Genomic DNA, 72,089 nt, shown 5'->3' on the forward strand with positions numbered 1-72,089 from the left:
GCGAGCGCCCTGGCTGCACCACGTGGCGATGCCTTTGACCCTTTAGTCCCGCCTTGTTGGTCCCGGTTTGCAAACCGGGACTGAAGGCCCAAACGAACCGGACCTGTTGCCCAGTTTTCCACTAGTGCTCCTTATATTTAAACACTCAAAACTTATATTATAAAATTTTAAAAAATCCAAAACAGAATTCTGGAGGTATCCAATGATGTATGTATAATGGCAAACTAATTATAACCTATATAAAAGTTGATCAAAGTACCGCATCTCATATCAATGTGGTCACTGTAGATAGGTTATTTATGCTCTCATCTCTCCAGTAGTAGCATGACGTGTGGCTTTCTCCTTTATGCTTTGGTCAATTTTCGTTGGTTTTTTTACATTGCTTTTTTCTTTTTGGATTGGGAGGTTACCGGCTACCGGTTGGTAGGCTATTCCCTTCCTATTATTACTACTAGATAATACCCCGCGCGTTGCTGCGGTATACTTTATTTAAACCTTTCAAAGATGTATGAACAACAAATAAAATGCCTTTTTGGCATCAAACATGTTGCAAAACTTGGGTAGAGAGAAAATGAATCGTCATTTTAAAAATAGTGAACCATAGAATGTTACAATGTAACTATTTAAATGCCTTTACTTGAATATGACAGTGCAGATGGAGGTGGACTCGCAAAATACACCACATTCTTGGTGTCATATATTTCATTCCAACGTGAGTAAAAGATGTTCAAATCGTTTGTTAAGTTGTCCGCTGAAAAAGAGGTTTGCATCTATAGAATGGGGTGAGGAAACCGAAAACCTAATGGGAAGAGGCGACCAAAAGTTGTACTATGTGAATACCAATTTCTGTAATCTGTAGTAATTAATTCATTTTGTCATATCCAAATATCCAACGTACGTACAATGTTTTGCATTGCTGAGCGAATTATACAATCTTTGACAGTATTTGAATGCATCCAACATATCTTTCCAAAGAAACTAATATGTGAAATGCTACCTCCCTCGTGCTATGTTTGTCGCCGTAAAAAGAATTCAGAGGAGGTAGGCTTAGTAGAAGCATCAGCTAATATATAAAGAACATTTGCTCTCCAGAGAAACCTGCATTTATATATTGGACATAAATGAACTGAAAGCCCATAGCTGTGCCTCAGACGAACAAAGCAGATATTTACTCATCACATAGCTGTGCCTCAGACGAACAAAGCAGATATTTACTCTTCTTGCCTATCCATACTCCATACTCGAAACTTGCAAGAATCTTAAAAGAGTTTAGCTGCATCATGGACCCATACAGTACATATAATTAGCTGGGAGTGGAAAACTGAGAATCCTCAGATGAACTTTCTTACAGAATATCTAGGGAGAACCTAATAGAGTTAATATGGCATCGATCTTGCTACCTGTTGCCGACTTGTTAATTGCGGAGCTTCCGGTCAGAGCTTATCAATATAGGGCATGGTGAAAAACTGGATAGGAAGGGAGGTCGAGCAAAAGATTGGCTAGCCTGTGGGGCGCCGCTGAATAATAAGTGGAGCGGAAGATACTGCTAGTGCAACTGCGAACGACGGAGGTGAATTTATAGGGTTGAGAAGCCTGAAGGAGGAGAGGTACTTAAACGTCACTACCTATACGTCTCCAATGCATCAGTCAATATCTTGCCTGAGATCATGGAGGAGATGAAGAGATGTGGAATCTATTGGAGGGGCGGAGGGCTGTCGTGAAACCACTGAAATTTGCGCTCACTTTTCGAATGCCTTCATGGCTCCATCAGTTTCTAGTACTACAGCCGTTTCTAGCGGAAATAATGGAAGAGAGGAGGGGCCGGTTATTATTCAATGGCTCTAGAAGGCGATGGAAAAGAAAATTAATGATGGGCTGAGCATGAAAGAGGTTGTATATACTCAAACAATAAACTGCACTCATCGTATCTGCACTCATCATATCGTAGTATGTAATGGGAAATAAGAAACGCCAGCAGATACCGAATGGAAACTGACGCTGAAATGGAATGGTGATTGCTGAGTTGGCATGTTGCTGATGTGGAGGGGCTGCATGTCAAGAGAAATAGGTTAGTGGGGTTCTCCTATTTAGATAGTATAGATATCTGTCCCGGTAGTCCTGCCACCTTTCATTTATGTGTTTGATTTGGCTTAGTCAAAGCGGTGGTAGACCCCACTATCGAAATATCTAACAGATTAGATTCATGATTGTTCCGGGAGCTGCGATTTGGCTCCCGGGAGCATTTGCTCCTGGTTTTTTCGAAAAATCAGAACAAATCGAAAACTTATCAAAAAATGTCATCGAATGCACCTTGGACAAAAATAACAAATTTCTGACATGAAATGAGATCCAAAAATTTGAATCTCAGATCTGGAAATTTTTCATTTTTGCCCAGAACGCATACGATGACATTTCGCAGCGACATTTCACAAGGTGGTGCGTGCCATGGTCAGATACGTGCATGATTTTTTCCGAATTTTTTTGAAAAGTTTTGAAAAACAAAATTTGCTCCCCAAAAATCCGGGAGCAAATGCTCCCGGGAGCCAAGACGAATTTCCGGATTGTTCCGATGAATTCGAGAGCGTCTCCTCTCAAAACGGCCATCACCAACGCGGGGCCGCACCAAACGAGGCCTCATCCATCTTCTTCTCCGCTTGGTCCGTGTGGTGCCGCTTCCAGATACATCCCGCCCGTATAATTTCTCTACAAAATCCGTTTGGAGGAGCTGCGAGGTCGACCTCTTCCTTCCGAAGCTGCTGCCTACCGCGGTGTCTTCCCCGCCCCAAATCGCCCCACACCATGACTTCACCAAGCCGAGCTCCTCCTTGATGGCGGCCATGGTCGTGGTCGGTTCATCCCCTCTGCAGTTCCTCTCTGTACTGGTCGTCCTCGAGGTGGTCAGGTCGTCCATCCCTGCTGCAGTTCCTCGCGGTAGCTGGTCGACCTCTCCTGCGTGATCTTCGGCAGGTGCAGCGCCGGCGCGAATCTCGCGCAGGGCGGATGGCATCACGGACATCCAGAGGTTCATGAACCTTACCTGGAGGTTCATCTTCCTAGCCTCGCTGGGCCGGATGACCCGCTCGTGGACCTGTGATGTCTACGGGTGCTTCTATTCTTGTAAACAGTGTTGGGCCTCCAAGAGCAGAGTTTTGTAGAACAGCAGCAAGTTTCCCTTAAGTGGATCACCCAAGGTTTATCGAACTCAGGTAGGAAGAGGTCAAACATATCCCTCTCAAGCAACCCTGCAATCACGATACAAGAAGTCTCTTGTGTCCCCAACACACCAAATACACTTGTCAGATGTATATGTGCACTAGTTCGGCGAAGAGATAGTGAGATGCAAGTAATATGGATGAGTATGAGTGGTAATAGCAATCTGAATAAAATATGGCAGCGAGTAAACATGCAACAAAACAGTAAACAAACGGAGATTCGATGCTTGGAAGCAAGGCCTAGGGATCCTGCTTTCACTAGTGGACACTCTCAACAATGATCACATAATAGAACTACTCTACACACTTTTGTTGGATGATGAACACCACTAATTGTGTAGGATTACACGAACCCTCAATGCCGGAGTTAACAAGCTCCACAATATTCGGTATTCATATTTAAATAACCTTAGAGTGCAAGATAGATCAACACAATTACACCGAGAACTAACATAGCATGCACACTGTCACCATCACACTATGAAGGAGGCATAGATTACATCAATACTATCATAGCAATAGTTAACTTCATAATCTACAAGAGATTACAATCATAACCTACGCCAAGTACTACACGATGCACACACTGTCACCATTATATACACCGTGCAGGAGGAATAGAGTACTTTAATAACATCACTAGAGTAGCACATAGATGATATTCAACTAGATCACATAAAGAGAGAGATGAACCACATAGCTACAGCGGAGCCCTCAGCCCCGGGGGTGAATTACTCCCTCCTCATCATGGAGACAGCGATGGCGGTGAAGATGGCGGTGGAGACGGCGGTGGAGATGACTCCGGGGGCAATTCCCCGTCCCGGCGGCGTGCCGGAACAGTGACTTATGTCCCCCAAATTGGAGTTTCGCGATGGCGGCGGCTCTGGATGGTTTTCTCTGGTTTCGTCGAACGGGGTCGAGGATTTAGGTCAGGGACGACTAAATAGGCGAAGAGGCGGAGTCGGAGGGGCCACGGGGGACCCACACACTAGGGGGGCGCCCCCCCTTGGCCGCGCCGCCCTGTGGGGTGGGGCCCCCCTGGCTCCCCTCTGGCCCTTCTTCGGTGCTCTGGAAGCTTCCGGGCAAAATAAGATATTGGGCGTTGATTTCGTCCGATTCCGAGAATATTTCCTTACTAGGATTTCTGAAACCAAAAACAGCAGAAAACAGCAACTGGCCCTTCGGCATCTCGTCAATAGGTTAGTTCCGGAAAACGCATAAAAATGATATAAAGTGTGAACAAAACATGTAGGTATTGTCATAAAACAAGCATGGAACATCAGAAATTATAGATACGTTGGAGACGTATCAGCATCCCCAAGCTTAGTTCCTACTCGTCCTCGAGTAGGTAAATGATAAAAGATAATTTCTGAAGTGACATGCTACCACCATAATCTTGATCATACTATTTTAAAGCACATGTAATGAATGCAGCGATCAAAACAATGGTAAATGACATGAGTAAACAAATGAATCATATAGCAAAGACTTTTCATGAATAGTACTTCAAGACAAGCATCAATAAGTCTTGCATAAGAGTTAACTCATAAAGCGATAATTCAAAGTAAAGGTATTGAAGCAACACAAAGGAAGATTAAGTTTCAGCGGTTGCTTTCAACTTATAACATGTATATCTCATGGATATTGTCAATGTAAAGTAATATAACAAGTGCAATATGCAAGTATGTAGGAATCAATGTACAGTTCACACAAGTGTTTGCTTCTTGAGATGGAGAGAAATAGGTGAACTGACTCAACATAAAAGGTAAAAGAAAGGCCCTTCGCAGAGGGAAGCATTGATTGCTATATTTGTGCTAGAGCTTTGGTTTTGAAAACATAGAGAGCATAAAAGTAAAATTTTGAGAGGTGTTTGTTGTTGTCAACGAATGGTAGCGGGTACTCTAACCCCCTTGCCAGACAAACCTTCAAAGAGCGGCTCCCATTTTATTTTTATTTTTGGGTGGCACTCCTTCCAACCTTTCTTTCACAAACCATGGCTAACCGAATCCTTCGGGTGCCTGCCAACAATCTCATACCATGAAGGAGTGCCTTTTTATTTTAGTTTTATTTAGATGACACTCCTCCCCACCTTTGCTTTCTCAAGCCATGGCTAACCGAATCCTTCGGGTGCCGTCCAACAATCACATACCATGGAGGAGTGTCTATTTTTGTTAATTAATTTGGGACTGGGAATCCCATTGCCAGCTCTTTTTGCAAAATTATTGGATAAGCGGATGAAGCCACTAGTCCATTGGTGAAAGTTGCCCAACAAGATTGAAAGATAAACACCACATACTTCCTCATGAGCTATAAAACATTGACACAAATCAGAGGTAATAAATTTTGAATTGTTTAAAGGTAGCACTCAAGCAATTTACTTTGGAATGGCGGAGAAATACCATGTAGTAGGTAGGTATGGTGGACACAAATGGCATAGTGGTTGGCTCAAGGATTTTGGATGCATGAGAAGTATTCCCTCTCGATACAAGGCTTAGGCTATCAAGGTTATTTGAAACAAACACAAGTATGAAGCGGTGCAACAAAACTCACATAAAGGACATATTGTAAACATTATAAGACTCTACACCGACTTCCTTGTTGTTCAAACTCTTACTAGGAATTATCTAGACCTTAGAGAGACCAATTATGCAAACCAAATTTTAGCAAGCTCTATGTATTTCTTCATTAATAGGTGCAAAGTATATGATACAAAAGCTTAAACATGAGCACAACAATTGCCAAGTATCAAATTATTCAAGACATCATACCAATTACTACATGTAGCATTTTCCATTTCCAACCATATAACAATTAACGAAGCAGTTTCAACCTTCGCCATGAAAATTAAAAGCTAAGAACACATGTGTTCATATGAACCAGCGGAGCGTGTGTGTCTCCCACACAATGAATGCTAGGATCTATTTTATTCAAACAAAACAAAAATGAAAACAAAAGCACACAGATGCTCCAAGTAAAGTACATAAGATGTGGCCGAATAAAAATATAGTTTCAAGGGAGGAACCTGATAATTTGTCGATGAAGAAGGGGATGCCTTGGGCATCCCCAAGCTTAGATGCTTGAGTCTTCTTGAAATATGCAGGGATGAACCACCGGGGCATCCCCAAGCTTAGAGCTTTCACTCTTCTTGATCATATTGTATCATCCTCCTCTCTTGACCCTTGAAAACTTCCTCCACACCAAACTCAAATCAAACTCATTAGAGGGTTAGTGCATAATCAAAAACTCACATGTTCAGAGGTGACACAATCATTCTTAACACTTCTGGACATTGCCCAAAGCTTCTGGAAGTTAATGGAACAAAGAAATCCATCCCACATAGCAAAAGAGGCAATGCGAAATAAAAGGCAGAATCTGTCAAAACAGAACAGTCCGTAAAGACGAATTTTATTGAGGCACCAGACTTGCTCAAATGAAAATGCTCAAATTGAATGAAAGTTACGTACATATCTGAGGATCACTCACGTAAATTGGCATAATTTTATGAATTACCTACAGAGAATTAGGCCCAGATTCGTGACAGCAAAGAAATCTGTTTCTGCGCAGTAATCCAAATCTAGTATGAACCTTACTATCAAAGACTTTACTTGGCACAACAAAGCAACAAAATTAAGATAAGGAGAGGTTGCTACAGTAGTATCAACTTCCAAGACACAAATATAAAACAAAGTACTGTAGTAAAATAAACACATGGGTTATCTCCCAAGAAGTTCTTTCTTTATAGCCATTAAGATGGGCTCAATAATTTCAATGATGCACTCCCAAGAAATAAGAGTTGAGGCAAAAGAGAGCATCAAGAAGCAAATTCAAAACACATTTAAGTCTAACCCACTTCCTATGCAAAGGAATCTTGTACACAAATGAATTCATGAAGAACAAAGTGACAAGCATAAGAGGATAAAACACGAGTAACTTCAAGATTCTCAACATAAAGAGGGGAAACTTAATATTATTAAGATGCATATAACCATGTTTCCCTCTCTCATAATAACTTTCAGTAGCATCATTGATGAAATCCACAATATACCCATCACTTAAAACATTCTTATCATGGTTCATATGCATAGAAGTATCATTAATTTTGGCATAAGAAGAGTTCTTCTCATTAATAGTAATTGGAGCAGGATTATTATCAAGAATTTGAACATGGTAAACAAGTTGCATATTAAGGGAATTGTTTTTGGTAATCCAATCATGACTATGACAAGTTTCATAAGGATAGTTATAACCTATATCATAGCATTCTTTATAATAATCATCAAAGGTCGGAGGCACAGTGTCATCATAAGAAATAGAATAGTTATCTTTCACAGTCGGTTTATCTGTGACCATACCATCATTGTTATTAGAAGGAGATGTATCAAACACATAATGATCAGTAGCAACAGGATTTTCAAACACCTCTTCCCCAAGCTTAGAGCTTTCTATATCATTATGGGAGGAAGCATGGATAGCACTGATACTATGGCAATTATTATCATCATCATTTTCAGAATTAGTTTCCCAGAGATTTGCAATATCAAAAGTAGTGTGCTCATTCAAATCATGATCACTAATGTATGTAAAGGGCATAGGAAGATCATTGTATTCAGATTCATTATCATAATAATCATTAGGAGCAACATACTTACGGTTACCTAGCGTTATCTCATTCACGCGGGGATATGCCGTTACCTCTTTCTCTTTATTCTCCTTCTTCTTCTTCTTCTTCTTCTTCTTCTTCTTCTTCGTTCCCTTCTTCTTCTTCTTCTTCTTCTTCTTCTTCTTCTCTTCCTTCTCCTCGTTCCCTTCTTTAGGAGGAACAGGCTTGAAGGGTGGCTTGTCCGCATAACCTGATTTACTTTCAGAAACAATAGAAGAAACTTGGGAGGATTCCTCCTTTTCATTAATTAGTTCAAAACACACAGCGGTCCTATCATATTTTGGCAAGGTGTCATCTTCAAAAATATTTTGTATGTAAGTATTTGTATGGCTATTATCAATGCAATAAGAAAAACACCCATGCAGGACATCATCAATATCAAGATCACTCATATGTAACAAAGAGATTTTTCTCGATAGCTCTTCACGCCACAAAAATAAAGTAAGTTCATCATGCTGATTAGGAGTAATTTCATCATCACAATACCAATTTGTAGCACTCATGGGGTTCAAATTATCATTGGAGGAGCATTGAAAATTAAAATGACCCACTCCATGGCAAAGTTCACAAATAAAAGGATAGAGGGCACACACTTTTTTACCAAGATCATCTAGAGCCCTAAACCACTTTCTAGTTTTTTCATTAATATGATGGATACAATATTCATCTTTGATTTGATTAATTCCACAAGGTCTATGCATTCCACAAAAATTAACATGCTTATAGGAAATAGCATTCTTAGGAGTTTGAGCATGCTTATTGCAATCATTAACAACAATTTCATTCTTCATGCAAGCCTCTTTAAAAGGTTCATGATACTTATCAAAATTCTTCTTAGGCAATTCAAAATGAGAAGCAAAGGCTTTATAAAGATTTGCAGCAACTTGAGAGTCAAGACCATAAGTAGCACTCATATCTCGAAATTTATCAGTATCCATAAAGGCTTCAATGCATTCATAATCATAATTTATACCTGACTCTTTACCCACTACAACAGGAACCCCCCTACAGCAATGCATGAATCTGTATCTAAATGCCCATATGGGCGTTGCTAGGCGCCTTACCAACGATTAAAAATGCGTTGCGTTTTTGCGTGTTGCTAGGACGTAATGCAACGCATATATACGCGTTGGTAACCAATGGGACAAGCGTTGCAAAATGGCAACGGAGCTCAAGCAACAAATTGTATCCCGTTGGTACATAAAGTGTACAGATTGAATAATTTTGTTTATAAATAAATATTATTTTCTGAATTGGTTGGTTTGATTGCTTCAGAGATGGTGGTATTTTTTCCTTGGCAAGAGAATGTATGCCTTATGAGATACGTACAAGAACACACACAAATCATAGAGTCTGAATGCATTGCACGAACAAAAAAAACATTTTTATTAATGGAATCTTCTTGTGATACATAGACATTATCTGAAGAGTACACATCTTACACAATCTTGCTTCTAAATATGATATACTAACTAATCCAACATATAATCCTTCTGATGGTCTGCCTTCTATTGCATATAGCTGATATCCCAATGTAGCAGTTTTTATTGATCTTTTAAGCCTGCAAAAAAAAAGTTCCCATTTCAGATTCAATGTGTGGAAAAAACAGTCCAATAGATATATGATTTCTACTACGAACTTGATCTACTACTGACCATGAGAAAGATGTTAAAATGCATATATCTAAAATAGCACACGCATGTAAATAAAGAGTAAAGTCTAATTGAAAAATGAAAGCAAAATGCTTGTCAATCTCGGTTGATGGTGATACCTTTATAGTTACATCTGCATGCTGCTTGAAATTTCTTCAGACATCTCAGAGCACGCCAAAGCCTAATTAGCATGCAAGATAATTGTGCCACCCATGCATCTGAAACAACCCATCTTACCTACATTCAAGTAGATACCATTCAGATTTAATAAAATTAGAAATATGAGTAACCGGGATAAATAAAGATATCAGCAATCCATGTAACAACAGATGAAAACCCTTTAATTAACTAGATCAGCAAAATGATCAGTCACATATCATGAAATACAGGCAACCGACATGCATTTACCTCTGGGAGAAGTTTGCAGTGGCTTCATCCCAAATATAAATAGAGTTCCACGCTCTTTGTGTACTAGACAACATGCAGGTAATCAACATGAGACACGGCTATGATATCCATCAGGTTAACTGTACCAACATCACTGAATATAACTTTTACCAGTAAGTTTTCTGACATAACGGACCAGTGATGTGAGGTTTATTATGGTTGTTATAGTTTCCATAGAAAAAGGAGGCACAAAGAAAGTACTTGATCTCTAGCTACCTTCTTGACTTAAAGCATGTATCAGAGGTTAAAAACAATTGCATCAAACTCAGATCAGATGTGATAAGTCAAGATTTTGGTTCATATATATGCATTATGATAAGTGTGAGATGTCAGGGCTACGATACATATAAATAAGAGATAAATGGGGCAAGCCATGAACTTCTTTCATGTTAGCTTCACATATATTTAATATTGCCACATATTATCTTGGAGAACCTAAAAGCCAAAATTGTTTCCATCCTGAGTTTCTGGAAAACGAACCAGGTTATGTTGTATATAATCGTAAGTAATATGCCACTGAACGAAACAATTACACCAAAAAGAAATTTATCTAGATACTAGGTATGTATTCTATTCTAAGGTTTAACTAAAGAATGAAAATATTCAGATGTCAGAAATTTACGTACTTACAAGAGCAGCTACATCATCAACTTGGCAAGAATGCCCAAGTGCTGAAGAAAAAGCAACATAGTCAAAGAAAATGACACCAGAATCATTCTTAAGCCTTACTTGGTAAACTCGTTGATTCATATTTCTTCTACATGCATTGCCGAAGGTACGCCTGTTCAGAGATAACATAAGAACACACATATTTCCTGAACTAGAGTACGATTTCAGAGTGTCAATGCGAAAATCGAGAAGTACAGAATAATTAACAAAAATAGACCATGTGACTGTTGTATAATGCACGTGGGACATACAGTAGTATTATGTAAGGACGGATCATAATTGTGGTAAGGCATAATAGTGCTGACCTACTGATTGTCCTAGGAATTTTGATTTTGGTCACGATGAGGTATCCACGTGAATACGTGAGATACCATGATTCCAGATTGAACAAGTCCGCGTCTCTGATGATCATCTGCGACAATCCTGGTGACACAACAACAAAAAGTCAAAACATAATGGATCACAAAAGCAAAACTTGGGAACAAGATGATTCACAAAACTTCCAGAATTAACAAAGGTCGACAGCTAATCAGACGTATTGCTCAGTCAGATACTCAGATACAAAATTGAAAGAAGTAAGACGAAAATCAAAATACACAGAAAAACAAAGAGGGTGGTCCGGCTCTGGCGTGTTCACATAAGCAAGTTCTAGTCCTGCCGTGATATTCGGTAGTACAAGAAACAAAACCCTAGGCAGCAGAGAACAACGAGGGATTACCACATCATGAGTGACCGTGTCAGGCGATCAAGCACGCTACACAAAAATAATGAAAAAAATGTTAAACGCATCCAACAAAGAAGAAATCAGAGAGCAAACTGAACAAATCGGACCTTGCACTGCCAGATCTCCGTCGTTTCCTCATTGTTCAAACTCACGGCCACACCATTTAGATTGTTGATGCGCAGTCAACGATCTAGGGTTAGGTGGATGATATTTCTCTGGAAGTCAATACACGATCTAGTGCTAGGAAGGTAGACGTGCACGTGACTCAAAGAGGAGGAAGATCTGGGCGCTTCAGCTACGGAGCTAGCCGGAGGAGATTGGATCGGCGGTGGAAGGAGGAGACGAACCATGCAGTTTGATAGGAGATGAGCAGATGAGAACTCTACGGAAAGGAAGGAGATATGGGAGGAGAAAAACTTGCTGGTTATAGGGGCCCACTCACGAATCACGATCCAACTTCCCAAAAAAATATCAGCCGCGCCTATCCATTCTTAGCGCCAAAACAAAATTTCCCGTCCGCGGGAGGTAACCAATATTTTTTATAACGGATATAGTTTGCAACGCATATATGAGTATCTATGATAAATTCTTACAGCGCATACAAAAGAGGTTGCCAACTATGTGTTGTTATACGATGGTTCTCCTTGTAGTGACCTTTGTTGTTCTCCCATCCTTCAGCGTTCTCCTCAATCCGATCAAGAAGATCTCCCTTAGCTTCAACCTCCTTGCTTGTGAATGATCCCTCCGAACAGGCATCTAGATAATCCTTGTGATGTCCTGAAAGCCTCGCATAAAAATTGTTAACAATAACATGACGGGGGAGCTTATGAATGGGACATTTGAGCATTAGTGACTTCAATCTCCCCCACGCTTGAGAAATACTCTCTCCATCACGAGGATAAAATTTATAAATATAATTCCTATCAATATGCACTTCATGAGGAGGATAAAATTTAGAATAAAAGAGTGATACAATTTCCTCCCAACCAAGAGAATGACTATTCTCCAACAATTTATACCAATGCGCCGCTTTACCAGACAGCGAAACAGAGAATAGCTTCTTCCTCACTTCATCCATAGAGATACCTGCACACTTGAATAACCCGCATAATTCATGCAAAAACAGTAAATGATCTCCAGGATGGACAGTTCCATCCCCTTCATAGCGGTTATCCATAACACGTTCAATAATTTTCATGGGTATCTTGAAAGCAGTACTTGCAGTAGGTGGATTTAAAATATCACAAGCATCATTAGAGTTATCGCATATGGGAGATAAAGCATTATCAGAACAAATTTTCTCCCCTAAAGATGGGAAGCTAAAAAGATCACAGAAACTAGCTTCCCCAAGCTTAGACTTATCCATAGCATTAGCAGTGATTGCGTTCATACCAATAACATTGCTACTAGCATGCAAATGAGGTTCCATAGGTTCTTTAATTTTCACATCACACAATTCATGTCTTACCTTAGGAAATAAATTAAAAAGCTCATAGTTGTTTTCCATTATGCCTTACTAGTGTAAAACAAGAAACAAAAAGATGCAATTGCAGGATCTAAAGGAAATAGCTTCGAGTACTTACAACGGCGCCGGAAAATAGCTTAGTAGCCGAGATCCGGAGTGTGAGTACCTTTTACCTTTCCTCCCCGGCAACGGCGCCAGAAAAGTGCTTGATGTCTACGGGTGCTTCTATTCTTGTAAACAGTGTTGGGCCTCCAAGAGCAGAGGTTTGTAGAACAGCAGCAAGTTTCCCTTAAGTGGATCACCCAAGGTTTATCGAACTCAGGGAGGAAGAGGTCAAAGATATCCCTCTCAAGCAACCCTGCAATCACGACACAAGAAGTCTCTTGTGTCCCCAACACACCAAATACACTTGTCAGATGTATAGGTGCACTAGTTCGGCGAAGAGATAGTGAGATGCAAGTAATATGGATGAGTATGAGTGGTAATAGCAATCTGAATAAAATATGGCAGCGAGTAAACATGCAACAAAACAGTAAACAAACAGAGATTCAATGCTTGGAAGCAAGGCCTAGGGATCCTACTTTCACTAGTGGACACTCTCAACAATGATCACATAATAGAACTACTCTACACTCTTTTATTGGATGATGAACACCACTAATTGTGTAGGATTACACGAACCCTCAATGCCGGAGTTAACAAGCTCCACAATATTCGATATTCATATTTAAATAACCTTAGAGTGCAAGATAGATCAACACAATTACACCGAGAACTAACATAGCATGCACACTGTCACCATCACACTATGAAGGAGGCATAGATCACATCAATACTATCATAGCAATAGTTAACTTCATAATCTACAAGAGATTACAATCATAACATACGCCAAGTACTACACGATGCACACACTGTCACCATTACACCGTGCAGGAGGAATAGAGTACTTTAATAACATCACTAGAGTAGCACATAGATGATATTCAACTAGATCACATAAAGAGAGAGATGAACCACATAGCTACAGGGGAGCCCTCAGCCCCGGGGGTGAATTACTCCCTCCTCATCATGGAGACAGCGATGGCGGTGAAGATGACGGTGGAGACGGCGGTGGAGATGACTCCGGGGGCAATTCCCCGTCCCGGTGGCGTGCCGGAACAGAGACTTATGTCCCCCGAATTGGAGTTTCGCGATGGCGGCGGCTCTGGATGGTTTTCTCTGGTTTCGTCGAACGGGGTCGAGGATTTAGGTCAGGGACGACTAAATAGGCGAAGAGGCGGAGTCGGAGGGGCCACGGGGGACCCACACACTAGGGGGGCCCCCCCTTGGCCGCGCCGCCCTGTGGGGTGGGGCCCCCCTGGCTCCCCTCTGGCCCTTCTTCGGTGCTCTGGAAGCTTCCGGGAAAAATAAGATATTGGGCGTTGATTTCGTCCGATTTCGAGAATATTTCCTTACTAGGATTTCTGAAACCAAAAACAGCAGAAAACAGCAACTGGCCCTTCGGCATCTCGTCAATAGGTTAGTTCCGGAAAACGCATAAAAATGATATAAAGTGTGAACAAAACATGTAGGTATTGTCATAAAACAAGCATGGAACATCAGAAATTATAGATAAGTTGGAGACGTATCAACCTGTTCGGCAAAGAAAGATGCACGTTGCACTGGCCAAAATCCTCTGCGCCGCGTGCTGCCGTGCGGGGCAGAGTCACGCCTTCAGATGCCAATCCCCATATCTTACTCTTCCCAGTGCTATGTCTCCTCTTGTTGTTCGTCGAAAAGATCAATGAGGGATTCGAGGGATCTTCTGCATGGGGATGAAGCCTGCCAATCTTGGACGGCGACAACCTGCGACTGGTTTTTCGCGAAAACGCAAAAGACTTGCGTTTTGATGCATTGATAGAAAGGAAAAGGTTATATGTACAAGTCCACAAAGGGACCAACACCCGGCACTACAAATCGACCCATGAAAGGAGACCTAGTCTAGGGGATGATCTGGCGGGCACCCTGGGCCCCCGCGCTCGCCCACAGTTGCGCCTCGGTCTTGATGTCATTGAGCAGGGAAGACACCGAAGGTTGTGCGTTGTCAAAGATCACAGCATTCCGGTGCTTCCAGATCCACCACGCCGTGAGTATGATTACTGGGGAGCGGTCCGCACCGCCTGCGACCACCACTCCACGAAGTCCCCCCCCCCCCCCCCCGAATCTGGAGGCCCTGAGGTGGATCGGATCCACGAGAGGACCTCAAACCAGATCGTCCTAGAGAATGAGCATCCGGTGAGTAGATGCGCCATAGTCTCCTCGGATAGGTCACACAGCGGGCATCTGGGTGCATGTGGCAGACCACGACCCGCCAGCCTCTCACCCGTCCAACACGTCCAGACAGGCCAACCATAAGAAAAATTTCACCCTAGGAGGCGCCCAGGATCTCCAGTTCAGCTCCCATGATGCTGAGGTGATCCCCCCTGGAAGAGGGCCTCATAGCAAGAATGGGAGGTGTACTGGCCGTCCGTCGTCCACAACCAAGACATCGTGTCTTGCTCCTCCGAGAGCTGGACATCCCTCAGTCTGACCCATAGTTGCACATATTGCCATAGTGCTAGGGGACTCGGTGCTCTAGCTATGTCGGGGATCCAAGTGCGGTCTAACAGTGCCTGACGCACCATACGCACCTTCCTGCACCGTTTAGGAACTAGCACGAACACCTCTGGCGCCATCTCCTTGATGGACCTGCCATCCAACCACCGGTCCACCCAGAAGAGCGCGGACTCCCCGTTACCCACAGTCATCGAGGTCGAGGCCGCGAAGATGTCTAGCTCCGCCTTCGAGAACTGCATGTCCAGCCCGCGCCATGGCCGTTGGGGGTCCGTGTGCATCCTCCATAGCCAACTCACCCTAAGGCTTATGGCGATCCGTGCAAGGTAGGGGATCCCCAACCCCCCTGGGTTAAGCGGCCAACACACCCTTGCCCAGTTCACGTGGCAATGACCTCCATTGGCCTCTGCCCGGCCCACCCAGAGGAACCCTTGCAGGATCTTGTTGATTTGTTTGAGGGTCTTTTTGTTCAGGGCCAGTACCAGTAGCTGGTGCAGCGGGATTGCCGCGAGCACCGCTTGGATCAGCGCCAAACGTCCGGCTTGCGGCATCATGGATGCCCGCCATGTCGGTAGTTTGTCAGCTAGCCTGTCCAAAAGCGACTGGAAAGTCTGGGCTGACAACCACCTAATAGACATGTGAATGCCCAGGTACTTCACCGGAAAAGGTGCTAGCTGGCACTCCATGTGCCCCGCTGCAGCCACAACTTCCTCATCCGTACAGGCAATAGGAGACACCGAGCACTTGGCGAAGTTGGTGCGTAGGCCAGAAGCTTGCCCAAAAAGCTCTAGGATCCCGCGGACCGCATTCAACTCTGCCTCAGCTGGGTGACAGAAGATCACCACATCATCCGCATAAAGTGACACAGAGATCACCAGGTCTCGTCGTGCCAACCGTCGCAGCAAACCCAGCTCGGCTGCCTTGGCGAGCACCTTGTTGAGCGAGTTCATCACTAGGGCAAATAACGATGGCGACAGGGGATCCCCCTGTTTCAGTCCCCTCCGATGCCAGATCGGGGGGCCTGGCTCGCCATTGAGCATCACCCGGGTACTGGCCGTGTCTAGTAGCAGAGAGACAATCTCTCGGAACCTCGGCCCGAACCCTAGCTTCTGTAGAACCTCCATGAGGAAACCCCAGGATACTGAGTCGAAAGCCCGAGCAATGTCCAGCTTCAGCATCACCCTCGGCTCCTTCCCTCTATGTAGAAAATGAGCTGTCTGCTGAACCAACATGAAGTTGTCGTGGATGCACCTTTTGCGAATGAAGGCGCATTGGTTGCGATCCACCAACAACTCCATCCGAGGTGCCAGCCTAGTAGCCAAAGTTTTCGCAACCTGCTTGGCAAAGATGTGAATTAGACTTATCGGCCTGTAGTCGCCTAGCGCCATGGCGTCCGGACGCTTGGGCAGCAGGACCAGCAGGACCTGGTTAAGGCCTTGGAGTCCGCGCCCACACATCGTATAAAGCTTGTCGAAAGCCGCCATGAAGTCAGTCTTGACCAACCCCAACATTTCTGAAGGAACTCAGCCGTGAATCCGTCGGGGCCAGGCGCCTTGCCTGGTGGCAAGTGTCTGATTACTTCCCACACCTCCTCCTCCGTGAACGGTACCTCGAGCTCGGATAGGTCCTCCGGTGTGGTGCCCAGGAAGTCCAAATCTAGCGAGTGCGCCCTCGTCACCGAAGTGCCCAGCAGGCCCTCAAAGTGCGCAAAGGTAGCTTCAGCCATGGCCGCGTGGTCGGAAAGGACAGCGTTATCCACCCTCAAGCTATGAATCACGTTCTTCTGGCGCCTGTAGGCCGCATGCTGGTGGAAGAAGGCCGTGTTGGCGTCCCCCTCCCTTAACCATGCAATATTTGCCCGTTGGCGAGCCATCGTCCGATCGAGTGAGGCCAGCCCTAGGTAAGCTTGCTTGAGGTGCGCCCGGAGTCGACGCTCATCGGGGGTGAGCAGTCGGGATTCCATGGCGATGTCCAACCTCAGCACCACCTCCCGCGCTATCATAAGCTGCAGTTTGATGCATCCAACCTTTTTGTCGCTCCAGCTCATAAGACGGCGCGCAGTGAGTTTCAACTTAGCGGTGAGCCGCCGGAAGGGATCAGTGTCTCCCTGGACCACATTCCAGGCGCTCTGGACCACGTCATCGAACCCATCAAGCCGCAACCAGAAACGTTCGAACTGGAACCTCTTCCACCCCGCTGACTGTGTGGTACAGTCAAGGAGGAGGGGGCAATGGTTTGCCACAACCGTCGCCAAGCAGCGCAGGCTGCAGCTACTGTGGAGCTCCTCCCAAGCCACCGTGACAAACACCCGGTCAAGCCAAACAAGCGTGGGGGTTTCACGTTCGTTTGACCAAGTGTACCGTCGACCATGCTGGTAGATCTCCTTCTACTCGCAGTCATTCAAGAAGCGGCGAAATCTGCCCATCATCCTATGGTTTAGATTACCGTTGTTCTTGTCCTCCGCCCGGTAGATCATGTTGAAGTCCCCACAAAGTGCCCATGGGCCTTGGTGGGTTCCGCGAATATCGCGAAGCTCATCCAGGAAGGCGATCTTGTCCGCCTCCGCCTGTGGCCCGTAAACACAGGTCATCCACCACCATGGTTCCCCTCCCAAGGGTGCCACCCTAGCAGCGATACTATTAGCACCTATGTGGGCGCTGTCGAGCTGCACCACCCTGCTTATCTAGGCCACAATCACCCCCCCCCCCCCCCCCCGAGTACCAGACGCAGGCAAGCAGAAGTACGCATCAAAGTTCGCGCCAAGCACTTCCATAACAATGGCAGGGGTTATAACTGATAGCTTTGTCTCCTGGAGACATACAATAGACGCACCCGTAGTACCTACTACACTCCTAACACCCGTACGCCTCGCGCGATCATTAAGGCCCCGCACGTTGGCCACCATCACCTTAGGTTCATATAACATTGGAGCGATCAACAACACCCGAGCGACCCATGCCAGGGTCATGCCAACAACCTGCGACTGATGACAAGAAGCAGTTGGGTCGTTCTCGGCGCCACCGTGCGGTGCGGATGCGATTACATGTCATTGTTATATTTTCAGCCTGTGTGCTCTTCTAAATTATGTGCGATTCACCTTTTTTTTCTTTATGCTGATGCTATGCTTACATGTCACTGCTATATTTTCAGGTTCTCTGCTCTTCTTCATGATTGATGTATTACTAGGATTTTTGGAAGATTGAAGGGAACATGGAATTGCTCTTATGGTACAATACTACAGCTTGCTCTACTTGATGGTGCAGGCTAAAGCAATGAATGTATGATTCGTGTAATTTCAGTTCCAGTGGATTCTTAATATTCTCACTCAATGCAGGTTAGGGAAAGTGGGACATACAGCTATCGCTACTAAATGATGTATCACCTCGATGATTCCAATGGAAGGTCTTTGTGCGTGTTTCTTGGATCTGGGAATTCAACGATCAGCAAACAAGACAGAATGTACATGAACTATACTACATTGTTGTACACCATGAGGTATTCTTTCATGATCTTGGGCGCTAAATCTATCTTGGTTTGATTACCAATCGGTAAATATATTGTACTATCTTACTTTATGTCCATTCTCTTTTGTGCTGATTGCATTTTTACTCCTGATAATCTAAGGAAGTCTAAGTTGTAGACACTGATCACTAATATTTTCACGTCTGTAATTTTCCTTCAGTATGAATAGCTATTGGAATAGCACTACTTCTAAACCTATGTTTGTTACTTTAAAAAAAAAAGGACGTACCCAGTGCTGAGAGCTCCCGCACTGTGCGGGGTCTGGGGAAGGTGTTAGTGGCAAGCCTTACCCTCACGAAGTGCAATGTGAGAAGACCGCGACTCCAACCTGGGACCTCTCGGTCACAGGCGGTGAGGCTCTACCGCTGCACCAGCCAGCCCTTCATGTTTGTTACTTTGTATAATTTATTTCTGTCTCATTGGTATCATTAATGAATATTTTTCACAAATACTAATCCATCAATATACCCAACTTCCTGAACCATATTTTGCATAAAGTTCATATTAATCAGCATGAATAAGGTACCCACATGTTCGTACTTCCTCTGCAGCACCTATATTTTTTTTCTTTCGGACACAGTTAATACTAAAATGTTGTTTACATCGTAAAGAATCTCAACAAAGTGGCGCATACCAGCCAACCGTATAGAGCTAGATTTTTCATGGCTTTAAGATTTTTGTCCTCGGATACATTGGGATAAAACAATTGAAATTGCATCTGATCATGTATATCTTTTTTGGATGATATATAATCTAATCTTCAAACTGCTGATGAGATCTGTCTTTTCCCTCTTTGGTGTGTGTGTGTGTGCGCGTGCGCGAATGGCCAATAGAGATATGCAACTCTGTGCATGGAGAGTATGAAATCCTACAGTTAATATATTTTATTATCCTTAAGTAAATAATCCAACCTTTGTGTTCAGCATGCTGCATTTCTGTTGCAAAACAATGAAGTCTATCATGTATTCTCAAAAAAAAAAAAAAAATGAAGTCTATCATGTGGTGTGGAGACGGGTATATGAGCCTAATCTAGGATCAGCATATAGAGCTACAAATATGTAGAGTACAGGACCAGCAGGCCGATCATGGTTCCTGCTCACAAAGTCCGGGCCATAGATACCATCCTACACATGAGAACTAGAAGCTTGCATCAGATTCCAAAGACTATATGTTATCGCCCTTTGTGTGTATCTTTTCCTTCATTTCCCGTGAATTACAGTAAACTGCGGGTATGGTGCAGAAGTAAGAGTAGGTTATATTAATAGTGGCCATTGTACAATTACTGCTCTTTTTCTTTCCATGGTTCGCTTTGTACTGTAGCTATCAAGTGTCCTGACCCTTTTTGTGCTCCGTTTTTCTGTCCGGTATATTAGGATGGCTGGCCTTTGAGTGCACGTGCAAATGTTGCCAGTATGGTGTGAGTGTTTGATATTTTATCCCAGGATGCACTCTCTCATAAAGGAATCAAATTTCATAAATCTAGGCGCTTTCTTCTGAAGTGGTGTATCTGAAATGTTGCATTCCCAGATCGAGCAATTGCAGAATCAGGGCCATATTCAGGTTTCTTAACTGAAATCTCCTGCGGCTGATGGTCCCAGATCCTCAAGCCTCAACACTTGGACTATCTGTAAGAGATGGTTCATTCCCAGGCACGGTGGACTCAGTTTGGATAAAATAGTTACAATCTACTTCATGTACTCTTCTATCTGATGTGCTGATAACTACCTTTTTTAGTTCTAATCTTTGTGATGTGTGCGTGTGTATGTCCCTGCACTAAATAAGTACGGAGTATGTTGTAAATTGCGCTTAACTAGCCTACTGCCCTTCACAGTATTTGTTCTTCAGTTTTCAGTTAATTACCAATCGGACCACTGATCGGTAATTTCACCGAAATGAACGAACTGAAATTGTTTAGGGTGGAATAACTATTTTCTTCTTCTGGCCTTTGCACTTGGATCTCTTTGATTTGATAATTTCGGTTTAGACTTAGGCAGTTACTACGGTCGACGGCAACAAAAACCCCCATGCTGTAACAGAGAAAGATAACATGCCAGTTATTGTTGGTTGAATCCGCGCTGGCTTCATTGGAAGGTGCCGGCGGGACTGCTGACACAGGTTGCCTAAATCCTCTTTCTTTTCTCCTTTTCTATACGGAGTAGCTCTTTCCCTTCATTTGAGCACCGATCAGGTAGTCGGTATCTTATCCTTTTTTTTCATCGAGCACTACGACCACGAAGCGTCATTCCTTCACATCGCATGTCAGCGAAGCAGAAAAAACGTGTTCGCCACCATGGTAGACATGGATCGGCGGGGCTGACGGCCCTTCTGCATCTGTGTATGTATATTGTAGACTACCGCTGCAACTTTCTAATTGCTGCCTCTTACCGTATCTACTTGAATCATTTTCTTATAAAAAAACGTCTGCTGTACCACACATTTCAGGTAGAAGCACCACTACACAGGCCGTCAGAGCCACACCACTTTAGTGTAATATTAACCGAAAATGATTCGGCTTATGGGCGCGGCATGTCGCCGCGCCTATGCTTCCTAGTTTGTATTGTAAACTGTTGTGAAGTGTATATGTGGATTGCCTAGCCCTTTTCATCAGTTCGGACTTTTGGTTCAAGTGGCTAGTGCATGAAGCTTAATATGGTATCAGAGCCCCAGGTCTCGAGTTCAAATCCTGGTTTTCGCAATTAAGCCTAAGGGCCTGTTTGGTTCCCAGCCACACTTTGGCAAGTGTGGCAGCCACAAAAGTGTGGCTAGGATTTTGGAAGGCACAAAGTGTGGCAAAAGTTGGCAAAAAAATCACTCTATGATAAGTGGGCCATATGGATAGTGATGTGTGGCAGCTCTAAAGTGTGGCAAGAACCAAACACATGCCAAATTGCCAAACTTTGGCTTGGCAAAGTGTGGTTGGGAACCAAACAGGCCCTAAAAATTGATGTTGCCCCCCTCTTTAGCCACCGCTGATACCTGTTTCGGTGTGTTCTTCTTCTTTCACGTGTTGACTTTCTCTTCTCCCGTCACACGCGAGTGGGGGTGTTGTGAAGTGTATATATGGAGTGCCTAACCCTTTCCATCAGTTCGGACTTTTGGTTCAAGTGGCTAGTGCATGAAACTTAACATAAACTACATGAATTTGAAAAAGTCAGACAAATTTTATAGTCTTGGAATGTGCACTACTAGCTATAAATTTTGTCAGAATTTATCATTTTTGTGTAGCCTAGAATATGAATCAGTCTGTATTAAGATTTTGCACCATTGTAGGATACATTATTGGCTATCCCAAGAATTTTATTTCATATTTTTTAAAACTTTGAAATATGAATTCTAAGTGTTTACAAATAAATGGCTACATGTAGCTCGGCCTCTGTTTTAAGTTTTTCCTTGTTCATGTGAATTTAAATATACTATCTCATTCTCAAAAATAAGGCACTCCTAAATTGCACCGGTCAGCAACTTATAGCTTTAACTATGTTTTGTATTGAATATGTTCACAAAATTTGTATAAATGTATATAAAATGAAAGATATTTGCAAAAAAGATGCAACAATACTATTTATACAGTCTAAAACCATATAATTTTGTATATATTAGTGGCTAAATTTGTGTATGAAAAAGCGTATGAAAAATGTGCCTTATATTTTAGGAAGGATGAGCATGTTAGGGAAATATGCTTGTTGTATTACCAGGGGGCCAAAGGCCACAATATATAGTACATGTACAGGTGCAAATATGCAGGAAGCCCCCTAACATATGGGGAAACTATAATATACCGATATATACGTCTAACACCCCCCTCAAACTCATGGTGGATCCACAACATTGAGTTTGGAGAGTAAGAAGTTATGCTGCGGTCGAGTCTGTGTCTTTGTAAAGAAATCCGCCAACTGCAAATCTGAAGGCACATAATGAACCGCAACAACCTCATCATGCACCTGAGCACGTTTATAAAATGCATCAACACCAATATGCTTGGTCAGCTCATGCTTGACCGGATCACGTGCAATACTGATAGCACATGTACTGTCAGACAAAAGTGGAGTGGGTGTCGCAACAGAGACCCCAAAATCTGCAAGCAACCACCGTAACCAGGTCACCTCAGCAATCAACAAAGCCATAGCCCGCAACTCAGACTCAACACTCGAACGGGAAATTGTGACCTGTTTCTTCGTCTTCCAAGCAACAAGCGAACCACCAAAAAACACACAGTAAGCAGAAAGTGAACGATGATCCGTAGGATCACTCGCCCACGTAGCATCCGAGTAGCACTGGAGCTGGAGAGAGCCTGAACGAGGAAAGAAAAGGCGATGAGTGATCGTGCCACGAAGATAACGAAGAACACGGAGGAGATGACTGTAGTGAAGAGTGGTAGGAGCTGAGACAAACTGACTCAGTATATGAACAGGATAAGAAATATCAGGACGAGTGACAGTAAGATAAATAAGACTCCCAACAAGATGGCGATAACGGGTGGGATCGGGAAGACGATCACCATCAGTACGACGAAGCTTAACATTAAGCTCCATAGGAGTATCAACCGTGCGCTCATCCCCAAGAGCAGCACGGGCAAGAAGATCCTGAATATACTTTTCCTGAGAGATAGAAAAGCCATCAGAAGTGGAAGAAACCTCAATGCCAAGAAAATAGCGAAGAGGACCAAGATCAGTCATAAGAAACTGATCTCGAAGACAAGCCTTGACAAAGGCAATATACTCAGGATCATCACCAGTAATGATCATATCATCAACATAGAGAAGAAGAAGAGTGCGTACACGAGAAGAAGTGTGAACGAAAAGTGCTGGATCATGAAAACTAGGAGAGAAACCAGCAGCAGTCACCACAGAGGCGAAACGCTCAAACCAGGCACGAGGGGCCTATTTCAGACCATAGAGAGAACGTCCAAGACGACAAAAAATCCCATCGGGAACAGAATACCCAGGAGGAGGCTGCATGTAAATCTCCTCACTCAACTCTCCATTAAGAAAAGCGTTCTGAACATCAAGCTGGGACACAGATCAGCGTCGAACATAAGCAACATCAAGAAGAGTACGCACAATTGTCATATGAGCCATAGGGGCAAAAGTCCCATCATAGTCACGGCCGTGCTCCTGCTGAAAACCACGAGCCACAAGACGCACTTTATAGCGCTCAAGAGATCCATCAGAGCGGGTCTTAATTTTATAGACCCACTTACAAGTGATAGGACGAACACCAGAAGGGGGTGATACGTCTCAAACGTATCTATAATTTCTTATGTTCCATGCTACTTTATTGATGATACTCACATGTTTTATACACACTTTATGTCATATTTATGCATTTTCCGGCACTAACCTATTGACAAGATGCCGAAGAGCTAGTTGCTGTTTTCTGCTGTTTTTGGTTTCAGAAATCCTACAAAGGAAATATTCTCGGAATTGGACGAAATCAACGCCCAGGGTCTTATTTTTCCACGAACCTTCCAGAAGACCGAAAGGGAAACGAAGTGGGGCGACGAGGCGCTGACACAACAGGGCGGCGCGGCCCAGCCCTTGGCCGCGCGGCCCTGGCGTGTGGGGCCCTCGCGTCGCCCCTAAACCTACCCTTCCGCCTATAAGAAGCCTTCATCGAGAAAACCCCTGTACCGAGAGCCACGATACGGAGAACCTTCCAGAGACGCCGCCGCCGCCAATCCCATCTCGGGGGATTCAGAGATCGCCTCCGGCACCCTGCCGGAGAGGGGAATCATCTCCCGGAGGACTCTTCATCGCCATGATCGCCTCCGGATTGATGAGTGAGTAGTTCACCCCTGGACAATGGGTCCATAGCAGTAGCTAGATGGTTGTCTTCTCCTCACTGTGCTATCATTGTCGGATCTTGTGAGCTGCCTAACATGATCAAGATCATCTATTTGTAATGCTACATGTTGCGTTTGTTGGGATCCGATGAATATGGAATACTATGTTATGTTGATTATCAATCTATCATATATGTGTTGTTTATGATCTTGCATGCTCTCCGTTGCTAGTAGAGGCTCTGGCCAAGTCGTTACTTATAACTCCAAGAGGGAGTATTTATGCTCGATAGTGGGTTCATGCCTCCATTAAATCTGGGACAGTGACAGAAAGTTCTAAGGTTGTGGATGTGTTCATGCCACTAGGGATAAAACATCAATGCTATGTCTAAGGATATTTGTGTTGATTACATTACGCACCATACTTAATGCAATTGTCTGTTGTTTGCAACTTAATACTGGAAGGGGTGCGGACGCTAACCTGAAGGTGGATGATGGCGTGTAACTCACACGTTCGTTGGGAACCCCAAGAGGAAGGTATGATGCGCACAGCAGCAAGTTTTCCCTCAGAAAGAAACCAAGGTTTATCGAACCAGGAGGAGCCAAGAAGCACGTTGAAGGTTGATGGCGGCGGGATGTAGTGCGGCGCAACACCAGGGATTCCGGCGCCAACGTGGAACCTGCACAACACAACCAAAGTACTTTGCCCCAACGAAACAGTGAGGTTGTCAATCTCACCGGCTTGCTGTAACAAAGGATTAACCGTATTGTGTGGAAGATGATTGTTTGCAGAAAACAGTAAAACAAGTATTGCAGTAGATTGTATTTCAGTAAAGAAAATTGGACCGGGGTCCACAGTTCACTAGAGGTGTCTCTCCAATAAGATAAACAGCATGTTGGGTGAACAAATTACAGTTGGGCAATTGACAAATAAAGAGGGCATGACCATGCACATACATATCATGATGAGTATAGTGAGATTTAATTGGGCATTACGACAAAGTACATAGACCGCCATCCAGCATGCATCTATGCCTAAAAAGTCCACCTTCAGGTTATCATCCGAACCCCCTCCAGTATTAAGTTGCAAAGCAACAGACAATTGCATTAATTATGGTGCGTAATGTAATCAACAACTACATCCTTAGACATAGCATCAATGTTTTATCCCTAGTGGCAACAGCACAACACAACCTTAGAACTTTCATCCTTGTCCCAGGTGTCAATGCAGGCATGAACCCACTATCGAGCATAAATACTCCCTCTTGGAGTTACAAGCATCTACTTGGCCAGAGCATCTACTAGTAACGGAGAGCATGCAAGATCATAAACAACACATAGATATAACTTTGATAATCAACATAACAAGTATTCTCTATTCATCGGATCCCAACAAACGCAACATATAGAATTACAGATAGATGATCTTGATCATGTTAGGCAGCTCACAAGATCCGACAATGATAGCACAATGGGGAGAAGACAACCATCTAGCTACTGCTATGGACCCATAGTCCAGGGGTAGACTACTCACACATCACACCGGAGGCGACCATGGCGGCGTAGAGTCCTCCGGGAGATGATTCCCCTCTCCGGCAGGGTGCCGGAGGTGATCTCCTGGATCCCCCGAGATGGGATCGGCGGCGGCGGCGTCTCTGGAAGGTTTTCCGTATCGTGGCTCTCGGTACTGGGGGTTTCGTCACGGAGGCTTTAAGTAGGCGGAAGGGCAAGTCAGGAGGGGGCACGGGGGCCCCACACCACAGGCCGGCGCGGCCAAGGGGGGGCCGCGCCGCCCTAGGGTTTGGGCACCCCGTGGCCCCACTTCGTTTCGTCTTCGGACTTGGAAGCTTCGTGGCAAAATAGGCCCCTGGGCGTTGATTTCGTCCAATTCCGAGAATATTTCCTTACTAGGATTTCTGAAACCAAAAGCAGAAAACAAAGAATCGGCACTTCGGCATCTTGTTAATAGGTTAGTTCCAGAAAATGCACGAATATGACATAAAGTGTGCATAAAACATGTAGATAACATCAATAATGTGGCATGGAACATAAGAAGTTTTCTGCTGTTTTTGGTTTCAGAAATCCTAGTAAGGAAATATTCTCGGAATTGGACGAAATCAAAGCCCAGGGGCCTATTTTTCCACGAAGCTTCCAGAAGTCCGAAGACGAAACGAAGTGGGGCCACAGGGTGCCCAAACCCTAGGGCGGCGCGGCCCCCCCCTTGGCCACGCCAGCCTGTGGTGTGGGGCCCCTGTGCCCCCTCCTGACTTGCCCTTCCGCCTACTTAAAGCCTCCGTGACGAAACCCCCAGTACCGAGAGCCACGATACGGAAAACCTTCCAGAGACGCCGCCAACGCCGATCCCATCTCGGGGGATCCAGGAGATCGCCTCCGGCACCCTGCCGGGGAGGGGAATCATCTCCCGGAGGACTCTACGACGCCATGGTCGCCTCCGGTGTGATGTGTGAGTAGTCTACCCCTGGACTATGGGTCCATAGCAGTAGCTAGATGGTTATCTTCTCCCCATTGTGCTATCATTGTCGGATCTTGTGAGCTGCCTAACATGATCAAGATCATCTATCTGTAATTCTATATGTTGCGTTTGTTGGGATCCGATGAATAGAGAATACTTGTTATGTTGATTATCAAAGTTATATCTACGTGTTGTTTATGATCTTGCATGCTTTCCGTTACTAGTAGATGCTCTGGCCAAGTAGATGCTTGTAACTCCAAGAGGGAGTACTTATGCTCGATAGTGGGTTCATGCCTGCATTGACACCGGGACAAAGGACAGTGAAAGTTCTAAGGTTGTGTTGTGCTGTTGCCACTAGGGATAAAACATTGATGCTATGTCTAAGGATGTAGTTGTTGATTACATTACGCACCATACTTAATGCAATTGTCTGTTGCTTTGCAACTTAATACTGGAGGGGGTTCGGATGATAACCTGAATGTGGACTTTTTAGGCATAGATGCAGTTGGATGGCGGTCTATGTACTTTGTCGTAATGCCCAATTAAATCTCACTATACTCATCATGATATGTATGTGCATGGTCATGCCCTCTTTATTTGTCAATTGCCCAACTGTAATTTGTTCACCCAACATGCTGCTTGTCTTATGGGAGAGACACCTCTAGTGAACTGTGGACCCCGGTCCAATTCTCTTTACTGAAATACAATCTACTGCAATACTTGTTTTACTGTTTTCTGCAAACAATCATCTTCCACACAATACGGTTAATCCTTTGTTACAGCAAGCCGGTGAGATTGACAACCTCATTGTTTCGTTGGGGCAAAGTACTTTGGTTGTGTTGTGCAGGTTCCACGTTGGCGCCGGAATCCCTGGTGTTGCGCCGCACTACATCCCGCCGCCATCAACCTTCAACGTGCTTCTTGACTCCTACTGGTCCGATTAAACCTTGGTTTCTTACTGAGGGAAACTTGCCGCTGTGCGCATCACACCTTCCTCTTGGGGTTCCCAACGGACGTGCCAACCACACGCATCAAGCAAATTTCTGGCGCCGTTGCCGGGGAGATCAAGACACGCTGCAAGGGGAGTCTCCACTTCTCAATCTCTTTACTTTGTTTTTGTCTTGCTTAGTTTTATTTACTACTTTGTTTGCTGCACTAAATCAAAATACAAAAAAATTAGTTGCTAGTTTTACTTTATTTGCTATCTTGTTTGCTATATCAAAAACACACAAAAAATTAGTTACTTGCATTTACTTTACTTATTTCATCATGTTTCCTTTTAATTTTACCACAAAAGACATACCGGTAGGACGTGGGTCTATAGTTGGGAGAAATAATATAGAAGAATTTTTCAATCATGTTAGTACCATTGAAAATTTTGAAGATAGACACTTGGTAGACCTTGCGCCTACTTATGAAATTGCTGCCGCGCATTTAGTTCGCCTGTTGGAAACTAAATTTGTTAATCTTAATCCTATAATCCAACACATGTTTCTCACACTTGGTGATATGGAAGAAGGGAAAAAGAAAGATTTTGTTTTAGAAACCCTTCTTAGAGAATTTGGTGGTCTAGCAAGAGAAGCTAGAAAGGTCTTTGCTAAATTTAATATGCTTGGTTCTCATACTAATTTTGTTAGTCTCCTTGAAAAGATGGACATGGATAGAATAAGATACACTAATAATATTGATGACGGTGGGGAGATCAAAGCACCAATACCATGTAAACTCTTAGCTATGAATGATGCACTAGAAAATAACTATGCTTGGCTTGTTCCTGAAAATTTGTTTGATGAGAGTAGCACGCCTAAGACTAATGAAAAGGGAGATGCTAAAACTTATGTATCTAATATATTATGCCTGGTTGAGAAAGCTCTGCACCCCGCTGAGAATGCATCACCCTTTGATAATACTTGATGCACACTTTCTGCGCCTAGCTGAAAGGCGTTAAAGAAATGCGCTTATGGGAGACAACCCATGTTTTTACCTACAGTACTTTGTTTTTATTTTGTATCTTGGAAGTTGTTTGCTACTGTAGCAACCTCTCCTTATCTTAGTTTTGTGTTTTGTTGTGCCAAGGTAAGCCGTTGATAGAAAAGTAAGTACTAGATTTGGATTACTGCGCAGTTCCAGATTTCTTTGCTGTCACGAATCTGGGTCCACCTCCCTGTAGGTAGCTCAGGAAATTAAGCCAATTTACGTGAGTGATCCTCAGATATGTACGCAACTTTCATTCAATTTGAGCATTTTCATCTGAGCAAGTCTGGTGCCATTTTAAAATTCGTCAATACGAACTGTTCTGTTTTGACAGATTCTGTCTTTTATTTCGCATTGCCTCTTTTGCTATGTTGGATGAATTTCTTTGATCCACTAATGTCCAGTAGCATTATGCAATGTCCAGAAGTGTTAAGAATGATTGTGTTACCTCTGAATATATTAATTTATATTGTGCACTAACCCTCTAATGAGTTGTTTCGAGTTTGGTGTGGAGGAAGTTTTCAAGGATCAAGAGAGGAGTATGATGCAACATGATCAAGGAGAGTGAAAGCTCTAAGCTTGGGGATGCCCCGGTGGTTCACCCCTGCATATATTAAGAAGACTCAAGCGTCTAAGCTTGGGGATGCCCAAGGCATCCCCTTCTTCATCGACAACATTATCAGGTTCCTCCCCTGAAACTATATTTTTATTCCATCACATCTTATGTGCTTTTTCTTGGAGCGTCGGTTTGTTTTTGTTTTTTTGTTTTGTTTGAATAAAATGGATCCTAGCATTCACTTTATGGGAGAGAGATACGCTCCGCTGTAGCATATGGACAAGTATGTCCTTGGTTTCTACTCATAGTATTCATGGCGAAGTTTCTCCTTCGTTAAATTGTTATATGGTTGGAATTGGAAAATGATACATGTAGTAATTGCTATTAATGTCTTGGGTAATGTGATACTTGGCAATTGTTGTGCTCATGATTAAGCTCTTGCATCATATGCTTTGCACCCATTAATGAAGAAATACATAGAGCATGCTAAAATTTGGTTTGCATATTTGGTTTCTCTAAGGTCTAGATAATTTCTAGTATTGAGTTTGAACAACAAGGAAGACGGTGTAGAGTCTTATAATGTTTTCAATATGTCTTTTATGTGAGTTTTGCTGCACCGGTTCATCCTTGTGTTTGTTTCAAATAAGTCTTGCTAGCCTAAACCTTGTATCGAGAGGGAATACTTCTCATGCATCCAAAATACTTGAGCCAACCACTATGCCATTTGTGTCCACCATACCTACCTACTACATGGTATTTTCCGCCATTCCAAAGTAAATTGCTTGAGTGCTACCTTTAAAATTCCATCATTCACCTTTGCAATATATAGCTCATGGGACAAATAGCTTAAAAACTATTGTGGTATTGAATATGTAATTATGCACTTTATCTCTTATTAAGTTGCTTGTTGTGCGATAACCATGTTTACTGGGGACGCCATCAACTTTTCATTGTTGAATTTCATGTGAGTTGCTATGCATGTTCGTCTTGTCTGAAGTAAGGGCGATCTACACCGAGTTGAATGGTTTGAGCATGCATATTGTTAGAGAAGAACATTGGGCCGCTAACTAAAGCCATGATCCATGGTGGAAGTTTCAGTTTTGGACAAACATCCTCAAATCTCTAATGAGAAAAGAATTAATTGTTGTTGAATGCTTAAAGCATTAAAAGAGGAGTCCATTATCTGTTGTCTATGTTGTCCCGTATGGATGTCTAAGTTGAGAATAATCAAAAGCGAGAAATCCAAATGCGAGCTTTCTCCTTAGACCTTTGTACAAAGTGCATAGAGGTACCCCTTTGTGATATTTGGTTAAAGCATATGTATTGCGGTGATAATCCAGGTAGTCCAAGCTAATTAGGACAAGGTGCGGGCACTATTAGTACACTATGCATGAGGCTTGCAACTTATAAGATATAATTTACATGATGCATATGCTTTATTACTACCGTTGACAAAATTGTTTCATGTTTTCAAAATCAAAGCTCTAGCACAAATATAGCAATCGATGCTTTTCCTCTATGGAGGACCATTCTTTTACTTTCAATGTTGAGTCAGTTCACCTATTTCTCTCCACCTCATGCAGCAAACACTTGTGTGAACTGCATTGATTCCTACATACTTGCTTATTGCACTTATTATATTACTCTATGTTGACAATATCCATGAGATATACATGTTACAAGTTGAAAGCAACCGCTGAAACTTAATCTTCTTTTGTGTTGCTTCAATGCCTTTACTTTGAATTATTGCTTTATGAGTTAACTCTTATGCAAGACTTATTGATGCTTGTCTTGAAGTGCTATTCATGAAAAGTCTTTGCTTTATGATTCACTTGTTTACTCATGTCATATACATTGTTTTGATCGCTGCATTCACTACATATGCTTTACAAATAGTATGATCAAGATTATGATGGCATGTCACTCGAGAAATTATACGTGTTATCGTTTTACCTCGCTCGGGACGAGCAGAACTAAGCTTGGGGATGCTGATACGTCTCCGACGTATCGATAATTTCTTATGTTCCATGCCACATTATTGATGTTATCTACATGTTTTATGCACACTTTATGTCATATTCGTGCATTTTCCGGAACTAACCTATTAACAAGATGCCGAAGTGCCGATTCGTTTTTTCTGCTGTTTTTGGTTTCAGAAATCCTAGTAAGGAAATATTCTCGGAATTGGACGAAATCAAAGCCCAGGGGCCTATTTTTCCACGAAGCTTCCGTAAGTCCGAAGACGAAACGAAGTGGGGCCACAGGGTGCCCAAACCCTAGGGCGGCGCGGCCCCCTTGGCCGCGCCGGCCTGTGGTGTGGGGCCCTGTGCCCCTCCCCGACTTGCCCTTCCGCCTACTTAAAGCCTCCGTGACGAAACCCCCGCATCGAGAGCCACGATACGGAAAACCTTCCAGACGCCGCCAACACCGATCCCATCTCGGGGATCCAGAGATCGCCTCCGGCACCCTGCCGGGAGAGGGGAATCATCTCCCGGAGGACTCTACGCCGCCATGGTCGCCTCCGGTGTGATGTGTGAGTAGTCTACCCCTGGACTATGGGTCCATAGCAGTAGCTAGATGGTTGTCTTCTCCCCATTGTGCTATCATTGTCGGATCTTGTGAGCTGCCTAACATGATCAAGATCATCTATCTGTAATTCTATATGTTGCGTGTGTTGGGATCCGATGAATAGAGAATACTTGTTATGTTGATTATCAAAGTTATATCTACGTGTTGTTTATGATCTTGCATGCTTTCCGTTACTAGTAGATGCTCTGGCCAAGTAGATGCTTGTAACTCCAAGAGGGAGTACTTATGCTCGATAGTGGGTTCATGCCTGCATTGACACCGGGACAAAGGATGAAAGTTCTAAGGTTGTGTTGTGCTGTTGCCACTAGGGATAAAACATTGATGCTATGTCTAAGGATGTAGTTGTTGATTACATTACGCACCATACTTAATGCAATTGTCTGTTGCTTTGCAACTTAATACTGGAGGGGGTTCGGATGATAACCTGAAGGTGGACTTTTTAGGCATAGATGCAGTTGGATGGCGGTCTATGTACTTTGTCGTAATGCCCAATTAAATCTCACTATACTCATCATGATATGTATGTGCATGGTCATGCCCTCTTTATTTGTCAATTGCCCAACTGTAATTTGTTCACCCAACATGCTGCTTGTCTTATGGGAGAGACACCTCTAGTGAACTGTGGACCCCGGTCCAATTCTCTTTACTGAAATACAATCTACTGCAATACTTGTTTTACTGTTTTTTGCAAACAATCATCTTCCACGCAATACGGTTAATCCTTTGTTACAGCAAGCCGGTGAGATTGATAACCTCACTGTTTCGTTGGGGCAAAGTACTTTGGTTGTGTTGTGTAGGTTCCACGTTGGCGCCGGAATCCCTGGTGTTGCGCCGCACTACATCCCGCCGCCATCAACCTTCAACGTGCTTCTTGACTCCTACTGGTCCGATTAAACCTTGGTTTCTTACTGAGGGAAACTTGCCGCTGTGCGCATCACACCTTCCTCTTGGGGTTCCCAACGGACGTGCCAACCACACGCATCAGCATGCTGGATAGCGGTTTATGTACTTTGTCGTAATGCCCAATTGAATTTCACACTACTCATCATGATATGTATGTGCATTGTCATGCCCTCCTTATTTATCAATTGCCCAACTGTAATTTGTTCACCCAACATGCTATTTCTTATCGGAGAGACACCACTAGTGAACTGTGGACCCCGGTCCATTCTTTACATCGAATACAATCTACTGCAATACTTGTTCTTGCTGTTCTTCGCAAACATCATCTTCCACACTATACATCTAATCCTTTGTTACAGCAAGCCGATGAGATTGACAACCTCACTGTTATGTTGGGACAAAGTATTTTGGTTGTGTTGTGCAGGTTCCACGTTGGCGCCGGAATCCCTGGTGTTGCGCCGCACTACACTCCGCCACCAACAACCTTCAACGTGCTTCTTGACTCCTATTGGTTCGATAAACCTTGGTTTCTTACTGAGGGAAACTTACTGATGTACGCATCACACCTTCCACTTGGGGTTCCCAACAGTCGCGTGTTGTACACGTGTCAAGCTAAATTTCTGGCGCCGTTGCCGGGAAGATCAAGACACGCTGCAAGGGGAGTCTCCCACTTCCAATCTCTTTACTTTGTTTTTGTCTTGCTTTACTTTACTTTATTTACTGTTTTGTTTGCTTTCTTATATCAAAATACAAAAAAATTAGTTACTTGTTTTACTTTATTTACTGTCTTGTTTGCGTTCTCTATATTAAAAACGCAAAAAAATTAGTTACTTGCATTTACTTTATTTTAGTTTGCTTTATTTACTATTGCTAAAATGAGTAATCCTGAAGTTGAAGTTCGTTCGTTTAAGCAACAAGGGGGAGAATGTTTAAAAGATGCTTGGTATAGAATTAGTGATGCTCATAATAGGTGCACTAAGAAACACTCCACTATTATCCTACTCAGGAATTTTTATGTTGGTATCTCTAGCTGGAATAGGTATGTTCTTGATTGTCTCGCGGAAGGTAATTTCCTAGGCACTCCTGGTTTAGAAGCTAGTTGCATTATTGAGAGTCTATTTGGAATACCACCTGTTAATGAAGTTAAAATTGAAATCTCTCTTGAAGATGTCATGAAAAAGATGGAGACCATAGAGTAAAATCTTCCAAGTATTGAGACTAAATTGGGAATATTACTTAATAGCACTGATAAACTTGATAAATCTCTAGGTAGAATTAATGAGAGAATTGCCGTCTTAGAAGCTTGTGCTACTCATGATGATCAAACCCATAGGATTAGTGATCTTGAAGAAGCTATGGGAACCTTGGGTTCAACTTTTTCTTCTCTTAAGTTTAAGGAGAAAGCTTATGTGGGTAAGGAGCAAAAGTTCATGTATGTCTCTAAGGTGCCTAAACCAAAAAAATATTATAGACCTAAAATTGACAAAGCCCTTAATAGCACTGTAGATAATGGAGCATCTAAGATACCTATTGTGACAAGTTGTGAAAATTATGATGTTGATGCTTCATCTCTCGATGTTACTTGATACACACTTTCTGCGCCTAGCTGAAAGGCGTTAAAGAAAAGCGCTTATGGGAGACAACCCATGATTTTACTTCTGCACTTTTATTTTATATTTGAGTCTTGGAAGTTGTTACTACTGTAGCAACCTCTCCTTATCTTCATTTTATTGCATTGTTGTGCCAAGTAAAGTCTTTGATAGTAAGGTTCATACTAGATTTGGATTACTGCGCAGAAACAGATTTCTTGCTGTCACGAATTTGAGTAGGCCTCTCTGTAGGTAACTCAGAAAAATCTGCCAATTTAGTTTTAGTTTTGTTTGTGTTTGAATAAAATCGAATCCTAGCATTGCTTGTGTGGGAGAGAGACACGCTCCGCTGTTGCATATGAACACATATGTTCTTAGCTTTATTCTTAATGTTCATGGCGAAGGTTGAAACTGCTTCGTTAATTGTTATATGGTTGAAAACAGAAAATGCTACATGTGGTAAATTGGTATAATGTCTTGAATAATTTGATACTTGGCAATTGTTGTGCTCATGTTTAAGCTCTTGCATCATATACTTTGCACATATTAGTGAAGAAATACTGTAGAGCTTGTTGACATTTGGTTTGCATGATTGGTCTCTCTAAGGTCTAGATATTTTCTGGTGAGGGTTTGAACAACAAGGAAGACAGTGTAGAGTTTTATAATGCTTGCAATATGTTCTTATGTAAGTTTTGTTGTACCTGTTCATACTTGTGTTTGCTTCAAACAACCTTGCAAGTCTAAGCCTTGTATTGAGAGGGATTACTTCTGGTGCATCCAAATCCTTGAGCCAAAAACTATGTCATTTGTGTCCACCATACCTACCTACTACATGGTATTTCTCTGCCATTCCAAAGTAAATTGCTTGAGTGCTACCTTTAAAATTCCATTCTTTGTCTTTGCAATATATAGCTCATGGGAAAAATAGCCTAAAAACTATTGTGGTATTGAATATGTACTTATGTATCTTATTTCTTAATAAGTTGCTTGTTGAGCGATAACCATGTTCCTGGGGACGCCATCAACTATCCTTTGTTGAATATCATGTGAGTTGCTATGCATGTTCGTCTTGTCTGAAGTAAGGGTGATTTATCATGAGTTGAATGGTTTGAGCATGCATATTGTTAGAGAAGAACATTGGCCGCTAACTAAAGCCATGATCCATGGTGGAAGTTTCAGTTTTTGACAACAATCCTCAATCTCGTATGAGAATATTATCTGTTTTTGAATGCTTATGCATTAAAGAGGAGTCCATTATCTATTGGCTATGTTGTCCCGGTATGGATGTCTAAGTTGAGAATAATCAAAAGCGAGAAATCCAATGCGAGCTTTCTCCTTAGACATTTGTACAGGCGGCATAGAGGTACCCCTTTGTGACACTTGGTTAAAACATATGTTATGCAATGATAATCCATGTAAATCCAAGCTAACTAGGACAAGGTGCGGGCACTATTGGTAATCTATGCATGAGGCTTGCAACTTATAGGATATCTTATACATAACACATATGCTTTATTACTACCGTTGACAAAATTGTTTCTTGTTTTCAAAATAAAAGCTCTAGCACAAATATAGCAATCCATGCTTCCCTCTTCGAAGGGCCTTTCTTCTACTTTTATGTTGAGTCAGTTTACCCATTTCCTTCCACCTTAGAAGCAAACACTTGTGTGAACTATGCATTGATTCTTACATGTTTGCATATTTGCATTCATCATATTACTTTATGTTGACAACTATCCATGAGATATACATGTTACAAGTTGAAAGCAACCGCTGAAACTTAAATCTTCCTTTGTGTTGCTTCAATGCCTTTACTTTGAATCTATTGCTTTATGAGTTAACTCTTATGCAAGACTTATTGATGCTTGTCTTGAAAGTACTATTCATGAAAAGTCTTTGCTATATGATTCAATTGTTTACTCATTGTCTTTACCATTGCTTCGAATCACTTCATTCATTACATGTGCTTACAATAGTATTGATCAATATTATGATAACATGTCACTTAAGAAATTATCTTTGTTATCGTTTACCTACTCGAGGACGAGCAGGAACTAAGCTTGGGGATGCTTGATACGTCTCAAATGTATCTATAATTTCTTATGTTCCATGCTACTTTATTGATGATACTCACATGTTTTATACACACTTTATGTCATATTTATGCATTTTCCGGCACTAACCTATTGACAAGATCTTTGAAGAGCCGATTCTTGTTTTCTGCTGTTTTTGGTTTCAGAAATCCTACAAAGGAAATATTCTCGGAATTGGACGAAATCAACGCTCAGGGTCTTATTTTTCCACGAACCTTCCAGAAAACCGAAAGGGAAACGAAGTGGGGTGACGAGGCACCGACACAACAGGGCGGCGCGGCCCAGCCCTTGGCCACGCGGCCCTGGCGTGTGGGGTCCTCGCGTCGCCCCTAAACCTACCCTTCCGCCTATAAGAAGCCTTCGTCGAGAAAACCCCAATACCGAGAGCCACGATACGGAAAACCTTCCAGAGACGCCGCCGCCGCCAATCCCATCTCTGGGGATTCAGAGATCGCCTCTGGCACCCTGCCGGAGAGGGGAATCATCTCCCGGAGGACTCTTCATCGCCATGATCAACTCCGGATTGAAGAGTGGGTAGTTCACCCCTGGACTATGGGTCCATAGCAGTAGCTAGATGGTTGTCTTCTCCTCATTGTGCTATCATTGTCGGATCTTGTGAGCTGCCTAACATGATCAAGATCATCTATTTGTAATGCTACATGTTGCGTTTGTTGGGATCCGATGAATATGGAATACTATGTTATGTTGATTATCAATCTATCATATATGTGTTGTTTATGATCTTGCATGCTCTCCGTTGCTAGTAGAGGCTCTGGCCAAGTCGTTACTTGTAACTCCAAGAGGGAGTATTTATGCTCGATAGTGGGTTCATGCCTCCATTAAATCTGGGACAAAGGATGTAAAAGTTCTAAGGTTGTGGATGTGTTGTTGCCACTAGGGATAAAACATCAATGCTATGTCTAAGGATATTTGTGTTGATTACATTACGCACCATACTTAATGCAATTGTCTGTTGTTTGCAACTTAATACTGGAAGGGGTGCGGACGCTAACCTGAAGGTGGACTTTTTAGGCATAGATGCATGCTGGATAGCGGTCTATGTATTTTGTCGTAATGCCCAATTGAATTTCACACTACTCATCATGATATGTATGTGCATTGTCATGCCCTCCTTATTTGTCAATTGCCCAACTGTAATTTGTTCACCCAACATGCTATTTCTTATCGGAGAGACACCACTAGTGAACTGTGGACCTCGGTCCATTCTTTACATCGAATACAATCTACTGCAATACTTGTTCTTTACTGTTCTTCGCAAACATCATCTTCCACACTATACATCTAATCCTTTGTTACAGCAAGCCGGTGAGATTGACAACCTCACTGTTACGTTGGGACAAAGTATTTTGGTTGTGTTGTGCAGGTTCCACGTTGGCGCCGGAATCCCTGGTGTTGCGCCGCACTACACTCCGCCACCAACAACCTTCAACGTGCTTCTTGACTCCTACTGGTTCGATAAACCTTGGTTTCTTACTGAGGGAAACTTACTGCTGTACGCATCACACCTTCCACTTGGGGTTCCCAACGGTCGCGTGTTGTACGCGTGTCAGGGGAGAAACAAGATCTCAGGTGCCAGTGCGCTCAAGCACAGCGATCTCCTCAGCCATGGCAAGCTGCCATTCAGGATGACGCTTGGCATCCCGATAAGAAGTTGGCTCAGAAACGACAGAGAGACCATACTGACTAGGAGAGTAACGGGCTGGAGCACGACGCTGACGAACAGGCCGTGAAGGAGGGAGCTCATCGGCAGAAGACAACTCATCAGAAGAAGAGGAAGAAGGGACAGCATCAGAAGGATCCGAAGCCGGAGAACGGGGAGTACTAGGGGAACTAGACGGAGGAGAGGATGGCGACGAAGACGAAGGAGGCGCATCAGAACTAGGAGGAGGAGGAGGAGAAGTGACAACAGGGGGTGCATCCGAAAAAAGAAGGAAAGAGATATCATCCACCGGATAAGTACCCGAGGTGGGGCGAGGATAGAAGGGACGCGTCTCTTCAAACGTGACGTCACGAGAGATGCGCATCCGACGACCAACAGGGTCCCAACAACGATAGCCATTATGCTCATCACTGTATCCGAGAAAAAAACACTCAATAGACTGAGCGGTCAGCTTGGTGCATTCACGAGGAGGGAGAAGGACATAGCAAACGCAACCAAATAAAAGAAGAGTCGAGTAATCGGGAGAGCGACCAGAAAGACGCTCGAGAGGAATGCCACCTTGAAGGGAAGCAGAAGGATGAATGTTAATGAGGTAAGTCGACGTAGCGACAGCCTCAACCTAGAAATGCGGTGGAAGAGAGGAAGCAATCATCATAGCACGGGTAGTCTCAAAAATATGACGATGCTTACGCTCAGTGACACTATTTTGAGCATGGGCATCGGGACATGAGAACTGAGCAAGGGTGCCCTGCTCAGCAAGAACACCACGCAAGTGCTGGGAGATATACTATCTGGCAGAATCAGCACGAAACACACGAATAGGCGTGGAATACTGAGTATGAACCATGGTTGCAAAGCACTGATAAATAGAGAGCACCTCACTGCGAGAGTGCATAAGAAACAACCAGGTGTACCGCGCAAAATCATCAATAAACAAAATATAGTATCGATGACCCCCTTTCGAAGGAAAGGGAGCCGGACCCCAAACATCTAAATGAACTAAATCAAAAGGCCGCTGAGATACAGACGCACTAGTAGGATAGGGAAGCTGAATCTGTTTGCCTAACCTACAACTCTGACACGAATGCAAAGACACGTCTCCTGAGACAGACCCCAGAAGACCACTACGAACTAATGACGATAAACGGGAGCCATAGAGGTGACCCAGCCGATGATGCCACTGCTGAAAAGATCCAATGACAGAAGCAACAACCGCAGGAGAACTGGCAGATGAAGTGTCAGCAGAAGGAACGCGAAGACAGTCTAACTCCCAGATCCCCGGGGACTCAAAGCTGCGAGGGCCAGCTCCAACCAGGGCCCGTGTACGGCGGTCCTGAACAGCACAAGAATCAGCGTCAAGAATGACGCGACAACCAGAATCAGTAAGCTGACTAGCAGAAAACAGGTTCATCATAAGACTAGGAACATGAGAAACATCAGGAACAGAGAAAGAAGAAGTAGAAAGGGTGCCTCAACTGGAAACAGGAAGAGAGGTACCATCAGCCGTGATACACGGACATGAGAAACAAGAGAGCGAAGAGCAGAGAGAATCGAAGACGCAAAAGTCATATGAAAAGAAGCTCCAGAATCCAGATACCACGGGGAGGACGTACCTGACTGTGTAGAAGGTGGTGGTCGCGCGGTGCAAGAAGAGCTAGGCACAGAACCAACAGTACCCGTCGAGGAAGATCCTGTAGCAGCGAGTAGACCACGAAGACCACAGATGATGTCCTGATCAGATAGCGCAACAGCATAAGATCCTGAAGAACCACCTTGCCAACGAATATAGTGCCGCTGACGTAAGCTAGGATCCCTTTGCCAGTAGCTAGAGATAGTGTGGCCAGACCTGCCACAATAGGTGCAGGGAGGTGCTGGCGTACCGCGAGGCTGCTGAGGCTGAATCTGGCCCTGGACTGGAGGAGTAGAGAGTATCGGTGGTGCTGGAGTCTGCAACGAAGCCGGCGGCGTAGGAGGTCCACGAGCAGACGACACATGAGGGCCACGAGTAGCAAATACAGAGGGAACCTCAAGAAGACCAGCACCACGAAGACGAGTCTCCTCAGCACGAAGCTCAGCCAGAACCTCAGAGAGTGGAACACGACCACAGGCAAGCAGCTGTGCACGGCGCGGCTCAAACTCCTTACGGAGCCGCGACAAGAACTCAAAAACACGCTGAAACTCCAGATCCGCGCGCATAGTCAGACAGCAGGGACATGTGGCACACATAGGTGTACGAAGAGAATCAAGCTGACGCCAAATAGCAGCACTCTGAGTGTAGAACTCATCAATAGTAGAATGACCCTGCTGAAGGGCATGCTCCTGGCGGACCACAGACATGTAAAGAGCATCCCCAGACGCCTGATAGTGCTGACGAAGAAAATCCCACTGAGCAGCAGCAGTGGGAAGACCCATGAACTCAACAGCATATTGAGGCAGAACACCGGAGGTGAGAACAGCAGCAGCACGAGCATCCTCATCGATCCACTGAGTGTAGTCAGTCAGATCCAGCCGGTAAGTCGCAACGACAGTAGAGTGGACCTGGACCTTCCGGTCATAATCAGCCAGAGCAGTATCATCAGCACTCTTGGCTACATCCGTATCCGCCTGAGTAGCATCAGGGGCAAGGGCAACGGGTGTCGGTGCAATGGGCACCGTGGGAGCAACGGGGTGCGGCGGACAGGAGACCTCGCCGGAAAGAACACCCCAAAGACGAAGACCGCGCATGTGGACGCGCATGAAGGCAACGAAATCAGGATAATTCACGCCATCTAAAATCACCGGGCAGCGAGGAATCACAACATAGCCCGATAAAGAAGACATAGCTCTTTTTTCGGGTTTTTTCTCAGATCAGATCAAACCGAACAGATCGAAATCACACGCGCGCTGCGAACTCGACGCGGCGGAAGCGGAGGCGGGCAGGGTGCACGGCAGCGGGCAGAAGCGGGCCGGACGGGCGGCCGGGAGCATCGGCGGGCGGCGGCCGGCGGCGAAGGGCAGCGGGCGGCGGGAGGCGGCCGGGGGCGGACGGCCTGGGGGACGGCCGGCGACCGAAGGACGGCTGGGAAGGAGAAGAGGCGGCCGGGAAGCGAAGGAGGAGGACCGGCGGCGGACGACAGCCGGAGATGCGGCGGCCGGAACAAGCTTCAAAACCGTCCGTATAGACTAGAAGAGGAGGAGGACCAATTTTTGCTCTGATACCATGTTAGGGCAATATGCTTGTTGTATTACCAGGGGGTCAAAGGCCACAATATATAGTACATGTGCAGGTGCAAATATGCAGGAAGCCCCTAACATATGGGGAAACTACAATATACAGATATATACATCTAACAGATCAAAACTACTGAAAGTTGTCTTTATATGAGTGTTACATGCATAGACAACTCCATAATGTTTTTTCTTATGTTTCCTCTCCAGATCATAATGTGTACTTCCCATAGACGACTGATCATAGACGACTGATGTTTAGAGCAAGTATAATAAGTCCTAGTTAGCTGGCTACAAGGATTAAAATAGTATATTTGTGCCTAGTTGGAGGAGAGAGAAGAGGAGAGAGAATGTAAGACTAGCCATAATGGGGAGTAACATATAGTAGTGTCATGCATATGACACTACTCTATGTTACTACCTTCATAATGCATAGTAGCTTAGATGTAGTATCATGCATGAGTGTATTATTTAACTTCTAGACTCATTCAATCTTGAAAAGTACGTGTGATGTTATGGTAACATAGCTAGTTACCACAACTATCTCTTTCTTCATTTAATATCACTAGTCATCAACCCGTGCGAACCGCACGGGCTAGCAACGAAAATAATCAAATTGTACATAATAATAGTTAATAATATATGTTCGAGATTTGTAATTGTAGTCATGAATTTTTTCCCAAAAAAACTTAGAAGGGATTTGATTGAATAGACATGTCGAAACGAAAAAAAAATCCTTCAATTATCTAATTATTATCTACTATGGTTTTCTTATTCCAGATGAAAAACATGTAGAGGCCATGAACTCCTTTCATAATATATGCGCGCTCAAGCGCCAAAAGGAAAATGAAGCCAGCAATCTCAACTATTAACTTTTTGAAGTCGTCCAAAATTCTAATGTGTAACAAATACCATATACAGGTCCTTGACATAGTTTGGAAAATGGACAATAATATTATTCTTACATACTGAAGCTAGTAAATGATCACCTTCTCGTCAGGAAACTAAAAACATTACAGTAGTCCAATTGTTCTTTCTCAAGGAAATTATGGCCGCCAATAAGGCGTGTGCAGATGGCAAGAACTGTCGGCGCATAAAAACTAATGCGTGGATGAAGTAAGAATAATCATTGTTATCCATGAAAATTATAATGTAAGATTAATATAAAAAGAGATAACTGATAAAACGTTAGGGTTAAACAGTAAATGGAACAATTCTGAATTGTATGCGTATGTCTACATGATAATACAAAGCTAAAATTCAAAGGAAGGAACTAATAAAATTGAGAAGCTCGTCTATGCATGAAAAATAAAGAGGAAGTTGAGTTCTGCAAGCAGCAAGTGATAAGACACTTTTAGGGATAACACATGTGAACTGAATCCTCAATGCGTTGTGTTCTGCAACAAAAAAAAGGTGGATATTGTAAAAAAAAAAATTGGTGGTACTTCCTAGTCTGTAGGATTGGTGTTTTGGCTTAAGGGACTATATGCTCCGTTTATTCTAAAATATATTTTACACAACAAAAAAGTTCAAACGTACATCTTTACTTACTACGTGTTTACAAAGTTGTTTCATGAAAAATAAACTTGTCATGTGGTGTGTGTAAAAATAGAAAATTTGATGCTAAAAATAAGGCTTCTCACAAAAAAAATCTTTTTACACAGATCACAAAAATTATTTTTTTCGCGAATCTTAACCAACACACATATTATGGAGATGTATGTGTAGAATTTTTTTCAAAAAATGTTACACTTTAAAATATGATATTTTGGGTAGAAGAAGCATATGCACCCGAAAGCTAAATTGAATTGAACTACTTCCTCTAACTATTTCTTACATGAACAGAATAGAGCACTTCCCATTTGGTTGGATAAGCGTATCTGCAATGGCCCAAGGAACTGATATAACTCAATATATGAAGCTCAAAATGAAGCGTCCATTGATCTCCATAGTTGAGTAATTCAGACCAAACATATCCACCGTATGTGCATGTTATATAAATAAATTAAAAAAAATCAGAAATTCAGATACGAAACTAACCTGTCCATTGGTTCCAATCTAGGTACCTAATAAAAATTCTTATTGCCTTGTCATCGGCAGCCCCCTATGCTTGAAACTTTTTAAAAAATAGGTTGATAATATAAAGAAAAAGTCAAACTGTAGGTACTAATAAACTAAGAAGCTAGCTTGCCTTTAAAGAGAAGATAAAGAGGACGTTTATTATTTCTTAGAGGGAAATATGTTGCACGCTACCACTACCTCTGGTATCGACATGACCACCGTCATGATCGCCAGCTACATGAATCCACTTCATTGTCAGGCTAGCTGGTTGCAGTTCACGCATACAAAGGTTCCTGCCATAGGAGTTAGGATGCAATATTAGCATAGTCTATGCATTAAGCTATTGGAAGATTAACTAAAGTTTACCGTTCAGTCCATCGACAAAGAAATGCTGAATTGATTTAAACTTTCTACAGGAGGAAATTAGCTAAAAAAAATATGATTTAAATACAGAAAAACAGATTTATGAGAAACTTATTTTGGGTACCTCCTTATTTGTTTCAGCAGCAAACTCCTACCCTTTGTTTCAGCAGCAACATGCATATACCGTTTATCGCATGCCATTAGAAAGAATAATAGATCCATATTTATTAAGCGGCCTAAATCATATAAAAATATTTAAATAAGATTATTTATGTCATAGATGCCAAATAAGATAAATATAGGTATATTTGCATATAGGAAATAACTTATGTTAGACGCAATGAGAATCCTGTGGTTTCATGATGTGAGGATAATAATCTAAACGCAATGATTTTGCATATGTATCTTGTCCGTATAATCAAAGCCACCGGCTGAACATCTATCAGTTAAGCCACCAGGGTAGGACAAAACCAAGGCTTATAAGTAATATGCAAAATCAATCACTGGATGGGAGGAGTACCAAGAAATCTATATTGCAGTCTTGTCCTCTGGCGTTGGCTAGGTGAACGTAGCAGGTGATTTGATCAATCGTTCTTGGTCTGATTGGAAAAATAACAACGTATCACATACCTGAGATCAGCCTAAAATTGTAGTGGAGTTGCAAAGCCTTGAGTAGAGGGCCACGTGCCAACGCTGCGTCCTTGGCAAACTCTGCGTCCCTGATCGTGCAAATTCTCCATCCTGCAGGCTGCGCTGAGATGCGGTCACCTGCATGACACGGCCAGCACATGGGGACCGTCGGAGCCTTTGAGGTGCTCGCACCTTCCTTGTTGCTAGCAGATCTGGCGGGAGGCGGCGATTAGGGAAGGAAGAGTCCGGGCTAGCGATAAGAGGAAAGGAAGGAGTCTCGGCTGGTGGGATATCGCTGAGCGGACGGCCGGTATGACACTTCATCAGACGGTTATTTATGCATGATGATTATAATCCGATGAACAAAATTTAATAATCGCTAGGATTAACATGGAGGCTGTTAGGGAGTCTCCAATTAGTAAATATAAGATATAAGATGCCATGTCATCAATTTGCCTAGTTGGCAAAGCATGTAGCTCTATGTTACTACCTTAGTTACTCCCACTATGAGACTAGTCATAGTGGGGAGTAACATAGAGTAGTAACATGGTACCCTATGTTACTATCTCCATAGTGGATAGTTACTTATATGTGGTATCATACATACTATATTTATTAGATTGTAGACACATCTTGTCTTGAGAAATGTGTTGTTATGGTAACATAGCTAGTTACCACCTCACTCTCTTTCTTCATTTATTATCATGTCATGTCACCAAAATGTTTTGGGGTGTGTGATGTTACTAGCTATGTTAATCTCACTATGAGTAGTCTGAGGCTGGTCATAGTGGATAGTATCATATAGTAGTATCATGCATATGATACTTTTGTATGATACTAGATTTATAATGCATAGTATCATAGACTAGTATCATAGTTTTGCTATATTAACTGATTTGTAGAATTCCAATACAAATTTGTGTACAAGATTTATTTGATACTAACTTTTCTCGTGATGTGCGCTATGATACAGTATCTACCTATGATACTCTAATCTTCTCTCTCGTCCATAATTACCTGCCACATCAGCATTTTTGGTGGAGCTAGGATGCATGATACTAGCTATGATACTAGCACAATGGCTAGCCTGAGTAGTCTTATGCAAGACCTAGCTCTAGCACGTGCTCCTAGGCAAGTTGTGTGAATGAAAGATGGGTCCTCCATTAAAAGAATAGTATATCTTTATAGACAACTATTGTACTTATTGGCTATGTGTTGACTATATATGACATGACATCTTGCTTATAGCCAACAACCAGCTATACTATTGGAGTTGCTCTTAGTGTACGCCCTAATTAAGAGGCTTGAAATGAAAGTATCCGCCCTAATGAAAAAAAGCAATGTAACTGGCTTAATCATCGTGCAAAGAGCAAAGTTAGATGTTGGTCAACATGCATGTATCTGTGTAAAAAAATGTAGATCAGACGATCAAGATGAATAGCATGCACTCTACCAGCCTCCAAGTCAACTTTGCTACATGATGGCGCACATTGACAAAAAGTGGCAGTACCTCCACTGAGATCCAGGCCAAAATAGAAGTTAAAATCAGTGTACGCAAGGAATCGTGCCCGGTCAAGATGAGTAATGTACTACGTACTGATCGATCTATCCTCCGTCAACTTGTAACATGCACGGCGCAGATCTCCGTATGCAACTTGATGCAACTGAAATGTTGGTCCTAGACTCCTCCTGTAGTAGTACATGATAGTACACCACAGCCATACGCAGGATTTTGCGATGCCTATAAGTAGCTTCGCCCGCTCCTAATTGGCATCTAGACCACATAAGTCGATCTTCACATTTCATCCAGTGTCTTCTTTTCCAATGGCTTCAGGTTCATCTGGTCTGGCTCTCAAGGCGGCCGCCGTCGCTGCCGTTCTGGCCATGCTGGTCCTCCCTTCTTCCGGGCGCTGCCCATCCCTGGGACCAGCGCCACAACCGCCCGCACCGCCGCCATCAGTGCCAGCGCCGGCACCGCCGCCACAGGTACCGTGCCACGACTGTTCTTCGCTTCAAGATTGCGAGACTTCGTGCAGAGACTCAATTCCTCAGAAATGCAGCAAGGTATGCAACGACCCGCAAGGCTACTGCGACCAATGCAGGGCCACCGCGATCGAGAAGTGCACGGCCGGCTGCACCGGCAGTTGTGACTGCGCTGGCGCCGCCGACAGCTCATGCAGCCTCGATTGTTCTGCCGGTGCATGCAGCTATTGTGAGTACCAGGAAGACAGGATGTGCCGATACGGCTGCCAATTCCGCCAAGCCCAATGCGACGCCACCTGCGTAGGGCCGGCGCCACCACCACCCGCGCCGACGCCACCTACATAGGGTCCGTAGAGGTAGCTTGTGCTGGTTGATCGTCCGGGTTTATGTTGATTGTACTGGACTTACATGATTTAGCATGCGGACGCCTCCTCGATCAGCCATCACGTGATGTTCCCATCTATCAAGTAGACTCGGCATATCTCTCGCAATCAGATCTTGTACTCCGTACTATCAGAACTTACATTCCAGTAATAAATGTTAAGGTTTACACATTATTCTGTTCGTCCATGTATATGAGATCATAATTTCTTTTTGTAAGTCTTAAGGTTTCCATGTTTCCAAATTACGTGTAGGTTTAGATATCGACAATCAGCTCTCCGTGCTAATTTGAAGTGGCCGACTACAATCGAGTACATATCGATAAATTTGAAACAAAAATATGTCGCTAAACCCGGTTGGACGCACACCGTACACATTTCAACACAATTTGGGCATATTCAGTGCGGGCATTAATGAAGTCAACTTGTAACATGTGCTGCCTAGAGCTTGACTTGTATAGGTGTTGTGGCCGAGGTGAGTATTTGGTCACTTTCAGATATGTCATCCACAAAATCCTGATTTTGAATAAACAAATGAAAAAATTGCAAGAACTAAAGCATGAAATCCTTGAATTTACAAGATTGTCACCACAAGCGAAAACAACTGTTATGCATCCGGTAGAGGTCGATACATTCATACATACGCTTACTATCTAAAACAACAGTGCTAGGCCTTGCATGTGTGCGCACCTTGTGCTGGCCTGCTGGGGGTGCGAGTTCTCCCTCACTGGAAATTTAAAAATATTTTAGCTGATCCACGTATTCGATTTACCATCCATTTTCGTTGCCGGCTTAATTTTTGTCATGAAATTTAAAATTAGACAGCATGTCGGTATATTTCCAGCAGAAAATTGAGTTCTCTTAAAAATTATATGAGTTTTTCATATGTTGGTACTAAAGTTACCATGTGGCTACTTATTACAAAACAGGTTGGCAACTAATCTGTTGATGTCTGAAAAAACTTAGCCAAAACATACCCTATAGCCTCAATGCCCTCGGTCATTATTTTTCATCCAGCGTAAACCTATATGGTTTCCATCCGATAAAACGACATACCATGATTTTATTTTTGAAGCAAGACAAAACATTTTCCATTTTCATTATTCCCTCCATTTTATATATAATGCCACTAAGTATTTCGTGCCAAATCTTCGACTAATAATTTAATTGATTAAAAATAAGTTATATAACATAAAAACATATCATTGGAAACATCTTTAAAATATGAATCCAATGATATGCTTTTGATGATATATACCTCATAATATGTCGGTTAAATTGTTAGTCGAAGTGCGAGGCTCCATGCTTTGGCCTCGTATTTGATTCTAGCGATGACCATGTTCGCGGTAGAGAAAGTGTGGCGGAAAATTCTCGTGTTGCACTCTTGCCACATTTTTCATGAAATGAGCATGATTAAAAAGGCCATCTCCTTCCTCTCCACCGCCTTCTAAGGAAAGTGTCGACCTGTCCTCGTTAGCCCATTCCTCCGGTGATCACGATATTTGTAGAGGAGGTGCACCAGGGACTCTTGCAATGGTTGCAACCATGGTGTGGCTGCACTGAGAAACATACATTGGTGCCTATTCTATATCTTACAGGAATCGGACGCAATGTCCTACGTGAAGCGGTGCTCATAGGGATTTCCAATTGAAAGAGTCCAGTTTGAGATATAATTTTTTTTATTCTCAAAATGAGTATGCACATGCAAAAAAAAAACTACAAAAATTTATACCTCAAGGATTTCTCCATCCGGCCAATTTTTTTCTCCTTTACTCGTGTTGCATGCATGCACCCTCTTCCAATATACTATGGATGTCGCTAGGAGTTTATGTTAGATTCTAACCGTTCAATCACCATATTTTTCTAGGTTTATGCAGAGGTTGGATGTGATTGGTATCTTCGCGATATTAATATATATTTTGCCAAAAAAATATTTTCTTAGGTTTATGCTTTCTTTCTTTCCAAATATGAATGTCACATATAGGTTTTGATATTGACAATCAGTTCTTTCTACTAGTAATTTGAAGTTTTAGGTACAATCTATATGTCGATAACTTTGGAAAGATTATGTTGCATAACACGGTTTTAAAGACTCGTGCACACGAATAAATTAAGTCCTCTTTGCTCCGTTCAGATTCAACCCAATTTGGGCACAGTGGGCAATAAATGAAAGTCAACGTGTAATGCCTAGGTCTTGACATATATGATGCATGCATGTACGGAATCCGTCGTGGTCGAGGTGATTATATATATATGAGGCTATATGTGTATTTGAATTTTTTTTCCGATAAAGAACACTTTGTTACTTAGAGATTAAGCATTACACACGTCTTTGCATAACTAAGATGCACACAGCCGTACCAATTCACAAGTTACAATCATAAAAGTCTACATTTTGAATAAAACATAATTAAAAGATAACAAGATTTAAAGCTGGAAATCAATGAATTTCCAAGATTGTTACCACTATGCATCTGGGAGGGGTCCATACTCTATACTGTGCTCAATAGTCAATAGTCGCAAATTAACGCCTTAGAATCTTCAAGTTGTGAAGATATTCAAGAAATAATGGAGTAGTAATTAACTTTCTGTCCTTTAATTTACCGCTCTACGTACTGAGATCCAACCAAAATTGCAAGCCAGCTTCAGCTGAAACTCTTCCTAATCTGCTCCTCCCCGTCGCCCATGTCTATAACTCAACCGAAGATATCGAGTTGCAACATGGTGTATTCTGTAGAGATATATATAATTCTTGCAACTTGGCGTAGTTTAGTGATAGCTGGGATGTAGGTTTCTGAGCCTATAAAATAGCGTCGCTCTCTACTTAGTTCTACACCAGTTAAGCTCTCCCTTCTCGATCTATATTGTGTGTCTTCTTGATCTCTTGGTCCATAACTCCATATACTCCCTCTGTTAATATCCTCCACGATCTTTCTAGCTCTATAGCTCGATCTATATTGTGACCACACCAATGGCCTCAGGTTTTGCCGGCTTTGCTCTCAAGGCGGCAGTCGTCGCTGCCGTTCTATCTTTGCTGTTCATCCCTTCGTTGGCCCACTGTCGACCGTCGCTCGGGCCGGTGCCACCACCGCCGCCGCCGCCATCGCCATCGCCATCGCCACCGCCTCCTCCGGCGCTTCCAGTATTATGCAGCGACTGTCTTTCGCCATGCATCTCGAAGTGCAGCGTCTCCGTTCCAGCGACATGCCGCGAATACTGCGTCAATTCCACATCATACTGCCAGACCTGCATGGACGGGAACGATTCTGCTTGCCGCGTACTCTGCAAACGCGACTGCGCCGGCTCCTGTCCGCCGGCATTATGCACCGACTGTTATCCGAACTGCACCTCGGCGTGCAGCGTCTCCGTTCCCCAGATATGCAGCGAATCCTGCGCCCCTAACTCCACTGGTCCATTTCCATGCCAGACCTGCCTGGACGGCTACGGCAAGCAGTGCCGAGACTCCTGCGAAACCGACTGCGTCGGCGCCGTCGGCCCTGCCACCTGCCTGGCCATACTCTCTCCCACGCCGGCGCCGGCGCCAGCTCCGGGGCCGCCTGTGTTATGCAGAGACTGCGTCTCGCATTGCGGCTCGACGTGCGCCGTCTCCGTTCCCCCGAAATGCAGACAGTACTGCGACAATACGCACTGCGACGAGTGCAAGTCCGCCTTCATCCACGAGCACTGCGAGGCGGAGTGCTGCAGCAACGTCGACGGCACGTGCAGCAGCTGCGGCTGCGACCGCACCGCTGACCGTGCATGCTACGGCGCCTGCACCAGCATCTCATGCCAGCCATGCCTCGAAGGGGATGGCAAGACCTGCCGGGAAGACTGCAACGCCCACTGCACCGACACCTGCATCAACGACTGAAGTTTGGGGGCCAAGTGGAGTAGCAACTGGTGCTTTATTTTCTCAGCTAGTAGATACTACTAGCAATGGCTGGCACGGCGGCACGCCGCGCCGCGGCTAACTGAAAATGCGTGAGATGGCATGAATATGTCACTAAGATTTTGGTACAATTGCTTATGGATTAAAATTGCTGGCGGAGGTACATTACTGTCTAGACTGCTAGTATTGTGTGCTAATTATAATCATTGCAAGATCAGAGATTAATTGACAATATGAAGAAGTTAGTCAAGAATTTGTATAACGAACCTGATTAACCAAAACGGTCTGGATACCATACTTGGAAGTTTCAGTAGTAATATCTTAGTGTGACAGAGAGAAAAGATAGATATTTGCATTGGTTCATAACCACGGTTCAGAAAAATCTGCTACCATGTGTGCAAGATATCCCCTTTTATAGAGAACCAAAAAAGGAAAAAAAAAAAAAGAGAAATGGCGAAGAAATTGAAAGGGAGTAACATGCTAAGTTAAAAGACTACATATCCACAACCTATGAATTTTTTAGATAATACTTAGTTCTGTGCCAATGAACAACCAGAAACATGTGTGCCAACTCGGTAAAAGGGATCACCATTTATAGAGAACTAATTTAAAACAAAATTACGCTATGCTGAAAAAATTTCAGGTGAGTAGTATGTTAAGTTGAAATAGACTACATGTCCACCACATATAAATTTGTTAGCTAATACATTGTTTCGTACCAATGAACGAACTCAAAAATAGTTCAAGCTTAGTTATGAGTTCTGATTTAGAATTTCATATCAACCAAGCATGCAGTTGTTCCACTATAATCTTTATATAAACCAAATGACAACAAAAATTGATGGTCATGATAATTGGTACACCGTATGAGAATAATATGCACAAAACCGCATGGCTGATGGTTATGTACAAACAATGTATTTAACCACTTACAGGTATGTATCAGATTATTTGCCAATCACTCATACTTCTGCTCAGGATAACGGATAATTAAGGTGGGCCAATATTACTTGGTAGTGTCAGGTTCAAGCATTTTAAAGCTCTTTTTATGCGTACTGCATACTTAGTTCTAAACACTTGATTTCAAGAAGTAACACAAGGGTGAAGAAACTATAACAACCTACTAAAATGAGAAGTCCAAACTGAGTTTCGGTACTGTTAGTTTTAAAACATGGTATTTTACCTTCGTCTAAACCTGATGCGAATCGTGTCTGGAGTATATCTCCTTAAACAGAGCCAATGGAATCAATAGTTTGTAAAAAAAATTATAAGCTACGACTATTAGCTCCTATTAAGCACACATATAGAGTTTATACTAAAGGATGCACGGACGGCGCGGCGGCACACCGCACCCAGCCTGGAGTTAAAGAATAAATGATGTTTATTTTAGAATTAAAGGGGCCGTGTCTCCTGGTTTCATTTAAAATGTAACCCCAAGTGTGCCAGTTTTTTTTAGCAGAGCTCATCCGTCAAGTACACGAAGGAAGAAATAAGAAAATCTACAGAGGAAACTTGATTTTACAGTTTTTTAGAACTGAAGCTTATGTGCTCGCTGAATGAATTTCTCATAGGCAATCTCCTGACGCCAACGATCAACATGATTCACTGGTGGATGGATGGATTTCAAATGACAGATCCCAACAGCAGAAGATTCAGGTCCAGGCAATCTTCAGGAGGTCCCCGCAGAAGTAGCAAGTTCTTGTCTAGAAGAGCTGAGTGTTTGTCCATGCAAAGGATCTTCCAAGATCTGATTGTACTCCAATCCTTCTCAGGATTTCCTGAACACCTAGCCATTGTACTCCCTGAAATCACATTTTATTACGCAATGACCATATGCACCATAACGTTGCAGAGGAAAATATGTTCAAAGCTGAATTATTATTTTCACTGAATTGTTATGCTCAAAACCGAATAAAGGATGTTTTAAATCATGTTAAATTAAGGCTGATGTGGAGGTCTAATAGTAAACGGATGATCAACAATGACTGGGCTATTGTTCTGTATAGTGGAAAGATCCAAGGCATGAAGGTATGGTTACATATGTATGTTCGATTGTTCATAGGCTGTTGAATTGCAGCAGTTTCAAGATCAGTGTCTCTGAAAATTCATTAGAAATATGATAAGGAACATAATATAAGTTGTGATACTTAAGTGGATAACGACATCTTCACTGGATTACATGGTAAAGAATATCGTGTGATAAGATGCTGGTTCATGTGGTCCAGACCACAATGGCCGATGGTTAAGGCGAACATACATCAATGGCCAAGTACTTAATTTCACAGGATACTGTAACTATATAAGTGCACCATTTTGAAACAGTGAGGCAGTGCAATGTGGGTTCCGCAATTTGAACCAAAGAGGCACTGAAAAATAAATTAGTTGCTGCTTAACAAAATGACATGCCTATCATAGGTGGTAGCCAAAATGGAAGCAACAAATGAGTTTCTGCAATATATTTATAGTACTCCCCAAATTATAGAGAATAGACCATCCTACCAATGCATTTAGATAGGGACTTGGCATGATGATTTAGATTTCTCGAAACATGTTTCAACCCACAGGAAATTGTGTTTACTGAGAAAGAAAATGTCTTTACTGAGATGGAGCATGAATATCATAAAAAAGGAGCAAGACTACAATGAGTTCTAACATATATCTTTCTCCATATTTATCTCGCAATGGAAAGCATAAAAAGACCATATATATGTATATTCTTGTTCATACAGAACTAATGACAGTCCTATAACTGTAAGCTCCACTTTGCTTAGTGGATTTATAAGATAGTCCCCATTTTTTAAACTAAAAAACGAATTGATGCATCTCTAAACTGTAGTGCTACAATCAGCAGTAAAATGAACATAAATAATCTAAAGAAATTGCAATAAATATACAATTTGATCTTATATAAGCATACTTGAACATTCATGTTGGACAGTATGTAGTGAAAAAATATAACATATCAAGGAAATATCCGCTTAATAAAGAACAATCTATCTCCATGATCATCAGTTCATCACTGTACATATGAACAGAAGAGAAGCAGGGAAAGAAATCACATTTTCTGTTTGCCCGGGCCACCTCCTTTTTGCATGTGATATATAAGTATTGGCTTACAAATGTATGGCAGAAGCACAGTGGACTTGCATGTTCTAAGATTAGTTTGTCAGCTCTAAACAGTACTGCCAAAGTAAAGTGATGTGTGACAGGAATCTTATATCACAAACCTGAATTTTATTTTTCAGAATACATTTAGGCATCACCTGAAAGCGTATGTTGGCGCATTCCTCGCTTCATTCATTTTTTTATTGGAATTGGTTGTGATGCTAAAACAGTAGAGACGACTCAGTTTTCGAGCTTCATCGGAGGTCTTTCAAATACTTCTTCATGAACAAACCAATCCATCAGCTCCAAGCCCTTTCAATTTCTTCAATTCCGGTTACTGTTGAATTTAAAAACTTGTCTCTTCCTTATTGAGATAACAGGTTGATAGATTACTCGCGAACCTATAAACAATTACTGAAGAAGCATTACTCGATAAATTAACTGAAAAGTCCAAACCATGTAAATGTTGGAAAACTCAGTCTAATAATTGAAGTGAGGAAATACAGGTGTGTCTACAGCTACCACGGTCTGCAAACCGACATGGTTGGTTCGATAAGTTAATCAAAGAACAATGTTATGCACTAATGGGTAATCCTTAATTTTACACTCTCAAATTTCAGGGCCGATGACAATGGACGACCGCTATTAAACCTTGAAATACAACCATACCAGAAAGGATATATCAGAGTAATTTTGTATCCACGAATTATGCAAATAATAAAAATACTGACATCTCATTGTATCTGATGTAACAAAATGCTTTATTGCTTTAACTGAAAGTTAATTATCCCAATGAAAATGCTTAGGTGAGTAATGACCCTTACTCCATGCACAATTTAGTTCATATGAAGCTGAAATTGCGGCAATCATGCATACTATAGCTAGAAAAGGTGCAAGAAACACATAAATGGAGTGGGAGAATCTATATCAATCATCAAACAGTGGGAGGAAGCAGTTAATCGTGAAATATCAAACAAAGAAAAAAAACATGTTGGCATTTATTTGATCAACTAAAAGGATGATAAATGTAAAATAAAAAATTCCGAAATAAACATACTGCTTATATTAAAGAACCATATATACATACATTTTTCTGTACTGTATGCACACCACTTCAAAACTTCAAGCAATGACTAATCTCTTGCTAGCCGTAAGGCTCCAATCGATGAAGTACCAAGGGGGAACTGCAACTGCAGACTGCAGTGCTGTATGGTGTATCTACAAAGAACCAAAGAATCACTTGCAATGTTTGTTTTTTGCTTTCATAAAGAAAACATTCTAGAAAACAGAGATCACTATCTAAGCAGATAAAGTGGAAACGACACAACAGCATAATTATGTCCCTTTGGTGTGTGCATGTATTGCTAGCATTATTTTTGTTGATCCTACTGTTCCTAAAGTAGGATAGCATATTCTGAGAAGGAATAGGCAGTCGTCAGCTCATCTCCTGCTCATATAACATATCATTGACAAAATTCACTCGGGACGGCAGGAAGAACTAACATATCCAGCAATCAGTAGTCAATTGATCATGTCGATTGTTAGTCTGCTGGGAAAATTAAATGATACAGAAAACAATCAGTCTTGTTGTACTCACCCTAAATTTCAGCATAACCACAGAAGTCTTCCTCAATTCTGAACACCACAGAGCACACACAGGCACACAGGCTTGTCTCGCTGATGATGGTGAGCCGAATGAAAATCTACCAGGGGCCTTGGATCCAACCGCCGGAATGCAAGGAGTTCACCCGTACGCATACCGCAGTCCGCAGACAACTACCCACATCTGTTATCACCAAAAAAAATCATAAGTTGATAAAGAACCAATTCTAGTCATTTAGAGATCGACAAAACTCACCATTAAATGGACTCTTCCTCCGAAGATCTTGATGGAAAAAAAATCGCAAGTAAATGACCGCACATAATTAGTAAAATGATCATTCGAGTAGTTACTAAAAAGGTTGGATGATATAATTCGGTAAGTTCACTAAAACGTACATTTTTATTTTGAGGCACACCAGATATATTCCATTTGATTGCCTTGGTATTGAACGGGAGTGCCAAATCTCCAGCAATGTCTTCCACCACTTGCATCCATGTCCAAGTATGAGCTCCAATACGATCATTTCTAAATTTTCACAAAGAAAAAATCACACTATAAATAAAAGTTGTATTTGCCACAAGTTTGATATATTGCTACAGTTTGATATATTGCTACACATGTTGACCAATAATATGAATCAGTTAGATCAAATTGTTTTCCCGTATAAAGTTCTATAACCTGAAATGGAAAATTCCAGTTCTGTTAGGAGCAGTCCGACAGCTAATATTTCAGAAGGTGGGAATACTAAACACAGCGAATAGGTTGTTGATTCTATTAGCATAACACTCTACCAAGCACAATTGGAGAACCAGCTTTTATTCTCTACTAAAAAGAGTCCACGTAAAACTGAAAAGAGAATGATGTACCAGAAGAAGTTTTTGCACCCAAGGATATAATCAGTATAGCAAGTTCATATGTTAAACATCAGAGGAGATCCAATTGATGCTATTGTTAGCACGAAAAGAAAAGAACACAATGTTTCAATTTCCAAGAATTGGTGGGACGAAAAATCTATCACACAGCTCCAATTCTTAATCTAATACATACATGTGCGTTCGAGTTTCAGTTCAAATCATCAAGGTAAACTATGGGAGAATTGAGTAATCTCACCTCTACTACGAAATGAAGAAAAGTGAGGAACAGGCTCATTGCTGGGAGGGGGACGGGGTAGGGAACTTTACTCGTTCCAATCCAATCGATGACATCGTCGTCAAGCTTCAGCAAGACGGGAAGTAGGCAGAGCACCGCAGCATTACTCCTTTTCCACGAGCCGCCGCTCTGACGGTATCCACCGCTATGGTGCCGACGAACTCGCGGGCTGTTTGTGCTCGTCTTCTGGTGGTCGAAGGCGGCTTCTAGGAAACAACGCCTCCCATATCTAGAGCAGGCGGTGGTTCCACTGGTTGCCCAGAGCACACACTGCAGACTAACCATTGTGGGCGGGGGCCGCCGTCCAAGTGAGACGATGCAGCAACCCACGCCACGGCCGGCTGTCACAGGGAGTTGGGCAGGGGAGAGACAGGAGCAATGAAACCCGGGCATGGCAGCTCGCTATGGAAGGGAATACCTGGGGCCAGCGTTCGTGGAAGAACCCTCCGGCAGCCTTCCTCGTTGGAGATGCGGAGCGGCTTGCTCGGTAGTCTGGAACAACGCGCTCAGGAATTCAGAGCGGAGCTGGTGGACATCGGGGGCAGCGCGTTGGTGAGGCCGCGAACGTGAGTGGCGTGCTCGCGAGGTCAGGGGCGGCGCGCTGGTGAAACTCCCTGCCGGTGCGGCGCCCAAGGAGGTCCACAGCGGGGCGCGCGGAAGGAACAGGCGGTTGCATCGCCGAATCACAAGCGCGCGCTGGACGAAGCCCATCGAGGCCTTCGTGACGCTCGGGAAGAAGCAAGGAGCGGCGAGCGGGCCAGTTGGGGAGGAGATGTGGGCGCTCCGGAGCAGTATCCTATGCCGCTCCTGCACAGCTCTGGCTCGGACGTCCACACATAGAGCGCCGCCTACACCTATGCGGGGTATCCATCCCATCGGCGGTGCTGGTCGCCGTCGTCGGCGGAGGTGTGGAAGAGAGACCTACTTTCCGGCCGACACCAGGAAGGTCTCCTTCCCGATTCCTCTCTGAAGCCGCCGCCATCACCACGATTTTGGCGAGCTCCAAGGTTCTCCAACGCTGTTGCTCGCCGGCAGAGAAGCCCGTTGGCTCCCTCTGACGACTCGCAACCGCCGCGACGCCGTTCCACGGGCCGCCCTCTGCACGTCCTCCACTCCTCCGCCTGGCTGCATCTTCGTCGGCCTCGTCTCGCAGCTCTCAGTGGAGAAATCGAGAGAGGATGGGAAGATTCTGGAGTGAAACTATGAGCGCACATGCGGCTGCAGTTGAGTTATATCTACCACCGCTTAGACTGTTGGTTCTTCACGGCTACACCCACACGGCAATAACTCCCCGTTTGGTTCTGCTTTCTACCAGACAAACAAAATTGTACATGTAAAAAAGCTTTCTAAAATTGCTAAAGAGCGCCGAGTCGATACACAGAAAACTACCGACGGGAACCAAACCAACGAAAACAACAAGTTCCAACACCATGTTCGTATCTAGAGAGGCTTCAAAATTGTAAGAAAAATCGAAGTTGTTAAGGTTTAATATAGTACTTACTAGGTAGCTAGTGCTCAACGATCGTTATGATGTGGCGTGTCGAATAATATGAATTAATCTCTATTTGCACGTGTCAAAGAATTCTGAGCAATGTATACTGGACGGTGTTTTTTTAAACATGCACTCTGCACCGTATTTCAGTTTGGAGTTCCCATTTGATTTCCCTTTTACAAATTATCTGTAATTTGATCTAAAATTTTACAAGAATAGAGGCTTTAATTTCTACATATACATGTTACCAGATTAAGGTCATCTCTAACATGGGGACTCAAAGCTAGCCCAAATCTGAACCTGATTTACATGGACACAGACACGAGACATATATACACTCGCACGCCGTTTCTTTGCCCTCCCATGGTTCACTTGTGGGCATCCCAGTGACCTCTCGTGGTTCTATTAAATGGAACTGAGGGGCCCGTGTCATTCCCACGCGCAAACCCTATCCCACTCCTCTACCACTCCCCACTCCACTCCGCTGAGAAGCTCACCGCCATTGCTCCGAAAAAGAAGTGAACCAAGAGCGACCACGAGGCGTCTTCCCGTCACGTGCCCTTTCACCTGACCCTGCCGGACATCCTGGACATCCTGCTGCAGCGCGTCTACGTGGCGGCGGCACATGCATTTTGGGAGGCCGGGGCGCCGATGCCGTGGGGCGACGTGAACCTCCCACACGGGTGGCACCGGAGCCTAGGTCGGGATTCAGTGCCGCTCATCCCCGGTTCCAGCCGCGCGAAGACACACCCTCCTCCCGCCGGACATGCGCGACGACCCGACGTACGCTAAGGGGTCCAACCACTAGGTCATGTGGTTCACCCACGAGCACGACACACGTTGGCGCACCTTCTTCGAGTCGCGGGTGCCGCGCACGAGCCTCCATCTGCCGCCAGCGCCATCTCCATGAAAGATGAGGATGAGCTTGTGGGCGCGCCACCGCCACCACCATAGGAGGGGCACGATTACACAATCCATGCCTCCCTTGAGGCCTCCGACCTCGAGGAGCTTTCCGCATGGCCCGACCTTTCCGAGGTGCTCCGCTCCTCTACTCTGGAGGCCGCGTCACGGGCATCCACCGAAGAGGCCGAGATGGAGGTGTTCCTCGAAATGGCGATGGCACGGGAGGAGGCCACGCAACAGGCCACCGCACAGGAGGAGGCCGAGTGGGTGATGATGGCATGGGCGGGGAGGAGGAACACGCGATAGCTGCCTAGCGGGAGGACGAGAGGCGGCGAGGATGGTTATGTACCAGAGGGCACCCAGCCCTCAGAACCTATGGTCGCCTTGGGAGGAGGCATAGTGGTCACCCTGACCCGAGTCACAAGCGGGCCCCATAGGCATCAAGGGCGGATGACCGCAACCGCCGCACCCTGACTCAACCCATCGTCATCATTCACGAGAGCAACGACGAGGGGAGGTAGGCACCGGCGGCGACCGATAGCCAACGCAAACCCTAGGGCTTTATTTTGTGTATTCTCGCCCGTTTAGGGCCTATGTTTAATTATGAACTACTTTATCTAGTTTAAATTTATATTTATCTATCTTTTAGAGTAACTTTTTTCTTTGTTTTAGGTAAAACACTTTGTGTGCCCGCGTTGGGAGCAACACGTGGCCCAAAAGGAGAGGAGGACACTTGTGCGTCCAACTCTGTCGTGGCTGTCCAAACTGCATATAAAAGGTGTCCCATTTAGGTGGGTATGGCGTCTCGCGGTCTAACCGCTTCAGACATCGCGCGCAGCAAGGCGATCCATACGGTCCGGAGCTAGCCAAATCATCTTACATTTCATCTCATTTCTCAAATGTTGACAGATTTGCTTGAAGCAAATTAGTAAAACTTAAGGAAAAACATAGTAGAAGACTACATCGTCTTCATCTTGGCATCTTCTAGTTGTCCTCGCGAGAGTGGTAGTGGCGGCGGTACATGATCTTTTCGAAAACCTTGACGTTGAAGTCGACCGTCGCACTTGGAGACGATGAAGTGCTCTGCTGCAGTGATGCCTATGCTGGTGGTGGTGGTGGGAAATGGAAGATTAGAGAATGTGGAAGAAAATGGTCGGCGCTGGCCTGCTTATAAATGGCCGGAGCATTGGATACCAAGGCGTAGAATGAAACACCGATATTGATGGACGGCAGGCGGCATTGCCAGAGTAGGAGCGCAGGCATCAGTTGGCGCGACCAGAGTACTTCCATTTATGGCCAGAGTTAAAAAACTGTTGGGTTGCTTCCATGTGGGATCTGGGTGCATGCAGCCGGACATGTTTGCTATCCGCGCCGACGCATCCGTTCCACAAATTTAGTGAACGGATGGATCGAGATGGACGGTTCGATTTGTTTATGTCGCCCCTCTAAAGCATGCACGGTCTATCCGCCCGTCCCCGCAAACCGAATCGGACACACCAAAATTCTAGATCGGCCTGCTGGAGATGCCCTTTAAATAGCTAAGATTCTTGTAAGCATGGGTATAGCTGCATAGGCACCTTATCCGTTCAGACATTTGGAAAATTGCATTTGTAATACTCACCATCTTGCCAAAGGTGGTGGCCTGCACGAAAATGACCAGCTCGGAAAACACTAAACGGCAACGATATTCATCCTGAGCTCACTTATTTTGCTTATGTCAAGCCACGGTAGGTTCTACTTTTCCATGAAAATTGTACGGAGTAGGTTAATTGAAAAGGTTTATTTCTTGTCCTATGTCCTCAACTTTTATGCTATTTGTGCAGCTCAGTGAGCACTAAAACTCTAAATTAAAAAGGAAAGAAAGGAAATCTGAAGAAAATAAGGAATCTGAACCTAGGAAAATAAATTAAAAACCATACAAACATAAAAAAAAGTACTTCAGAAATTTATATTATCAAGAAATTTACTGGTAAATGAGTGGGTTTAAATAGACTTGAAATATTGAAGAAAAACAAAATTGTGTCCCAAGAATCAAGGAATTCATGATAATACCAACAATTCAGGAACACAACTGAAGATTATTAATTGATAATTATTTTATCTCTCCTTAAGTGATGAAACTGTAGTGCTCCCATTAATTTCTTGAAAAAACACGTTCATTAAAAGTCACCAATCTTTTAGATAGAAGGCTATGTCTGATGGGTTCGATGCATGGAAAATAAAAAAATTCTATCGCAAAGACGAATAAATCCAAGATCCAATCTATGAAAAAGCCAAGATCTAATCTATGAGATCGGAACAACGAGATAGATAAGAACTAACCTTGTGGATCCAAAGCCTTAACGAGATCAGATCTCGTGGTTGATGTAGACGATCGTTCCGGTGCTGCAATCCGGCAGCACTTCCGTACTCGGTCGCACGTACGGTGTCGATGAAGTCCATTCTCTCCCTGTTCCAGCGGGCAGCGGAGGTGTGGTAGATCCCCTTGGAATCCCAGCAACACGACGGCGTGGTGGTGGTGGTGGAGGAGAAATTCCTGCAGGGCTTCGCCAAATCTGCGCAGGGGGGAGGAGGAGGCAGAGAGGGGCGGCTAGGGTTTGGGGGGATGATGTGCTGCGCCCCAGCCCTCCCCTCCCTATTATATAGGCGTGGGGGGTGCCTTAGCCCCTCCTCCAAGCCCTAGGGTCACCAAAACAAGGGGAAAAACTTTCCCCCCAAGTTAAGTCCCTATTCTCAAGGGATTTGATCTTATCCACTTGATCCAGCCACATGGACCTTGGGGCACTACTAGGAAAAGGGCAATCAGTGGCGCACCACTTATACCCATCAATGGCGCACTAGTGGTGTGCCACTGCTAAATTTTAGTAGTGGCGCACTGGTGGTGCGCCACAACTACTCTAAGTAACAATGGCGCACTATGAGGTGCGCCATTGACAAGTCTTGTGATGCGCCACTATTACTACAAAGGGGTGCGCCACTGTTGTTCAGTAGCAGTGCGCCACTACTGTCTAGACATGGTGCGCCACTGCTGCAATTTGGGGTGCGCCATTGTTTCAGCGAGGTGGTGCGCCATTGTTGCGTGTCGACGTGCGCCACTGCTGTCTCCAGGACGTGCGCCATTGCTGATATGTATGGTGCGCCACTGCTACATTCGGAGGGTATCACAGCGTAGTGCGCCACTGGGTCTAGAGCAGTGCGCCACTGCTATTTAGTGGTCGTGCGCCACTGATGGACCACTGGTGCGCCACCTCTACTATTTCGAATTTTTTTTTGAATTCTGGCATGTATTTGTACAGGTTGTATAACACAGTATAACAACACAAATACAGGATATATAACACATATATACAACAGCACAGCATATCAATACATAGTTCTTTAAATTAGCCTCCATGATTCACAAGATTTCAAATATTTGACAAGTTACGGGGTTACAAAGTCACAAATGAGCTAGTGGTTACACAAGGTCGATCATCTAAACTACCATCACATAGAATAGAGCTAGAGTCACTACTAGCACCATCCCGATGAAAGTGGTCTTCATCCGGTTCCTCCTCCGCTCTCACCTCTCTCCCGCCAGATAGCATGCGTATCTGTGTTCGGCCTCCGCTCTAGTGGTGTACCACTTGTAGCTGTTACCGCTAAAACGGTGAGCTTGTCTCCGACACTCCTCCCAATCGGTGTAGACTCCGGGAACCTTGCCGTTGTACACGACATACCACGTCATATCTGCACATATGCACAAGCCAAAGAAATATTAGTGCACACTCATAGATGTTTGCAACGAATAAGAGCAAACTCAAAAATGATCCAAGTAGTATGAACTAAAAGGCATGCCTCATACATTGTTGGTCGGAACAAATATTAACATTTAGGGACGGGGTCAGTGAAACCAAGTAGGATGCACAAGAGATTGATATTTGTGTCATCGCAGCAGGTTCACTAGCCCCTCCTCCAAGTGTATAGGTGACCAAACATTCTAATCATCGGCATTTTGAGATACCAAAGCAAATGGAATGACAAGTGCCTCATACATTATTGGTCCAAACAAATATTAACATTTAGGGAAGGAGTTAGCGAGACCAAGTAGGATGCACAAGAGATTGATATTTGTGTCATCGCACCAGGCTCGCTAACGCCTCCCCCAAGTGTAGTGACCACAAAATTTAATCATCGGCACTAAAATGGAAGAAAGGCCAATGCAATTAAGAAGTGCCAACTCAAATAAGAGACAAGTAGCTAGTATGAACTAAATGGAATGCCTCATATTTTGTTGGTCGGAACAAATATTAACATTCCGTGATGGCGTAAGCGAGGCCGGGTAGGATGCACAAGAGATTGATATTTATGCCATCACACCAGGCTCGCTTACGTCACCACGGAGTGTACAGTTGACCGAACATTCTAATCATCGGCAATCTGAAAAGCCAAAGCAAATGGAATGACGAGGGCCTCATACATTGTTGATCGAAACAAATATGAACATTCCGGGATGGCGTCAGTGAGGCCAGGTAGGATGCACAAGAGATTGATATTTGTGCCATCACACCAGGCTCACTGGTGTCACCCCGGAGTGTACAGTTGACCGAACATTATAATCATCGGCACTAAAATGGAAGAAAGAGCCAAGTGGTATCAACTAAATAACATATGCCTCATATATTGTTGGTCGAAACAAATATTAACATTCCGCGAAGGAGTCAGCGAGACCAGGTAGGATGCACAAGAGATTGATATTTGTGCCATCACACTAGGCTCGGTGATGCCTTGGCGGAGTGTACAGGTGACCAACCATTCTAATCATCGGCATATGCAAAAAAAAATAAACAAACATAGCTGAACTAGTAATTAATAGCATCGATTACATATAAGTTCAATGACGGTCGAAACTAATTAAACATACATGCAAGTAAAGTGCTGGATAAAGTTTATTACAACACAAGCTCGTCTTTAGTTCACAACTACATAACTAGGCTCGCACATCAAGACTTTCTACTCGGCTAAAGGGACGACGGAGCGTGGATAAAACCGCCGCCTTTCTTCAAGCACATCCATGACCGGTAGTCGTCACCCTGCATTTGGAGCATTGTGTCTATGTCACTGTTTGACGGCTGATAGCCGGCATAGAACTCCCCCGCGCTTCTAATGAAATCTTGAAAGGTGATTTCACAAAACTCTACTTAGATGCGAAAGAACTCTTTCTTGATGCCGCCATCTCGGATCCGCGACAAGCCGTTGCCCCAGTCTCTGAGATGCTCATGCAGCGTAAGCTGCTGCTGGTCCCGTATGAACGCCTCCATGTGGTGGAGGGCGTAGTAGGCATCCTTCTTACTAGTAGGCGGCTTCTTGACGCAGGGGAAATTTGTTATGTGCTTGAACACGTGCTTCCCGTACCTACGATTTGGCCTCTCCATGATGCCTTTAGCTTTGATGTAGCCATTGAGAGCATCATCAAGTACAGCCTTGACATTCGTGTAGTCCGTGCTTGACTTACTCTCCGCATCAAAGTATGTGGCCATGGAATATTTCGGGGTTATGGAGATGAGTGTGCAGGTATTGTCTCTGCGTAGAACACATAATGTTTAAGAACAGGACGATAGAAATCAAAAAAAAATCATGTGTTAAGACCGGTGAGGGGATGACTGATACGTCTCAAACGTATCTATAATTTCTTATGTTCCATGCTAGTTTTATGACAACATCTACATGTTTTATTCATACTTTATATCATTTTTATGCATTTTCCGGTACTAACCTATTAACAAGATGCCGAAGCGCCAGTTCCTGTTTTCTGCTATTTTTGGTTTCAGAAATCCTACACAGGAAATATTCTCGGAATTGGACGAAAAAAATCCCACGGCCCTATTTTCCACGGAGGATTCCATAAAATCGAAGAAGAGTCGGAGGCGGCCAGCAGGGGGCCAACCCATAGGGCGGCGCGGCCTTGCCCCCTGCCACGCCCAGGTATGGGGAGCCCACCCCCTGGCTCCCCCGACACTGCCTCTTTGCCTATATATTCCTTCGTATCAGAAAACCCTAGTACCGAGAGCCAAAATATGAGAAAAGTTACTGAGACGCCGCCGTCGTCAATCCCATCTCGGGGGATTCTGAAGATCTCCTCCGGCACCCTGCCGGAGAGGGGAATCATCACCGGAGGGCTCTACATCACCATGCCCGCCTCCGGACTGATGCGTGAGTAGTTCGTCCTTGGACTATGGGTCCATAGCAGTAGCTAGATGGTTGTCTTCTCCTATTGTGTCATCATGTTTAGATCTTGTGAGCTGCCTATCATGATCAAGATCATCTTATTGTAATGCTACATGTTGTGTTTGTTGGGATCCGATGAATATGGAATACTATGTCAAGTTGATTATTGATCTATCATATATGTGTTTTTTATGATCTTGCATGCTCTCCGTTGCAAGTAGAGGCTCTGGCCAAGTTGATACTTGTAACTCCAAGAGGGGGTATTTATGCTAGATAGTGGGTTCATGCCTCCATTGAATCTGGGACACTGACAGAAAGTTCTAAGATTGTGGATGTGCTGTTGCCACTAGGGATAAAACATCAATGTTTTGTCTAAGGATATTTGTATTGTTTACATTACGCATAGTAATTAATGAAATTGTCTGTTGTTTGCAACTTAATACTGGAAGGGGTGCGGATGCTAACCCGAAGGTGGACTTTTTAGGCATAGATGCATGCTGGATAGCGGTCTATGTTCTTTGTCGTAATGCCCTAAGTAAATCTCATAGTAGTCATCATGATATGTATGTGCATTGTTATGCTCTCTCTATTTGTCAATTGCCCAACTGTAATTTGTTCACCCAACAGGTTATTTATCTTATTGGAGAGACACCACTAGTGAACTGTGGATCCCGGTCCATTCTTTTACATCTGAAATACAACCTACTGCAATCATTGTTCTATGTTGTTCTTTGCAAGAAAACATCATTCTCCACACCATACGTTTAATCCTTTGTTTACAGCAAGCCGGTGAGATTGACAACCTCACTGTTAAGTTGAGGCAAAGTATCTTGATTGTGTTGTGCAGGTTCCACGTTGGCGCCGGAATCCCTGGTGTTGCGCCGCACTACACTCCTTCACCAACAACCTTCACGTGGCCTTTATCTCCTACTGGTTCGATAAACCTTGGTTTCTTACTGAGGGAAAACTTGCTGCTGTACACATCACACCTTCCTCTTAGGGTTCCCAATGGACGTGTGCTTTACCGTCACAAGAAGCTACTTTCTGGCACCGCTGCAATCCCTGTCACGCGCAAGCAGCAAACTTTTCTGGCGCCGTTGCCGGGGAGGTCAAGACACGCTGCAAGGGGAGTCTCTCACACCCAATCTCTTTACTTTGTTTATTGTCTTGCTTTATTTTATTTTCTATCTTGTTTGCTTTCTCTATATCAAAAACACAAAAAAAATGAGTTACTTGTTTTACTTTATTTAATTCGGTTTGCTTTACTTATTTTTATTATTGTTAAAATGAATACTCCTGAGAACACTAAGTTGTGTGACTTCACTAGCACCAATAATAATGATTTCATATGCACTCCTATTGCTCCACCTGCTTCTACAGCAGAATTTTATGACATTAAACCTGCTTTACTAAATCTTGTTATGAGGGAGCAATTTTCTGGTGTTAGTACTGATGATGCTGCTGCCCATCTTAATAATTTTGTTGAACTTTGTGAAAAGCAGAAGTATAAGGATGTAGATGGGGATATTATAAAACTGAAATTGTTTCCTTTCTCCTTGAGAGGAAGAGCTAAAGATTGGTTGCTATCTTTGCCTAAAAATAGTATTAATTCATGGACTAAATGTAAAGATGCTTTCATTGGAAGATATTATCCTCCTGCTAAAATTATATCTTTGAGAAGTAGCATTATGAACTTTAAGCAATTGGATAATGAACATGTTTCCCAAGCATGGGAGAGAATGAAATCTTTGGTAAAGAATTGCCCTACCCATGGACTAACTACTTGGATGATCATCCAAACCTTTTATGCAGGATTAAATTTTTCTTCAAGGAACCTATTGGATTCAGCTGCTGGAGGTACTTTTATGTCCATCACTTTGGGTGCTGCAACAAAGCTTCTTGATGATATGATGATCAACTACTCTGAATGGCACACTGAAAGGACTCCTCAAGGTAAGAAGGTAAATTCTGTTGAAGAAACCTCCTCCTTGAGTGATAAGATTGATGTTATTATGTTTATGCTTGTTAATGGTAAATCTCATGTTGATCCTAATAATGTTCCTTTAGCTTCATTGGTTGCTCAAGAAGAGCATGTTGATGTGAACTTCATTAAAAATAATAATTTCAACAACAATGCTTATAGGAATAATTTTGGTAACAACAACTATAGGCCATATCCTTCTAATAATAGTAATGGTTATGGTAATTCTTACAACAATAGTAGGAGTGTACCCTCTGGTCTTGAAGTCATGCTTAAAGAATTTATTAGTACACAAACTGCTTTTAACAAATCTGTTGAGGAAAAGCTTGGTAAAATTGATGTTCTTGCTTCTAAGGTTGATAGTCTTGCTGCTGATGTTGATCTTTTAAAACTGAAAATTATGCCTAATGAAACTAAAGATATTAAGTCATCTCCTACAGAAAACTCTATCCAAGTTCGAATTAATGACAATATTAGAATGATGGCTGAATTGCATGCTAGGTGGAAAAGAGAAGAAAAACTTGCTAAAGAGAATAATGTAGCTAAAGTTTGGACTATAACCACCACTAGTAATGTTGATGCTTCACATGCTACTAAACCTCCTACTATCAATGGTAAAATAATTGGTGTTGGCAATGTTTCTACTTCTACTACAAAGCGTGCAAAATTGCCTGAAACTGCTGAAACTGTTTGTGATAAAAGTGCTGAAATTTTTCAAAGTGTTGGGGACAATGGTCCCATTGCTTTAGATCATAATGGTTTTGATTTTGATAATTGTCATATCTCTGAAGTTATTAAGTTCTTGCAAAAACTTCCTAGAAGTCCTAATGCTAGTGCTATAAACTTGGCCTTTAGAAAACATATTACAAATGCTCTCATTAAAGCTAGAGAATAGGAATTAAAACTTAAAACTTCTATTCCTAGGAAGTTAGAAGATGGTTGGGAGCCCATTATTAAGATGAAGGTCAATGATTTTGATTGTAATGCTTTATGTGATCTTGGTGCAAGTATTTCTGTTATGCCTAAGAAACTTTATGATATGCTTGACTTGCCACCATTGAAATATTGTTATTTGGATGTTAATCTTGCTGATAATTCTATAAAGAAACCTTTGGGGAGAATTGACAATGTTCACATTACAGTTAACAATAACCTTGTCCCCGTTGATTTTGTTGTTTTGGATATTGAATGCAATGCATCTTGTCCTATTATTTTGGGAAGACCCTTTCTTCGAACCGTTGGTGCTATTATTGATATGAAAGAAGGAAATATTAAATATCAATTCCCTCTTAAGAAAGGTATGGAACACTTCCCTAGAAAGAGAATGAAGATAACTTTTGATTCTATTATTAGAATAAATTATGATGTTGATGCTTCTTCTCTTGATGTTACTTGATTACACTTTCTGCGCCTAGCTGAAAGGCGTTAAAGAAAGCGCTTATGGGAGACAACCCATTATTTTACTACAGCAATTTTTGTTTTATATTTGAGTCAATGTGCTTGTTACTACTGTAGCAATACCTTTGTATCTTTACTTTATTGCATTGTTGTGCCAAGTAAAGTCTTTGATAGAAAGTTGATACTTCATTTGGATTTCTGCGCAGAAACAGATTTCTATCTGTCACGGTTTCGCGTTTTTCTCTGTGTAGAAAATTCGTAAAATCTTGAAACAATTCATTAGTAATCCTCAGATATGTACGCAAATTTCATTAAATTTGAGCTTTTTCATCTGAGCATGTTAAGTGTCTCGAAAAAATTCGTCTTTACGGACTGTTCTGTTTTGACAGATTCTGCCTTTTATTTCGCATTGCCTCTTTTACTGTGTTTGAGTGGATTTCTTTGCTCCATTAAATTTCAGTAGCCTTGGGTAATGTCCAGAAGTGTTGGGAATGATTGTGTCCTTGCTGAACATGTGAATTTTTGATTATGCACTAACCCTCTAATGAGATTGTTTTGAGTCTGGTGTGAAGGAAGTTTTCAAGGATCAAGAGAGGAGGATGATATAATCTGATCAAGAAGAGTGAAAAGTCTAACCTTGGGGATGCCCCCGTGGTTCATCCCTGCATATTTCAAGAAGACTCAAGCATCTAAGCTTGGGGATGCCCAAGGCATCCCCTTCTTCATCAACAACTTATCAGGTCACCTCTAGTGAAACTATATTTTTATTCGGTCACATCTTATGTGCTTTACTTGGAGCGTCTGTGTGCATTTAGTTTTGTTTGTGTTTGAATAAAATCGAATCCTAGCATTGCTTGTGTGGGAGAGAGACACGCTCCGCTTTTTCATATGAACACTGGTGTTCTTTGTTTTACTTTTAATGTTCACGGCGAAAGTTGAAAGCTACTGCATTTATTGCTATTTGGTTGGAAACAGAAAATGCTTCATGTGGTAATTGGTATATTGTCTTGAATAATTTGATACTTTGCAATTGCTTTGAGCTCTCAAGTAGATCATGTTTAAGCTCTTGCATCATGTAGTTTAAACCTATTAGTGGAGAACTACCGTAGAGCTTGTTGAAATTTGGTTTGCATGATTGGTCTCTCTAAGGTCTAGATATTTTCTGGTAAAATTGTTTGAGCAACAAGGAAGACAGTGTAGAGTCTTATAATGCTTGCAATATGTTCTTATGTAAGTTTTGTTGTACCGGTTCATACTTGTGTTTTCTTCAAACAACCTTGCTAGCCAAAGCCTTGTACTGAGAGGGAATGCTTCTCGTTCATCCAAAACCTTGAGCCAAAACCTATGCCATGTGTGTCCACCATAACTACCTACTATGTGGTATTTTTCTGCCATTCCAAGTAAATACTTCATGTGCTACCTTTAAACAATTCAAAAGTTATTATCTCTTATTTGTGTCAATGTTTTATAGCTCATGAGGAAGTATGTGGTGTTTTATCTTTCAATCTTGTTGGGCATACTTTCACCAATGGACTAGTGGCTTCATCCGCTTATCCAATAATTTTGCAAAAAGAGCTGGCAACGGGGTTCCTAGCCCCAATTAATTAACTTTCATTAATAATTCTCTTCACATGTTTTGCCCTGATTCATCAGTAAGCAACTTAATTTTGCAAATAGACACTCCTCCATGGTATGTGAAATGTTGGAAGGCACCTGAGGATTCGTTTAGCCACGGCTTCTGAAAGAAAAGGGTTGGGAGGAGTGTCATCCATAAATAAAACTAAAGTACATGTGTAAACAAAAGAGAAGAGGGATGATCTACCTTGCTGGTAGAGATAACATCCTTCATGGGAGTCGCTCTTTGAAAGTCTGTTTGACGAGGGGGTTAGAGTGCCCACTACCATTCGTTGACAACAACAAACACCTCTCAAAACTTTACTTTTATGCTCTCTATATGATTTCAAAACTTGGAAATATCTAGCACATGATTTAATCCCTGCTTCCCTCTGCGAAGGGCCTTTCTTTTACTTTATGTTGAGTCAGTTTACCTACTTCCTTCTATCTTATAAGCAAACACTTGTGTCAACTGTGTGCATTGATTCTTACATACTTGTTGACAATTATCCATGAGATATACATGTTGAAAGTTGAAAGCAATTGCTGAAACTTAAATCTTCCTCTATGTTGCTTCAAAACCTTCTATTAAGAATCTATTGCTTTATGAGTTAACTCTTATGCAAGACTTTTTGATGCTTGTCTTGAAAGTACTATTCATGAAAAGTTTTTGCTATATGATTCAGTTGTTTAGTCATTATCTATTTGTTAACAAACTATAGACCATTGCTTTGAGTCACTTCATTCATTTCATATGCTTTACAATAGTATTGATCAAGATCATGTTGGTAGCATGTCACTTCAGAAATTATTCTTTTTATCGTTTACCTACTCGAGGGCGAGTAGGAACTAAGCTTGGGGATGCTTGATACATCTCAAACGTATCTATAATTTCTTATGTTCCATGCTAGTTTTATGACAATACCTACATGTTTTATTCATACTTTATATCATTTTTATGCATTTTCCGGTACTAACCTATTAACAAGATGCCGAAGCGCCAGTTCCTGTTTTCTGCTGTTTTTGGTTTCAGAAATCCTACACAGGAAATATTCTCGGAATTGGACGAAACAAAAGCCCACGGCCCTATTTTCCACGGAGGATTCCAGAACATCGAAGAAGAGTCGGAGGCGGCCAGCAGGTGGGCCACCCCATAGGGCGGCGCGGCCTGGCCCCCTGCCGCGCCCAGGTAAGGGGAGCCCACCCCCTGGCTCCCCCGACGCTGCCTCTTCGCCTATATATTCCTTCGTATCAGAAAACCCTAGTATCGAGAGCCAAAATACGAGAAAAGTTACTGAGACGCCGCTGCCGTCAATCCCATCTCGGGGGATTCTGAACATCTCCTCCGGCACCCTGCCGGAGAGGGGAATCATCACCGGAGGGCTCTACATCACCATGCCCGCCTCCGGACTGATGCGTGAGTAGTTCATCCTTGGACTATGGGTCCATAGCAGTAGCTAGATGGTTGTCTTCTCCTATTGTGCCATCATGTTTAGATCTTGTGAGCTGCCTATCATGATCAAGATCATCTTATTGTAATG

General features: G+C 43.1%; 3 protein-coding genes across 12 annotated transcripts; 1 reads left to right on the forward strand and 2 right to left on the reverse strand.

Moving 5' to 3' along the window:
• Window positions 1–15,264: 15,264 nt before the first annotated feature.
• On the reverse strand, window positions 15,265–45,004 carry LOC139839221 (uncharacterized). Its single transcript, XM_071829271.1, has 6 exons — window positions 44,845–45,004; window positions 41,462–41,745; window positions 40,919–41,187; window positions 40,260–40,314; window positions 17,004–17,810; window positions 15,265–16,917 (listed from the first exon to the last, which is right to left on the reverse strand). The coding sequence occupies exons 1-6, from the start codon at window positions 45,002–45,004 to the stop codon at window positions 15,265–15,267; spliced, it is 3,228 nt and encodes a 1,075-aa protein (XP_071685372.1).
• A 5,052-nt stretch (window positions 45,005–50,056) lies between these two features.
• LOC127294515 (uncharacterized) lies at window positions 50,057–51,132 on the forward strand. Its single transcript, XM_051324345.2, has one exon. The coding sequence runs from the start codon at window positions 50,179–50,181 to the stop codon at window positions 51,076–51,078; it is 900 nt and encodes a 299-aa protein (XP_051180305.1). The 5' UTR covers window positions 50,057–50,178; the 3' UTR covers window positions 51,079–51,132.
• Window positions 51,133–52,464: 1,332 nt separating this feature from the next.
• LOC127294516 (uncharacterized) lies at window positions 52,465–58,176 on the reverse strand. Of its 10 annotated transcripts, none has more exons than XM_071818950.1 (8): window positions 57,372–58,175; window positions 56,986–57,230; window positions 56,200–56,329; window positions 56,060–56,086; window positions 55,799–55,987; window positions 55,289–55,419; window positions 54,360–54,602; window positions 52,465–52,898 (listed from the first exon to the last, which is right to left on the reverse strand). In XM_071818950.1, exons 1-4 carry the CDS (start codon window positions 57,827–57,829, stop codon window positions 56,062–56,064), a joined length of 858 nt encoding a protein of 285 aa, XP_071675051.1. In that variant the 5' UTR covers window positions 57,830–58,175; the 3' UTR covers window positions 52,465–52,898; window positions 54,360–54,602; window positions 55,289–55,419; window positions 55,799–55,987; window positions 56,060–56,061. The 10 variants fall into 10 exon arrangements, 9 of the variants coding, with proteins under 9 accessions (XP_071675051.1, XP_071675050.1, XP_071675049.1 ...); XM_071818949.1 differs by having other exon boundaries at window positions 54,324–54,602; XM_071818948.1 differs by having other exon boundaries at window positions 52,465–54,602.
• Between the last annotated feature and the right edge of the window lie 13,913 nt (window positions 58,177–72,089).

Source organism: Lolium perenne, chromosome 4, assembly GCF_019359855.2.
Source record: "Lolium perenne isolate Kyuss_39 chromosome 4, Kyuss_2.0, whole genome shotgun sequence".
NCBI classification, from domain to species: Eukaryota; Viridiplantae; Streptophyta; class Magnoliopsida; order Poales; family Poaceae; genus Lolium; species Lolium perenne.

Excerpts from the sequence above, each read along its gene's own strand:
- LOC127294516 (XM_051324346.2), bottom strand. The coding sequence starts at position 57,829 with ATGGGATGGATACCCCGCATAGGTGTAGGCGGCGCTCTATGTGTGGAC. Across the intron at positions 56,330-56,985 it reads CATCGATTGGATTGGAACGA|AAATGATCGTATTGGAGCTC; the intron begins GTAAAGTTCCCT and ends GTGAAAATTTAG. Across the intron at positions 56,087-56,199 it reads GTGTGCCTCAAAATAAAAAT|ATCTTCGGAGGAAGAGTCCA; the intron begins GTACGTTTTAGT and ends TTTTCCATCAAG.
- LOC139839221 (XM_071829271.1), bottom strand. The coding sequence starts at position 45,004 with ATGTGCTGGCCGTGTCATGCAGGTGACCGCATCTCAGCGCAGCCTGCA. Across the intron at positions 41,746-44,844 it reads CAATTTTAGGCTGATCTCAG|TCTATACGGACGGTTTTGAA; the intron begins GTATGTGATACG and ends CTCCTCTTCTAG. Across the intron at positions 16,918-17,003 it reads CGGAGGAGGAGGTGTGGGAA|ACTGACTTCATGGCGGCTTT; the intron begins GTAATCAGACAC and ends GGGTTGGTCAAG.
- LOC127294515 (XM_051324345.2), top strand. The coding sequence starts at position 50,179 with ATGGCCTCAGGTTTTGCCGGCTTTGCTCTCAAGGCGGCAGTCGTCGCT.